At 35.9% G+C, this 72,089-nt stretch overlaps 4 protein-coding genes across 5 annotated transcripts; 1 reads left to right on the plus strand and 3 right to left on the minus strand.

Annotated features, from left to right (window-relative positions):
* Positions 1–15,500: 15,500 nt before the first annotated feature.
* ZR3 (Zim17-type zinc finger protein) lies at positions 15,501–17,688 on the minus strand. Of its 2 annotated transcripts, none has more exons than XM_039035456.2 (2): positions 17,511–17,688; positions 15,501–16,421 (listed from the first exon to the last, which is right to left on the minus strand). In XM_039035456.2, the coding sequence occupies exons 1-2, from the start codon at positions 17,578–17,580 to the stop codon at positions 15,925–15,927; spliced, it is 567 nt and encodes a 188-aa protein (XP_038891384.1). In that variant the 5' UTR covers positions 17,581–17,688; the 3' UTR covers positions 15,501–15,924. The 2 variants fall into 2 exon arrangements, with proteins under 2 accessions (XP_038891384.1, XP_038891386.1); XM_039035458.2 differs by having other exon boundaries at positions 15,501–16,435; positions 17,511–17,656.
* Positions 17,689–24,377: 6,689 nt separating this feature from the next.
* Positions 24,378–25,105, plus strand: LOC150035147 (uncharacterized). The gene is made up of 2 exons (XM_090315245.1): positions 24,378–24,704; positions 24,782–25,105. Exons 1-2 carry the CDS (start codon positions 24,378–24,380, stop codon positions 25,103–25,105), a joined length of 651 nt encoding a protein of 216 aa, XP_090171371.1.
* A 7,445-nt stretch (positions 25,106–32,550) lies between these two features.
* LOC120080875 (lysM domain receptor-like kinase 3) lies at positions 32,551–34,760 on the minus strand. The gene has a single exon (XM_039035536.2). The coding sequence runs from the start codon at positions 34,152–34,154 to the stop codon at positions 32,862–32,864; it is 1,293 nt and encodes a 430-aa protein (XP_038891464.1). The 5' UTR covers positions 34,155–34,760; the 3' UTR covers positions 32,551–32,861.
* Positions 34,761–42,400: 7,640 nt separating this feature from the next.
* Positions 42,401–43,434, minus strand: LOC120080827 (GCN5-related N-acetyltransferase 8-like). Its single transcript, XM_039035479.2, has one exon. The coding sequence runs from the start codon at positions 43,246–43,248 to the stop codon at positions 42,541–42,543; it is 708 nt and encodes a 235-aa protein (XP_038891407.1). The 5' UTR covers positions 43,249–43,434; the 3' UTR covers positions 42,401–42,540.
* Between the last annotated feature and the right edge of the window lie 28,655 nt (positions 43,435–72,089).

A 72,089-nucleotide genomic window follows, 5' to 3' on the forward strand; every position in this document is an offset into this window, starting at 1 on the left:
CTCAGGTCCGGATGCAGTTTGCTCATCTTCTTCTTCCTCCAATATCAATCTTCTTTTTCTTGATACTCTTTGATTTTAAAGACCCTTCATTCGCGTCGGATGAGCGTGGTTGAGATGCGTTAGGGCCAACTCTGCCTTCTCTATTTTCTTCTTCCCTTTATTCTTCTTCCCTTTATTTTTCTTCCTCCATTTCTTCTTCTTCTAGTTCCTCTTCAAGCATCATCGCATACCATTCCACTTCGTCTAACTCAAGTGATGCGTTATATGGGTCTGAACGCATCACTTATTCTTCCTCTTGTCCTTGATTGAGGGATGCCAAGATTGCATCAAAGACCTCTTGCTCGTCAAGTCGAGCCAGCTCTGTCAACTCTTTAAGATTGCACTCTGACGCAGGACTGTCAGAGGGTGGTATGGGTGGAGTGAATGGAGGGGTGCCCACTGGGGTGTAAGGCATCCCAGGGGAAGATATGAGGATGGGCGAAGGAGATGGTTGGCTCGACGCGTCCGATTCCATGGGATAGATGGTGGCCAAGGGTTCAATAGAAAGTTAAGGTGGTGGATGCACTGCTGATGACGGTGCGTTGTGGGCATAGGCTAGGAGTGGATTGTGCGTTGCACCCACCATAGTGATGTTAGGGATGATTGGTGGTGGGGCAGGCTTGGTGTAGGGTTTGGATGCGGTCATAGATGACAGACGCATCCTAGGTTTTGCCGGTGTCTTGGCCTTGGCTTGAGGGCAGTTTTTATTGAGGGGTTTTAGGTTTAGGTTGAGGGATCTTGGCCGGAGGGGTAACGGTGGTTTTGGAGGCTTTGGTAGGGAGTTTCTTGGGGGTTGAGGAAGGTTTAGAAACGGTCGGCCGCTGGGAAGAGGTAGCGCTGCCGTGTGTGGGTTTCGTTTGGGCGAGGATTGTGGTGGTTTTCCTAGGGCTTGAGGGAGGTGAAATCGACACAGAGCCAGAGGAGTAAGAGCTTACCGGAGAGTCATTGCCAAAGCTCATGCTCTGATTCTTACTATCTGAAGTGGACGACATGGTGGCCGAAGAAGCTCGAGCGTTGGAAGCGAGGGAGACAGAAGGGTTCGGCTTGTTTTTTTTTCTTCTTTTTGTTTTAAAGGGTTCGAGGGCGAAATGAAGAAGAAGACTCGGATTGTTGGGCCTTTTTATAGGCAGAGAGGTGATCGTGGCTAACGTCAGGCGCCGTAATAAATGTGAAGTTGAAGTGTCGTCTCGGTTATCTAAATACTCAAGTGTTTTTGTGTTCTCGAGACGCATCCCTTCAACTAGGCCATGCGTTAGACTTGCGTCTAACACGTCAGTTGTTTCAAATTCGATCATACACAACTTTTTAAAGAAAAACAAACAAGTTTCCAATTTTTGTAAAGGCAAAGACAATCAATTTAAAAACATCCAAACAACTAAATCAACAAATTCAAACACATCATAGAATACAAAATGCAAAAAGACAAGGGTGAGAGAAGCGTCCCTGGAATATATGGCATTGCAAACGCAGGGATACTTCGACGCGGGCCTCAACTGGATTCACGTAGAGCGAGAGATGACTTCTGACGATCCAATCCATCTTCAAAGTAAGGCTTAACTCTTTGGTCGTTTACCTTGAACGCGTTGGTGCCATCTTCTCGTGTTATTTCCACAGTTCCATATAGGAAGATTGCTTTAATGATAAAAGGTCCTGACCACCTGGATTTCAGCTTTCCTGGAAACAAACGCAGACGTAAGTTGAATAATAAAACTTTTTGACCAACAACAAGTTCTTTCTTATAGATGCGTTGATCATGCCAACGCTTTGTCTTTTCCTTGTACAGCTTGTTGTTTTCGTATGCGTTCAATCGACACTCCTCGAGCTCGTTGAGCTGAAGTTTACATTGAACGCCCGCGGCATCCAAGTTCATGTTCAACTTCTTCACTACCCAAAACGCCTTGTGCTCTAACTCTATAGGTAAATGACAGGCTTTCCCAAATATGAGAGAGTATGGAGACATACCTATAGAAGTTTTGTACGCAGTCCTGTAGGCCTAGAACACCTCATCCAGCCTCTGTGCCCAATCTTTTCACGTTGCATTGACGACCTTTTCCAAGATGGACTTGATTTCACGATTCAATACTTCTGCTTGACCGTTTGTTTGTGGGTGGTAGGCAGTGGCAATCTTGTGCCTAACATTATATTTTGCAAGTAATTTGGAAATGATGCAATTAATAAAGTACACACATTCGTCACTTATCAGGACTCTTGGCGTTCCATAGCGTGTAAAGATGTTCCTGGTAAGAAACTTAGATACAGCGGACGCATCATTCTTTGCACAGGACACTGCTTCTACCCACTTAGATACATAATCTACTGTTAGCAAGATGTACTGTTGGCCACAGAACAGGGGAAAAGGTCCCATAAAATCTATGCCCTAAACATCAAACAACTCAACTTCGTGAATATTATTCAAGGGAATTGCGTCCCTTGAAGAAATATTCCTGGTGCGTTGGTAGGGGTCACATTTTCGACAAACTCTCTTGCGTCTTTAAAAAGGTTGGGCCAAAAGTGTCCGCTTTGAAGGACCTTCACTGCGGTTCTTTGCCCACCGAAATGCCCTCCGTAAGGAGGGTTATGACACTCGGCTAAGATGCGTTGTGTTTCCTCCTCCGAAACGCATCGACGTAGTATGGAGTCAGGGCCTTGTTTATATAGAAACGGTTCATCCCAAAAATAAAACTTGCTGTCACGAATTAACCGTTTCTTCTGTTGAGAGTTGAAGTTCCCAGGGAATTGCTTGGTGGTTAAATAATTGACTATGTCTGCATACCAAGGTTCCCTGCCTTCAACTCTAAATAGGTTTTCATCAGGAAATGCGTCATTGATTTCACTTTCTTGAGCTTGCATTTCTTAATTCTCTAGCCTGGACAGGTGGTCAGCCACCTGATTTTCTGTTCCCTTTCTGTCCTGGATATCAATGTCAAACTTCTGTAGTAGCAGCACTCATCTTATCAATCTTGGCTTTACGTCCTTTTTGCTCATCAGGAATTTAATGGTTGAGTGGTCGGTGTATATGGTGGCTGACGCACCAACTAAGTAAAATCGAAATTTTTCAATACCAAACACTACACCCAACATATCTTTTTCAGTAGTAGTATAATGTTCCTGAGAGTCATTTAGTGTTTTGGACGCGTAGGAGATGGGATGTATCAAGTTACCCTTCTTCTGCCCTAACATAGTTTCTACTGCCACATCACTCGCGTCGCACATAAGAATAAAACGCTGTGTCTAGTTCGGTGCTATCAGTACTGGGGCTGTCGTCAACGCTTACTTCAAAGTCTCAAACGCGTCAGTGCAGTCTTCGTTAAAGTCATAGGGTCGATTCACCTTTAGTAGTGCACTCAGAGGTCGCGCAATCTGAGAGAATCCTCTAACGAACCATCTATAGAAGCAACATGCCCTAGAAAATTTTGTAAGGTTTTAACATTTGCTGGTGGTGGAAGTTTTGCTATGACATCAATTTTGGCTTCATCTACTTCCAAGCCAGCGTTAAATACTTTGTGACCCAAGACAATTCCTTCAGTCACCATGAAGTGACATTTCTCCTAATTCAGGACCAAGTTTGTCTCCTCGCATCGAGCGAGGACGGCCTCCAAATTATCTAGGCATGACTAGAATGAGTCTCCAAAGACTGAAAAATCGTCCATGAAGACTTCAACGTTCTTTTCTAGGAAGTCAGAGAAGATGGCCATCGTACATCGTTGAAATGTCCCTGGTGCGTTACACAGCCCAAAGGGCATGCATCTGAATGCAAATGTTCCAAAGGGACAAGTAAACATAGTCTTCTCCTGATCTTCCAGATCTATCAAAATCTGGTTGTAACCAGAATAACCATCGAGAAAGCAATAAAATTCTTTACCTATAAGTCTGTCAAGAATTTGATCGATGAAAGGAAGGGGGAAGTGGTCTTTCTTAGTTGCTGCGTTGAGCTTCTGGTAATCCATACAGATGCGTCAGCCCGTGACAGTTCTCGAGGGTATGAGTTCATTATTACTGTTGACTATCACGGTCGTTCCCCCTTTCTTGGGAATGCATTGAACTGGACTTACTTAACTACTATCGGATATCGGATAAATAACTCCCGCGTCCAACCATTTTAAAATCTCCTTCTTAACCACTTCTTTTATTATGGGGTTCAACCTTCTTTGAGGCTCGATTGACCCCAACTTCTCTTCTTCTAGCCTAATCTTATGCATGCAATAAGATGGACTTATCCCATGGATATTCGCAAGCATCCAGCCTATTGCACGCTTGTGCTTTTTCAGCATCTGCAAGAGAGATTTCTCATTAGGCTCTGTAAGATTTGTGGAAATGATCATAGGTAAAGTGTTGTTGGTTCCAAGGAATTCATATTTCAAGTGTCCAGGTAACTGTTTCAACTAGAGTTTTGGTGGTTCTTCAAGTGATGGACGCGTTGGTTTTTTCCGCCGCTCACTCAGACTTGGCGGCTCTAATTCCTTCAGGGTCTCCTCCAACGCGAGGACCTCACATACGTGAGTCTCTTCTTCAGGCAACTCAATACTGTTTAGTTGATAATCCTCACTGTCTGGGAATTTTAATGCGTTGAGAACATTAAACTTCACCTTTTCATTGTCCACGTGCATAGTTAATTCACCTTTATGTACGTCAATTAAAACTTTCCCAGTAGCTAAGAAGAGGCGTCCAAGGATATTGGTACCTCCCTATCTGCTTCGTAGTCTAAGATAATAAAGTCTGCTGGAAATATGAGATTGTCAAGTTCACCAAAACGTCTTCAATCTTCCCTTCTGGGTACTTAATTGTTCTGTCAGCGAGCTGAAGGGTGACAGAAGTAGGTTGTGCTTCGCCAATCCCCAATTTCTTAAAAATTGAAAGTGGCATGAGATTAATGCTAGCTCCTAGATCGCACAACGCATGACCCACATCTAATCCTCCTATCGAACAAGGAACTGTGAAGCTCCCGGGGTTCTTCTGCTTCTTTGATAGATTGTTGCTTACTAACGCGTTACATTCCTACGTTAGCGCTATCACTTCTTTCTCACTGACTCTTCTTTTCTTCGTCAAAATGTCCTTAAATTTTTTTTACATATGTTGGCATCTGCTCCAAAGCCTTTATAAGTGAAATATTGATGTGCAGCTGCTTTAGGAGCTCAAGAAAGCGCTTGAATTGATGTTCATCATTCTTCTTCATCAGACGCCTAGGGAATGGTGTGTTCAGCGGCACCTCAGGCTTTCCCGCATTAGACGTGCTGGTTTCTGAATGGCTTATAGTCTCGGGCGTTCTTTCTTCCTGATCCATTGAATGTGTAATGCGTTCTTTCGAAGGACTGCTGTTTCTTGGATTCCCTCTTCTTTCTTCAAGAGCTCTTCTACTCCGCAACGTCACCGCATGACATTGCTCCTTCCCATTATTGTTCCCAGGTGTTTCGGTATTGCTAGGTAGAACTCCAGGCTGCCTGTTTTTCAACTCGCTTGCTATTTGCCCTACCTAGATCTCCAGGTTTCTGATTGATGACGCCTGGCTTTTCAATAACGCGTCGTTCTGGGCTATGTACTCCTTCAATAAGTTCTCAGGCGGAGATCCTGAGCTCGGTGCCTGTCCTTCTCTATTGAAGGGTTGTTGGTGCTGCTGATGCGTTTGTTGAAATGCAGGCGGCGGTTCATTCCTTTGCTGATGGTTCGCCCCTAGGTGGTGCTCCTGCTGATTTCCTCCTATCCAAAAAAAATTCAGATGGTTTCTCCATCCAGGGTTATATGTATTAGAGACTGGGTTGTTTTTTATGAAGCATACTGACTGAGGGTTTTGTGGACATTCAGCATAGGAGTGAGGATCTCCGCAGCCCACACAACTGACCGTGGGCTACCCAAACGCCTCTACCTGATTCACCTTCTGCTGATTTGATGCATTTCCCATCGTTATGTTCTGTAGAAGGCTGGTCATCATAGCCACTTGAGCAGAAAGTGTGGCTATTACGTTGGCATCAATAGAATTAACATTCTGAGATTTCCTTCTCCTGTCATTTCTTCCATCATATGTATCATCCACCCATTCCATATTGTGTTTAGCAATGCGGTCTAGTATCTCTTTAGCCTCCGTATAGGATTTATCCATAAGTCCACCAGCTGCTGCTGCGTCTGCTGCCATCTATGATACTCTATTCAGTCCTCCATAAAACGTCTCCATTTGGATAGTCAATGGTAGTCCATGGTTTGGGCAATTTTTTACTAAGCTCTTAAAACGCTCCCATGTAGTACTTAAGGTCTTAGTATCTTCTTGTTCAAAGTTCATAATCTCTCGACCCCTCATCACGTTGGTGGTAGGTGGGAAATATTTTTGCATAAATTTTTCCATCAACTTCTCCCAGGTGGTGATTTCACCAGGCTCCAGATAACTCACCCATTGTTTGCGTCATCACGCAAAGAATAGGGAAACAAGGACAGCCTGATCGCCTCTAAGGTGATTCTAGGAATCACAAAAGAATTACACGTTTTCAGGAAATGCTTTATATGGGCGTGAGGATCTTCAACACAACCACCCCCAAATTGTCCAACAGTCTAGAGCATTTGGAGCATAACAGATTTCATTTCGAACCTGGTTCCATCTGGCATTGGGTATATTATTCCTAGAGAGAAATCATATAGTATAGGGGACGTGTATTCCCTCATAGGACGCGTGCTGCTATTCGCCATCAGGATCGAATTCTGTGCAGCATGAGCTAGTTGCTGAGCTAGTTACTGATTTGGTTATTCTTCCGCCATTGTTCGTTGCCTGTTCTATTGTCTGAGTAATTGTTGCCTCAACCTTCGACGACGGTTGGATCGATTCCTACGCCGAAAGGTCCTTTCAATCTCGGGGTCGTATCTAAATTCAGGAGTACTCTACCTGTTCATAAACGTTCACAAGCTTAGGCGTAGCTTGTAATACTCCCTTGACTGAAGTGTTCCTACAACAGATACAAATGAAATTTCTTGTTAGTTCTTGTTTTTTAATCCTCGGCAACGGCGCCAAAAACTTGTTCGTGGCTATCGTGAGATGTTCTAGGAGTGTATCGTATAGAATAAATAGGAGAAATAAGTTTTAAGTATAAGTGATGCGTTTATGCTTTGATGCGTCTAAGTAATAGTAACGCGTTGGGACGTTAGTAATAAGCACAGAACACACACAACTCCTTCTAATGACGTTCAAGTTTTCCTAAAATAGACCCAAGTATAAATCTAATTTAGGTTTCTGGCAAGTCCAGGGTCGATCTCAGGGATTCAGTTAACCAAACACAGACCTTGCATTGTATCTACTGTAGGAGTTTTTCTAAATGAATATGAGAAATGTATTATTTACACTAACTTGTTGTGCCTGTGTAAGAAGATACAAAAGAGTTGAGTAGTTAATGATGGGTCATGCGAAAATGGAATTTAAGGTAGGTGGACATGTCGGTCTAAGATGAACGTACACAACTAAGATGTGATGTGGATGAGATGGAATGATTTGCTTATCTTTTTCTTTATGTGTTAGACCTTATTCAACACTTCTCAATGCGAATAACATATAAATCCTATCTCTAAGATGCATGCGTCTAACACAGAATGTAGGAAACACTGGTAAGTCTATCTCTAGCTGTACTAGGCGTTCTACTTGATGCAGCTTAGTTATTCTTTCGAACAATCTAAGTTAAAGATGTTTTTACCAAGTTGTCAAGTTGGCTTGAGCGTTAGAATGAAGTTGTGCATAAAGTATTAATGCGTTCAACATAAATAAGAGATAAACAATAGTAAGTATGATGGATCAAACATATGAATTTTATAAAGAAACAAGGAATCTTTACAAAAACAATATTCAATCGAATGGAGTGAAAGCGATAAATAAGAAGGAAACTGAGTCAAGCCAAAGAATACAATCTCTTGTAGTTCTTTTGGCTCAATCTCGTTGTGTACAATCACTTGTATAGGCAGTGGACGTAGTATCTTTCTCAATAGTGGTTTCCTCCGCTCCCCGACCGACGGTATTGGTGGTTCTCAACCCTTTTGATCGTTTCAATACCACGGCACAGCTTCTACAGAACTAAGACTATAACTACAATTTACAAAGAGTAAGGATCTTGATGATTTTCGAACTTCTCAACTCTGGAGGGACTTCATCTATTTATAGGCGTTGGTCACATCCTCTTGGTGAATGGTCAGCATTAAAGTCCATGCCCTGGTTAGCCGCCTGACTCTCGGAAGCTTTTTAGACGCCGCCTGCTGCTTGGAAGCTTTTCAAACGCCGCATGCTGCAGGTGCCCATACTTGCAAGTGGTGATGTGACACAATCAGCCTGAAGAAATAAATCTTCTCTGCGTTGAATTCCCTCCGACGCATGGCCCATGTGTTAGAGCTTTTCCTGCGGCACTTGTATAATGCGTTAATGCTAATCCTTGCGTTGAAATCTTGCAATATAGTGCGTTAGTACCGCGATATTTAGTCATAAAACTTCTTTTGCATGAGTTTGGTGATGTTTGAATAAATCCATGCGTTTCTACTGAAAATGAGGAGAGATTATCATTAAAAACCTTAGTTGTTCCAACTTAAGAGCAAAAATAACTTGTATTTCTACAAGTTATCAATCTCAAATCGTTGGAGCTCATGATCTGTAGGTCCATAAGATCCCTTTGCTAACTCGTAAAAGATTAAATCTTGGATCAAAATATCAAGTGAATTTGAAATGTTCAAATTTAATTTTAGGGTTTGAATAATTATGTTCGATATAATTAACGTTTAAATTTATTAAAATTAAAAGTAATTGGAGAGTTCGAAATATTTAAATCATCATTTAAATATTGATTACATGAATAGGGATTCATGTTTGAATTATGTATTTTATTGATTTAATATTTGATATTAAATTACTATTTAATTAATTAAACTAAAGTTAATTTCAAATTTAGAAAATTCAATTTTTTGAAATTGAATTTAAATTATAGTTAATTTATTTTTAAGTTAAATGTAATTAATTAATTTGAAATTGGAATTTTAAGTTTTAGTAGAATTATCCAAGTTTGAGATTTCTTAGTGGATTTCTCCACAATTCAACATCTAGGCCACTTAGCTAATACAAATCGAAGTGTCAAAATGCTGAAAGAATAAGTGCTTGCATGAATGAAGTGATTAAATGCCCCAATCTTTATGAGATTCAATGATACAACTTGAATTTTAAGAGAAAAATTATGCATAAAAATTTCTCTAAAAAAAACCTTCTTCAAACCTCTCCAATTCCCTTTCAATTCAGAGTCCCACCACTTAAATTCAAGGCTGAGAATAGTATAGAAAATTCTCTTGGTGGTCTACTGAAGATTTGATGGTCAAATTCATTGAGATTAGTAAGGATTTAGAGGAATTCTACCATGGTTGTAAATTCTGAAACTCTCTTTGTATAAACTTGTGTTTTAGCATGCTTGTGATTCAAATTAAGTGTAATTAAAGTGCTTAATGATCTATTAACTTTCGTTTTATGCATGTTTACTCTATCACCATTCTCAACTTAATCCCCTCAAAATCTCCATACAACAACTTAAAGTGTGTCATTATCTTCCTAAAAATATGGGAGACATAAGTAGAGATGTCCACGGGGCGGGGCGAAGAGAAGGGGCGGCGTCCCCATCCCCGCCCCCCTATTTCATTCCTCGTCTCCCCGAAATTCTCCACGGAGATCAGGTTCTGCGCGGGAAAAATTTTTTCGTATGTTTTTTTTAATATATTCATTTTTAGCAATTTTGTTTATTCTCAACCAAATAAAACTATATATATTAAATGAGTTATTTCCATTAACTTTTTCATTCAAAGAGAATAGTATAAAAATTCATTATAAAAATAATACTATTATATGCGTAAAAATATAATCTAATACTATAATTTCTAAAAGTTAAAATTTAAATATTACAATATCATAGTCAAGCTTTCCATTTAAATACTACAACATTTATGGCTTAAGGTAGAAAGTCTTAAATGTTAAAATAATTTAGAAATGTATTAAAGTACGAAAATGTTGAAATGAAAGTTAGAAAATAACTAATTTTTTATACCACAACTTTTGTAGAAATTATAAAGATAAAATAATAATAATAATTATTATTATAACTATTATAATAATTATAATGATAATTATTATTATAAACTCATATTCCGTTTATATAAATCTAATATGAGTTAATAATAATAATAATAACAACAACAACAACAACAATAATAATAATAATTATTATTATTATATAAATATAATTATATAATATATTCATCGGGGCAGAGTGAGGAATCGGGTTGGGGACAGAGACGGGGAATATAATCCCCATCCCTGTCTCCGTTTAGCCAACGGAGAAAAAATTATCCCTCATTCCTCCCCCATTCCCTATGTAATCAGGGATTCTCTGCCTCATTTGGGACGGGTCCTCGTGGGGTAAATGATATCCCTAGGCATAAGAGGCAGAAAAGATATGTAACATTTGGGTAGAATCAAAAAAGGAAATGTGAGGTGGGTCCTACACTTCACGATTTTGCCCATAAATTATATAATAGAAAAATGGACATTCTTTCAATTGCATGTTTGAATTTTACCGTTCTACACAATTACTCTCTATTCTTTATAAATATATTTTTGTTTGAGGATTTTCAAAAATAGAAAAATAAGAGAAAATATTTACACAAATAGCAAAATTTAATTATAATTGTGATAGATCACAAATAGACGTTGATAGAAGTCTACCATTGGTAGAGGCTGATAAAAGTTTATCAGTGCTTATCAGTGAAAGAAATTGTTAGAAGTCTATCATTGATACTATATGCGATAAAAATTTACATAAGTCTATCATATCATTGATAGATGTTAACAGAAATTTATCAGTGTTTTTTTCTATTTCTGTAAATAACTTGACATTTTTCCTATCTGTGAAAAATTCACTTTTTTTTTTCCTACTTTGTGTATTTCCGGTTAAACTTATATATATATATATATATATATATATATATATATATATATATATATATATATATATATATATATATGTATATATATATATATGTATGTATGTATGTATGTATATAATCTATCATCTTGGTGTTCTTTAAAAACAAAACAAAAAGGAATAAGTTTTTAAATCAATCCAATATTTGGTAGAAAGAATACATTAAGGGTGTGTTTGGTTTAACTTTTTCAAGTGTTTACGTTTGAAAATAAGTCATTTTGAAAAATTGAAGTGTTTGGCAACACTTTAAAGTGTATTTTAAGCTTATTCGACAAGATTTCTAGAGAAAATTCGCTGAATTCAAACTTTGTATTTGTATTGATTTGTAGTATGTAAAGGTACAACCGCTAATATATATTCATTTGATTCTTTCTCTCGAATGTTACAATAAGTTTGAGTCTTCCAAATTTTCTTACAAATTTGGAGCTTGGAGCCTTAGTTTTCTAAGTATTCAGTCTTCAAATCTTTAGGGCTTGGGAGCTTTAGTTTTTAAAGCTTGAGAGCTTAAGAGTTGTAGAACTTTATGATCTTCAGAGTTTCCAATCTTTAGAACTTTCCCCTCTCCCAAATGAAAGGGCAAGACCTCTATTTATTGAGGATTTTATGGGTTTTTAGATGGGTTTGGGCCTAACTACTTTTTGGATTTGAGCTAAAGTTGGGCTTGTGCTCGATCTCATTTCTTCAGCCCAAATTTTCTATTTGTGGGCTTGAATTGGGTCGACTTTTGGACCCCAATAATTTTAAATACTCGGCCCGATCCAATTTATGATTCAAAGCCCAATCGGTCATCAAGCCAAATTTAACTATCGTGGTCTAACCTTTGAAGTTGATAAGCCCATTATTATGATCAAATGGCAGATGAACGACACGTGACATTTTGTGATTGGACGAAATTTCTTCTACAACAAACCATTTTTATCAAAAGAGTTTAAATAAAAACGATTTTTTTTAAGAAAAATATTTTTTTATAGTCAATTTAAACCGACCCTAAATCATTATTTTTTTCTAGACCAATGAAAAGTCAATTATTTATTTTCTATTTTTCAAAGTTATTCCAAACAAACTATAATTTTTTTTTATTATTATTCATTTTCTAAATTATAAATCAATGCACTGAAACCTTTAAATATACTAAAAACATGTTTGAGAGTGATTCTAAAACGACTAAAATTACTTTTGTCATTCTTAAAGTCACTATGAAACATACTTTTAATGATTCAGATAAATTTTGATTAATTAAAAATCACATTTAAAAAATATAAAATTAAATATTAAATTAATTTCAAAGTGATTTTAAATATGATAAAAGTGAGTTTAACCATTTCAAAATCACTCATAAATATGTGTTAAATGCACCATTCACTATGAATGACTAGTTAGACTTCATAAGTTTAAGAGTAAATAGCCTTGAGATTTTAAATGGAAATTTAGGATAATTTGGGTTTATAAAATCCTTGTAGATTTATATCAATTAGAAGCTATTCACAAAATTTCCTTCTAATCACCCAATTGGTCGAGTATCGCCATATAGATAATTAACTCATATTTTAATAATGTGGTATAGTAAATAGCAATTTGGTTAAAATTAAAATTATATATTTTTATGGGGTAATTACAATTTTAATTTTTAAAAATTTGAAAATTAGGCGTGTATCTCTAAGTTTTGCTTTTTTTGCAAATAAGATTTGATTGCTATCTGATTTCTATGTGATTGTTATGTGATTGCTATCTGATTGTTACATCTATAATTGTAATTACAAAAAAGTTGAAGTCATGACTTTAGTTTCTTAAATGTATTTGTCATACAATACAATTTTCCCTATTTTTATTTTAATACATGAATATTACTATATAGGATAGGAAGATTTAAATCTCATGCAGAGTAAATGTCTTTTACTAAAGTCAAACTAAGAACTATATTGATTATGTAAGTTTATAGATCAAAGAAAAGGGAACATTTAGCGTATAGGTTTGGAATTTTAAACCTGAGAATGTTAAGTCTGAATTACTATGGGAGGTTTAGGTAGCCTGAATTTAAGAAAACTGTGTTTGGAGTCCAGGTTTTGGAAGTAAGTCTGCGTTTAAAATACAAATTTATAAGTATTTAGTTTGTGAAATATTTTCTTGTATTTAATCACCAGTTAGATTTTAAATTAGTTTAAATTTGTCATCTTAATTATTTTAATATAATTAAGTTTAAACTAAACTAAAAAGTTTAGAAAAATATTTTTTTAAAACTTTTGAAATAGAGATTTTGACTGAAGTTATAATTTTATTAATATATTATTTTATAATTTGACATTTTAATTTTACTAGATTTTGAAGTAAATTTTCATAGACTTCTATCAATTTAACTAGATCAATTTTTTTTCTATCATAATATGCTAACTTAAAATTAAAATAAACTAATTATTGAAAAACTATATATATTTTTAATCAAATTGCATTTGAGGAATAAAAAATCATAAATTTTTAGTTTAGTTTTTATTTAGTTACTAAATTGTTTTAAACATTTTAAACCTTTACATTTAGAATATAATTCTAAATCTTCGAGCTACTCAAATTGACCAACAAAAAAGAAAAAACATATTTTTAAAAAATTTATTTTTATTTAAACACTTTTGATAAAAACTCCTTAAAATTTACACACATGCATTGCAGTTTTTTTTCTTAAACATGTTTTTATATACAAACTTCTCGAGTTTGTTACATGCTAAGAATATTTTTATTAATGTTTTTTAAGATTGGCTAGTGATGGTTGTTGGAGGTGGTAGTCGGAGGTTGGCCGACTGAGTGGGTGATCGAAATTTCACCCGTGTGGGAGAAAGGGGTTACCAGAAGTTGGTCGATGGTGATTGGAGTTGGCCGGTAGTAACTAGAGGTGGGCCGACAACGATGACCAAGGTGGCGATTGGAAGTTGGCCGATGATGATCACCGAGGTGACAACCAGAGTTGATTGGTGGCGATAATCGAGGTCGCAACCGAAGTTGATCGACAGCATTCGCCGGAGGATGGTGGTCGGAGTTAGCCTACAGATGTCGTCGAAGGGAGGGAGGCAACTGGAGTTGGCCGTGGTGGTCGCCGAAGGTAGTATCCAAAGATTGGTCAACGTACTTTCTAGATTAAATTAGAGGAAAAAAAAACGGTTGAAACAAACCCCCAAAAGGTTTGAAAATACAAAAACTGAGAAATTGAAATATATCATAAGATATAAGATATAATGTTCTTAATCAAGATACATATAATATGGCAATAAAATCGTTATACATCTATTAATCTAAAAGAAGAGAAAAAAAACAAAATAACAATAGATTCAAAGACGACTGCAGTCATCTGTATCCCATTGACGGTCATACGAATTGTTTGATCGAGTTCTGAAAGTTCTTTTTTCTAAAAAAAAACGAGTGAATCTATCATATTCAATTAATTTGAGAAATTTTCATGGATACAAAAATGTCAAATTATTTATAGAAATGGCAAATAAAACTTTTATAAGTAATAAACTTTTATTAGTTTGTATAAGAGATGACACTAATAGACTTCTATCAACCTCTATCAAAGATGTAAGGTATTTTTTTTTTTTTTTTTTTTTGTAGATTGAGATGGATTGATCTTCACTATCGTGCACCTTCCAACTACTTGTTGATGCATGCCTAATATGAGGTTGCTCTGTCTCAAACAGCTTCGAGATTCCCATCGATTACGATTAAAATTTTGTTATATTATATAAATAGTTTCCTCTTTTTTTTTTTTTTTTTTTTTGAAATCCCCTAATATTAATAATAATTTAAAAATATTTTTTTTAAAAAAAAATATCCTTTTGATACCTAAACTTTCATGAAAATAACAATTTAATTCTTAAACTTTGGTTTGTAACGATTTAACCCTTGTACTTTTAATTCTATAACAATTTAGTTCATAAACTTTAGCATGTAATAATTTAATAATTGTATTTTTAAATTTGTAATAAGTTAGTCCTTAACTTAAAAAATCAAATTTTGATATTAATTTTTATTATTTTATGATATAAACTTTGTATTTTATAAAAATATTAAAGCTCTAATTAGTTTATCGACTTATTTATGTAAGAAATCTCATTAAATCTTAACACTAATTTCTACAATAGAAACTAAAATGTTACAAATTTTAAAGCACAAAGACTAAATTATTACCTACTAAAGTTGACTAAATTGTTACAAAATCGAAAGTTCAGGGACTAACTTGTCACGTTAACGAAAATTTAGAGACTAAAATTGATTTTTAACTTTTTTTTTTTTTCCTTTTTTAGTTTTCAAAACTTAGAAATGGTTTTTGAAAACATGGTAGAAAGTTGCTAACAAATAAAGAAGTTTATAAATAGAAGTAATATTTATATACTTCAACTTTAAAAACCAAAAACAAAAAGAATGGTCAAACGGGACCTAAAATATGGATAAAAACATTTTGAGTTTAGTGGTGATTTCACAAAGATGAGAAGGAAAACCAAAAGATGAACAGTTAAATGATGCTTCTTCCTTTTTCTTGTGCCAAGATTTGGTTGTACATGAAGAATTTCAGTTCATTTAGTCAAATGTAATGATCAAGAGGCAATACAAAAAGGGGAAATTGAAGAAGAGTAATATTGGTTTGTGTAAATGAAAACACATCTTAAGAGAGAGCATGAACTTCAGGCAGCCCCATATTCCCAAACTCTTCCCAGCAGGTGTTGTTTCTTATAAATTTCACCTCCTGGGTGTTGTTTCTTATAAATTCCACCTCAAATCTAGGATAGCCAGAAACTGGAACCACAGACCTTGAAACATCTTTAACCGAACATCAAAAATCCAGATATAAAGTAGCTTCTAATGGTTTGAACCGTAACCCGAGTTAAGCAACTATTTGTACACCTCTCAAGATAGATGAAGTTCCAAAATTTCAGGATTTCTTTCCAGCCAAATCTTCAAGGGTCAAGCTTAGGGAATCGAGAGAACCTTTGCGAACTTCCTCGCCACGAGCAGCCAAGAAGTCTTCGACACTACCTGGCTCCCCGAACCAACCAAGATGGTCTGCAATTAGGTGCAAATTGCTGCATCCACCGCAACGTGCCACTACCACACCCTTCTCGTATGATTCACGGCAAACTGTCTTGATTGATCTTGTCTCGCAGACTTTGCAAGTGAAAATCATGGCAAGGTCGTGCCTAGGGGATGATTTTAAATTGGAGAGAACAGAGTACTTCACAGCAGAAGTATCGTCCTTGTTTTCATGAAGAGGATCACCCAAGTCAGAAATGGGCGTCAACTTATTGTCTTCATTGTCTTTAGAATCCTCGGCAATTGCTGGAGTTGCCACGGTCTGGTTTCCTCTTCTTGAAAATCTGTGCCCAGTCAAGAACCATGAATTTGCAAATGGGTGAATTCCGCAAGTGCTTTCTGCCATCAATATTCTTCTTGTCAGCAGTTTGAGCAAAAGAAATCATAAAAAAAGAGAAAATATATGTTAAAAAAACTACTTTTAAGACACTGAAATATCTCATTGTTGAACTAGAGAGTCATCTTTGGGGAAGATATTCGTTGTATAGAAACAGAAAGACACTACTACCACTTCGCCAAATACTTGAAATGAAAGATGAAGGTTATGAACAAAATAATAAACAGAAAGAAAAGGCAATCAGCTGGGAAGTTCTACCGAGTTTAAATACATTCAAACGAAAGAAGCCATCAAGAATCAGACACCAGATAATGAAATGAATCCAAGAATATTTATTCTTGTAAAGCTACAAGAAACTTTCCTCAAACTTTGAGCACAAAAAGCTTCACAAGTTGTTTCAAAACCATAATGCAGCCTTTACACAATACCATTTCACAGCTAAGTGAAATTAGCCAAGTCTCAAATTCTCTCTTACAAAGCTCAAAAGTCAATAACCTAGGAGATTTTTATGTTTAAACCCCATTTGAACTGAAGCTACACGAAACCCAGGGGCATCACAAATTTTTTCTTCAACACCCCCAATCCCTGCAGAAAATTCTTCCCAGATATCATTCTAACTAAAAGTTTAACTGTAAACGTTGATATAAAAATTAAATTTACTGTTATCTATCCCCTAGAACTTTTGGGTTCAGTCGTGATTTGAACCAAACAACTGAGCCTATTTTATATATCAGAAAGAAATCATATACAAACAATAGAAAGAAATCTTCAAGGATATTCAACCAATTAGATCATAGATACACATAATTTCTTCTTGATTCTCTTTTGAGTGGTCGGAAAATAAATTGCCCACAGAATACACTGATTTTACCAGTTGAACACGAGATTTTCCCATGAACGGAGAAAACTAAATTCACCCATTAATTGAAAGGGAACAAAAACAAATAACAGATTGCAATGATTCCGGAACGACTAAAATTGCAAGCAAAATATCAGAGCAAACCAGGCGAAAATATGTAAATAGGTCATAGGAGTAAGAAAAATGTTATAAAATTAGGGTTTTTACTGAGAGAAGAGAAATGGAAGCTCACCGTGTGGAAGAGAGAGAGAGGTCTTCGACCGATAACGCAAAGCAAGAGAGAGAAACCGCCTCGACGTCATGGAAGACTGCGAACGAAGCTCCGAGTTAAACAGTTCGGGTTTCCATCGGCTGCGTATACGGTATACCAGAACGGCTGGATTCCTCAGCAAGTAGACATCTTTTATATTTTCGCATTCAACCGTCTATTTATTTATTTATTTATTTTTAGTATAATTGTTTTTTTTTTTTTATAAATATTATGAGTATCCGAATCAGCTTAGGAGCCTCCTACTAGTAAATGAATTCCAAACTAAGTTATACCATTGATTGAACCCTTGATCTCTTGGCCATTTATTGGGACTGTCTCCTTTTCACCACTAGACCAATCTATGATAGTTTTTTTAAGTGGAGAATTTGAACATCACACTAGTGACTAATGTATGTCAATTGAGTTATGTTCATTTTGATAAAATAGTCTATTTCTTTTTAAAAATTACTTTGAGCTTATAAAAAATGTCGTTAAAGTTTTTACCTTGTGTTAAAAAATACTCTTAAACTTTTAAAAGTTTCAAAAATATTATATACTCTAAAAAAGAGTTCAAAAATACTTTTACCATTAATTTTTTTTATGGAAATATTAGTGTTTTGTTTAAAAAAATATCTTCTTGAAATTTAAAAACCATCAAACTAAGAAAATCTTAAAAATACGTTAATATTAACATAAATGTTAATAACTCATCGCAAACATACCTATAAACTTTCCAAAGTTGTATTATAGTCCTCTTACCTTTTAAAAAAGTTAAACATCCATTTATCTACACCTCATCACCTTTCTTTTCTATCCCTTCGTACTTTCTTATTGATTGTTTGATCTTTGGTTATCTCATTAAAAAAAATTGTTTCATTCAATTAAGTTATATAAGTTATAATAAAAAGAAAGAGAATAATGGAAATAGAGTGTTGTACTTACGAATGCGTCATTTCCGTATTTGGTTATCTATCGCTTGTATGTTTTAAAAGAGGATTTTGATTTTGAGATTTTATGGTTTAACTTTGATGATTTAGCTACCCATGCTTGACGTTTATGGTCGGTGGGGTTGGCTTATTTTTTAAACGAAAATTTTTATAAATAGAAAAATCTAAAAAATATTTACACTTTATAGCAAAAAGTTCCAAAAGTAGCATATTTTGAACTTTTGCTATAAAGTGTAAATATTTTTAAATATTTTTTATATTTAAAAATACTCTTTTTTAAGCCATTGGTAAAATGTAGATAAATAAGAAAGAAATTTAGAGGTAGAAGTAATGTCTATAGACTTAATTTTCAAAAACAAAAACCAAATTTTCAAAAACAAAAACAAAAAATAAAAAGCTAAACAGTTATCAAACGGAGTCTTAGTCTTTGAGTTTATAATAATATGTTTAAATTTTCCATCAATAATTTAATTAGTATTTTAAATATTGACAACGACATTTTAAATTAAAATCAATAATTAAAAAAGACGAGGGAAGAGAGAAGATAACTTTTTAGATTTCATCATTTGGTTTTTTTAGAATTAAACCTGTAAACAATACTTACATTAATTGGTTTATGTGATTTGTTCTGTATATTTTAGGAGTATTTCATATGAAGATCAAATTTTGACAACTAAAAAGACTGTCCCATTTAGCGAGCATTTAATTTTCTATTTTTGAAAATTAAATTTATTTTATTTTATTATTATTTTTTTTTTACAATGATATGCATATCTTTTAAGTAAAAAAGTTGATTTTTTAGCCAACTTTAAAAAATAAAAGTAAGTCTATACAACTTTTTTTATTTTTCAAAACTTGGCTTGGTTGTTGAAAATATTGGTAAAAAGCAGATAACAAAATAAGAAATCTAAGCTTCGTTTGGTACCATTTGGTTTTTTGTTTTCGTTTTTGAAAAGTAAGCCTATTTCATCCAAATTTCTTACAATGATTTGCATCATTTTTAAGTACAATAATTGAATTGAGAGAGTTAAATAACATGCAGCGGGAATATCAATGATCCATAAGTATTCAAATTCACTAATTTTGGCAGAAACTAAAGCATGTTTTTCTAAAAAGAGAGTTTTAAGATCATACCTTTGAAGAACTCTCCAAGAACTTGATTATACAGCAACAGTCTTCACCAGTGATCACCGTGCCACCTCAAGGTCTTCCCCACTATCCTCTTGGAGCTTTAGACAGAGTTGTGGGACTCAAGAACAACTTGAATTGATGAAGAACAATGAAGAACACACAACAACCCAAATGGAAGAACTCTTTCTTCTCACAGAGATTTTCTCTCAAAATTTATGTATTAGCTCACTTCAAATCACTCTAAACTTCTTTATTTATTGCAGATGAAGATGCAAAGAAGTGAGTTGCATGACTTGCAACTCTGAAGAGAAGGAGATGGGGTTTGTGTGAGCATGATGAAGAAGATAATGGAAAAACAACATTTTCTATTTTGTATGGCATGCAAAACCAATTTTCAATTTCCTTTTAAAATAAAAAGTTTGATTTCCAAAACTATTTAAAACTGAAAAAATATTTTTCTAAAATTAATTTCATAAGTTAATTTAAAATCAAATATTAAATTAATTTTTGCACAAAAATTATCTTCGTATATTTAAATATATATTCTCCTGTTCCGTTTAATTTGAACGTTTTAAATTAATTTCTCAAGCTACTCTAAAGCTTATCCATTTACGAACTAGTAGGGGGACCTCGCGAACCTACAGATCATAGGCTCCAATGATTCTGGATTAATCAGCTAAACTCATTAGTCCAATCTAACCCTCATTTGTTAACTAATGGGACACTCCACTATAGCCCATAGTTGAACTCCTGTAAATATATTATGTCTACTTAATAACTATAATCAGCAAGTTGATCCTTCATAGGTTGTTCGTAATCACAACTAGGTCAAAAATACCATTTTACCCCTGTAAATACATCTTATTCCTTAGGTTCCTACTGATCCTCTAATGAACAATTTTGATTCATAATCTTTACGAATCAAATCCTTTCTCTATCATGAGAAAGTGGGGCCTCAATTGTTCAAGACCTGGAATCAGTACTTAAGAGAACAACTTATCTAGTAACCCTAAATAGGGTATGAGTGAATTCCATCTTCCAAGGCTATGTCCCCAGCTATTCATCCGATCTTATCCTCAAAATGGTAAGCTTATTGAGCAGTGTTGTTGGACTACTCTTACCGTTTGTAGATCAAAGGATAATCCCGAACAAACAGGAGTTCATAGCTATCTCAGGATTAAGATCGAGTTAACCTAGGTTATATGATAAATGAAATAGTCAGTTTTAACAGTAAACGGTCGTTATAAAGAAAAGTGACTATTTTCGTAGTCCAGTCTATATGCAAACTCATTGCATAGGATGCCCCACTCACATGTCTCAACATGAACGATTTGTGGATCATATCGTTTATAGCACCTTACAACTTCTTGTAACAACTATAGAGTGGGCCACATCCAATAGTATTACCAGGATGAGATACCCAATTTCATCCATATACTTATTAGACCATTTAGGCTATATACTGTCAACTTGATCTTGTTTATGTTACTACATAAAGTTACAACATTCAGACTATAGCCAAGGATGTGTTTATTGGATTTCCATAATAAGATGCAAAATCAACAAGTCATAATTATTGATAAATAGAATGTTTAACATGAACTGCGAGTTTTAGGACATTCCCAACATGAATTCTTAGCTAAATTTTAAAAACAAAAACAACTTTTTGAAAGCAACTTTTTTTAGTCCTCAAAATTTGGCTTGGTTTTTTAAACCATTAGTGAAAAGTAGATAACAAAAGAAAAAATTTGGAGGTGACAGTAGCGTTCATAGGCTTAATTTTAAAAAACAAAAACAAAAAATAAAATGGTTACCAAAGGCCTTAGAGATGGAATGAGTGTTTATAAGCTTAATTTTCAAGAACTAAGAAAAAAAATCAAATGGACTGTAATTTTCAAAAACTTCATTTTGTTTTTTGAGTTTAGCTAAGAATTCAAATGTCGACACGAGAAATTTGAAAGCTGTGAGTAAGAAATTTTGAGAAAATAAGCATGAAAATTGTGAGTAAGAAATTTTGAGAAAATAAGCTCAATTTACAAAAAAAAAAAAAAAAGTAAAATAAAATAAATTAGTTACCAAATGAGATTCTAATTATTGTTTTTAATTGAGACCTTAATTATTGTTTTTAATTTAAGATGTCAAACAGAAAAATTATAAGAGTGTGTTTGGTGTGTGATAAAAGTAAAGAGTTGAGTTGAGTTGAGTTGGTAATTATTATCTGGAGAGTTAAATTATCTGGGGAGTTAAATTGTTTGTGTTTGTTTGTAGGGTTGAGTTGAGTTGGTAATTATTGTCTGTGTTTATTGTGCAGAGTTGAGTTGAGTTGGGGATCTGATGCAGTTTTTTGTGAATGAGATTAGTTCTATTTTTTTCTATTTGTTTTTTATTTCATTCTTTTATTATTATTTTTTTGTTTTATGCTTTGCTATTGTTGATTAATTTTCAAATATACACGTACAGTGAGGCCTCCGATAGAATATTACATAAGATAAGATCGGTCCTTGGAAGAAATCCAACAAAAATAATGAACCAAATCATCATATCAAATTTTTGTAAAGTGACGTTTGAAATGTTTGACGATAAAAAAAAAAAAAAAAAAAAAAAAAAAAAAAATCAGATCTGGAGGAGAATCCAAATGGCGAAGATAAGGGAGGAGCGAAGAAAGATGAAAATATCACTGTTTTTAGGGTTAGTTTTGAGTGGGTAAAAAAGGTGGTTTTAATAACCCACAGTTTTTCTTTATGAGCTTAACAAACATGGGTAATAAATACCCACCCAACTCAACAACTCATACCCATTTATCAAACATCTCTAAGGTGTTTGATAAATGGGTATGAGTTGTTGAGTTGGATGGGTCTCTAAGGTGTTTGATAAATGGGTATGAGTTATTGAGTTGGGTGGATATTTATTACTCATGTTTGTTAAGCCCATAAAGAAAACCTATGGGTTATTAAAACCCCATTTTTCACTCAAAACTCTACTTTTTTATCCTCTTAAAACTAGGATCTTTTATATTAATATGGTTGTTTTCAAAACTTATTAGAGAAATAAGGTTGTTTTGAAACTTATTAGAGAAATATTGTTGTCTTGGTAGAAGTTGGGGGTTGAGGATTCGATTAATGTAGAGGTCGAATGTTTGCTATTCTTTCTTAATCATGAAACATAATCCGCCAAATACCTTACCCTTTCAGGAACAACTTGTGTATCCCTTTCCCTATAAAGATGGATACTGTTGAAGACCTCTTTTCGATCATGAGAATTATTTCGCACTCTCAAATACAGTTGTTCATAACACTAACCACGTTATTGAACAACTACCGAAGGATAGAGAGACAACCAATATATGCTAGGCACTGCATTAGGCAGTTGACCTTCTTTCGCTTAATTTACGAGATTAACTTGGCATGTCGTGAAAGCACCCGATGGATAGACGTACCTTTACGATTCTATGTAATATGCTACGGTCGACTGGTTGTTTGGAACTAGCAAGATGTATGGACGTCGAAGAGATGGTTGTGATATTCCTACATATTCTTGCACATGATGTCAAGAATCAAGTGGTACGCAGAAACTTTTTAAGGTCTGGTGAGACAGTTTCGAGATATTTCAACGTAGTTCTTAGGGTAATCTTGCAACTTCACACTGTTTTGTTAAGAAAACCATAACCGATCACAAATATATGCACCGATGGAAGATGGAAATGGTTTCAGGTACAAAAAGTACTCAGTTTTTTATATGAATACGCCATAAATATGCATGCAACGATAGATTTTTTTTTAATTCATTATGATCACTTGAGAGAAACAGAATTGTCTAGGTGCGCTAGACGGCACATACATTAAAGTGAATATTAGTGTCGCCGATCGACCTCGATATAGGACGAGAAAGGGAGAGATTGCCACAAATGTTCTTGCAGTGTGTGATCAAAATGGGGAGTTCGTCTTCGTTTTGCCAGGGTGGGAATGGTCTGCAGCCGATTCAAGGGTTCTTAGGGATGCGGTTTCGTGACTGTACGGATTGAGGGTTCCAAAGGGTATTGTAATAACCGTATACGTTATTTAAACATGCGTACATGCCACAACACATGTGCATAACATTTCAAAACATGTACAGGATACTATTACCTATGTGATGTTGGATACTCCAACGCTGAAGGATTCTTGGCGTCATACAGAGGGGAACGATACCATCTCTCCAATTAGCGTGGAGCAGGAAACGCACCGACAACTACAAGAGAATTTTTCAACATGAAACAATTCTTCAGCAAGGAACGTTATCGAGCGAGCGTTTGGGTTGCTAAAGGGGCGGTGGGCTATTCTTAGGGAAAAACCATTCTACCCAATATAAGTCTAATGTCGAACAATAACTGCATGTTGTCTTATTCACAACTTGATCACAAGGAAGATGGGAATCGGTGCAATGCTTGACGTGCCCGATGAGGAGAATTCTGCATCAGTTGGTCTTGATGGGGATCATATTGAATTTGTTGAATCATCGGAGGAATGGACCAAGTTCAGAGATGATTTAGCAGTCGAAATGTTTACTCAATGGCAAAGAGCCTGATTATTCAATGTTCATTGCTTACTTTTCTTTCACTATTGAATGGAATTTAATTATGGAACATTCCAAGTATGTCGTGAGAATGTTTTGTGCCAAGACTCTGTGTGAACAAGTTAAATTGGAACATATAATTTCAGCAGTTTATCCTTTATTTGTGCATGTGTTTAATTTATAGCATCTTTTCATTCAACAAACATATGCATGTAGCATAATGGCAGGTAATGGTAAGAGGTCTAAACACGTATGGTCGAAGGTGGAGGACGCTAAGTTGGTGGAAGCTCTATTGTATTTGGTGGAGACCGGTTGGAGGTCCGACAATGGGACGTTTCGACCAGGATACCTACAACACTTGGAGAGAATTCTGCATGAGAAAATGCCTGGGTGCGCACTGAATCAGAACACCATTGAGTGCAAGGTGAGGAGTCTGAAGAAACAATACAACGCAGTATCAAAGATATTAAGTCAGTCGGGATTCGGCTGGAACGATGAGTTCAAATGTGTCCAAGTCAAGAGGGAGATTTTCGATCTTTGGGTTCGGGTAAGATTCTAGAAAAAAAAATATAGGGGTACGTGTTATAATATAAATATTAATAATGTGTATGTGTATCAATGCAGAGTCATCCCAATGCGAAGGGGATGTGGAACAAGCCATTCCCACATTACGATGACTTCTCCACCGTATTTGGGAAAGACAGAGCAATAGGGCAATCAAGTGAGGACCCATACGTGATGACGACGAATACATTCAGAGAGTTTGAAAATGAGATTCGACTTGGATCACAGGACTGTCACACACCTGAGGTTAGCCAGACAAAATCACCATTAAATCAAGATGAAATAGATGAAGAGCCAACAGAGCAATCTACAGGTAGAGCGAGTGTACATGCCGAGTCATCTCGAGGCAGTAAGAGGAAGAGCCATCATTCCAAGCTGAAATGATGGACATCATGAGATCGACTGTTGAAATGCAGAGCACACACATGGGTAGACTTGCATCGTGGCAAAAGAAGAAGTATGAGCTGGAGTTCAGGCGTCAGAAGGAAGTAGTAAATGCCATATACAGCATTGATGGCCTGGATGGGGATGATCAGGTCACCCTTATTGACCTCCTTGTCACAGACATTCAAAAGACAGATTGTTTCCTTGCAGTACCAGAACACGCACGAAAGAGGTACTGCCTCCATCTATTAGGAAGAAACATGTAGACTGACCACACTCCTATATTTTGTTTATAGTTCTTTGGATAACAGCAAATGGACAATGGACTGTCATGTCGAAAAGAATGATAACTTTTGCATACGTCATGACATGTAATTTTTGTGTTTGTATTATGACACAGATATTATAAGTATCGAAAAGAACATATATTTTGTGAATTTTTTTTGGAAACGGCCACATGTTTGGTTGGTTCATATTATTTTTGTAATCTTATGAAAAATGTTACTGTACTACATCACATTCTCACCATCATAATCAAATGAAAGGTAATTATCCCATGTACAATTTCAATTCCAAATATACTATCCATATTATATAAAAATAAACTGTATGGTATGTGAAATAATAAAGTTAAGTTAGCAAGATTCAATATATATACATACAATATACCAATTAGTAATTGAGATAATTACCTTCAATATATATACATATAATATACAATATACCAATTAATTGAGCAGCAATATGAAATACATTTTGTTGGTATGTTTTACCGATTGAAGAGAATTTGAATTATTACAGTTTTTGAAAAGAATATATGAAAAATAATCTATTATGTTCTACAAATTGAGAAAAAAATTGAGATTGTCCAGTTTATGTCATAAATGATTTGAGAAAATACGTGTATATTTGAAAATTAATCAATAATAGCAAAGCATAAAACTAAAAAAATAAAATAATGAAATAAAAAATAAACAGAAAAAAAAATAGAACTAATCTCATTCACAAAAAATTGTATTAGATCCCCAACTCAACTCAACTCTGCACAACAAACACAGACAATAATTATCAACTCAACTCTGCAAACAAAGACAGATAATTTAACTCCCCTCTTCAGATAATAATTACCAACTCAATCAACTCAACTCAACTCAACTATCTACTTTTATCACACACCAAACACATCCTAAGTGACTTTTAAAGCCTATTGCTGAGAACTCAAAGATAAAAAAAAGTATATGCGCGCTTATTTACAAAGTTCAAAAACTAAAAACAATATCATTAACAAAATTGTTGTTTTTAATTTAAGATGTCAAAAATAATCAGAGAAAATTATAAGGGACCTTTGAAGACCTTAACTATTGTTCTTAATTTAAGAGGTAAAAAGTAATCAGTAAAATTATAAGTGACCTTTAAAGCCAATCACTGAGGAAAACTCGGAAATTGTGTATGTGTGAAGATGTAAAAAATAATTGGAAAAATTATAAGTGACCCTTAAAGCCTAGTGCAGAGGAAAATGTCTGAATGTGTCTGTGTTAGGGAATTTTGGTATTTCGATAAGTAAATAAATCTAGGGCAAACTTTGGACCTAACTCCAACCATTGAAATCAACAACAAATTGCCTATCAACTACTACTTCGAACCTCAATTTAAAATGATTTTAGATTTTTTTAAAATCAATTTTATCTATGTTGATGCCAAATTTTGGTTAAGGGAAATTGACTGGCCTTAGATTGACCTCAACGGTAAAGAGCTCGTCTGCAAGCAAAAGAAAAAATGTGGTATTACGAAATCGACAATTAAAGAACAAAAAAAGGAATGTAGAGATAAAGAAGATCGACACACAGATATACGTGGTTCACTAACGGTGTGTTAGCTACGTTCACAGGCAGAGAGAGAATAGTATTATTAGGGAGAATGTTTTCAAAAAATTACACCAAATGGCGCCTCTAGGGTTAGAGAGTTTATATAGCGCACTACTCTAAACCCTAGGATCATAATCGTAAATAATTACAAATAAATAAATATGCTAAATACGAATTCTATATAGGTTTCGGCGAGACCCCAGGTTGTTCGAAGCGTTAACAAACAAATTCAAGGCATTCCAACATGTGGTGCGAGCCATATGTACTTTGATGCCTAAGTCAAGAAGGTTGAATGAATTAGTTAACTTTACTCAAAGTCTTAGAACTCACTTTCTTATACCTGCCTCTCCTTGTCTTATTTATAGGCTCCGATTCTTCTCATATTCCTTATCTGACTAGGGCTTCTGATTAGATGGGTGTGCTTTATGTGAATCTATCCCGAGCCAAGGCCAACCGACCCAACATCCTTACTTGGCGCGTTAGGTTTAATCCCTTTTAGTTCTTGGCCTTTTAGCCTTTGGACTTCTATTAAGGGCTCGACCCTAATCTTTCATGGACCCACACTTTCTTATTCTCTTGCTCTCTTTGAGTTTTTACTCTTGATTCCAGAATCCACTCATAACAATTTATTTGTCAAATATAGTAATTTTGGTCATGCAAAATTAACTCTAGAATATCATAAAGGCACATATTTCAATCTATCAACAAAATGAGGAAAATCAATTAAAACCATACAAAGTAGACTAAATAAAACTATATCAAATTATAGAACAAAATTTGTAATTATATACATTTGGAATGGTATGTTGTGTACTGATCTAATCCATATAAGCATTTTATTTTATTTTATTTTACTTACTTTTTATGACAAAGTCTGAATATTAAGCAACATTAAAAAAAAATGATTTAAACAATCTTCATTAGGCAGAATAATTTGAAAATAAAAATATTACCAATACGTATTTAATGATTTTTATATTACTCGTTGGTCGACAGTTACAGATATAAAAAGATACACTAACTATAAAAAAATATATATCTAAATATAAATTTTTGTTAGTATTAAAATATAGGTATCGCAATGTATGAACAGCCATATTAGTTTATTATACTTATTTTTATTTTTGGTACAACTAGATACCAAACATTTGTTGTGGTCATGTTAAGTTAATGTTGAATCTAGCTTTTGGTACGCCAGCCTAAACGTCAAGTATTGAAGGCACATGCTAGGAATCAATTAGCTCCTGTTTCATAAATATTTTGGTCTCGTTCGATAATTATTTGATTTTTTATTTTTTTTTTAAAAAAATTAAGCCTATAGACATTACTACTACTTCTAAATTTCTTTGTTGTTATTTACTTTTTAACGATGGTCTAAAAATCAAGCTAAATTTTGAAAACTAAAAAAGTAGGTTCTGTTTGGTAATTATTTTGTTTTTTGTTTTTTAAATTATGTCTATGTACACTACTTTCATCTTCAAATTTCTTTCTTTGTTATCTTTCACTCATATTTTAAAAAACTAAGTCAATTTTGACAACTAAAAATAGTAACTTTCAAAAAGTTATTTTTGTTTTTTAAATTTGGCTAAGAGTTCAACATAGTTAAGAAAGATGTAAATTATTGTAAGAAGTGTGGATGAAATAGACTTAATTAAAAAAAAAATACTAAATGGGGTCGTAGCTTTTAAACTTTTATTTTTATTTTTGAAACTTGGTTAAAAATTCAACCATTGTATTTAAGAAAGATGTAAATCATTATAAGAAATATGGAGAAAATAGACTTAATTTTCAAGAACAAAAATAAAAAACAAAATAGTTACCAAACGGGATCTTAGTTTTTTGTTTTTGTTTTTAAAACCAAGTCTATTTCATCCACATTTCTTATAATTATTTTCGTCTTTTAAGTATAATGGTTGAATTCTTAGTCAAATTTTAAAAGCAAAAACAATTTTTTAAAAACTATCTTTTTTAATTCTCAAAATTTGACTTACTTTTTAAACCATAAGTGAAAAGTAGATAATAAATGAAGAAATTTGTAGGTGGAAGTAGTATCCATAAACTTAATTTAAAAAAAAAAAAAGAAAAACAGAAGAATAAAATAAGATAGTTACTAAACAGAGCCTTACTGGTTAGAAATTTTAAATATATACAACATTACACACAAAAATAAAGATCCTTAGACAAAATACGTACAAAAGTGAGTTTAAAAACTAAACTTTTAATTTGACCATTAAAAGAACTTAAGACGTGAAGAAAGTGGTATATAATATTACATTGATTAAATTAAACATTTCTCACCGTACTCTATAATTTGTCCGAATTAATATTATCCACTGGTATATTAATATAATTTATATTAAAAGAAAACAAACAAACAAGACATTGACCTAAACTTGTTAAGTTACTATCCGCTCTCGATGTATCAGTTCATAACCGGATTTGTACCAAACAAGACGTTTCGGCTTTGATGTCTATTTATATCCAACTGTTCCTGAGAAAATGCATGACAAGAAGAATGGTATGAAACAAGTCAATGATTGAGAAAAATGTTCACTCTCTCAAGTGATGTTCTTCGAGTCGTGATATTGTGATTGTCGTCTTCGAAATCATGGCTCTAGCAAAAAATCCTAAACATCATACAATAAAGCATATTAGAGCTATCAAGTTCGGTTTCTTTTCGCATTGCTGTTTTGTTGGGATGTTGGACGGTAGTCGGGTCCAATTCGAGGCCTAATGAGTTGACCAATTTCTCTACCCTGTTTCTTCCCCTTATCTTTGGGGAATTGCATTGGGTGTCAAATTAATATTATATTTTAGCATTTTTGTCATTAACTTTTAAAATATTACCAATATGTCAAAATCTTAAAAAGGAAAATCACGTTTTTCCTTATTCCCAAACTACCCTCGTTAAAAAATGATTCACGAATTGGCTTAAGTGATTTCGTCTTCTCTAGCTTTTTTTCCCTTACATGTTCTCCCACTTCTTTCCTTCATTGTTTCTCCCTCGATTTTGTCTTTTTTCCTAAAATCACCTTCAAGATTATTTTGATTCATTAGTTTTCTCCATTGCATCGTTCATTATTGAAGATTTCTTATGATTTCGACTGCATCAATCGGAGAATTCTTGAAGCAAATCTCTCTGTTTTACGGTTTGTGTTTTACGATTTGTTCACGATTTATGTTTGATTATTTGGCTTGAAGTTTGTCCTCTCCTTCTTATTCAACAATTTTAATTTCAAAATCAATATTTGAGTGGTTTAGATTTGGGGAAGTTGCATAAATTTTTGTTCACGGTTTGTATTTGCTTTATTTGTTTGAGATGAAAGTTTGTTTGATTGTTTCCTTGAAGTTCATTCTCACTTGTAGTCCCATTTTTCTTATTTTCATCATCAATTCTCGTTCGATTTCATGTTATTTTGTGTTTGATGTATCTTTTCTATACTAGATAATCTATTTGGTTGTTTTCTTGAAATTCATTCCTAGTCGAAGATTATTTGTAGTCCGTGTTTCGGTGTGTGTTCAATTTCTCTATTTACAGATTTTGTGTTTCAGTTTCTGTTCTTATTCTTCTAATGTTCTTTGATTGTTTTGTGTTCTCTTTCCATTTCAATTTTTCTAAATTCTATTCCTCTTAGATGATTTATATCTAATTCTCATCTATTTGCTATCTGATTTCCATTTAATACATATTTGATTGTAATCTAACTGTCAGATATTAAATACTTTGTGATTTCTATTTTTTTTTTGTCAATTGATGACTATTTGATTAATATTTGATTATTGTTTGATTACCATAATTGGTATTATATATGTTGATGATTTTTATGTTTTGATTCCCAAGTTCTTTATGAAGTTAAAAGAAATGAATCCATGTTTTTTTTTTTTTCACTTATTTTGTTGTGTTGTTGATTGATTTTATACTTATAAGTTAGTAATCAGTTAGTAATTAGTTGACTCATATACTTACTCTTGGTATATTAGTCAACTAGTTATATAGTAATCGGTTAGTAATAAGTTAGTAATCAGTTAACAGATTGCACATTCATTTATAAGTTATTTATTTTTCCCCTTTTTTTGATAGGATCATTTACTGAATATGAATTGAAATTAAACAGATATTTTAAATATTGCTTCATGGCTATAGGATTATCAATTGAAGGTTGAAGATATTATAGACCGAATATTTCTGTTGTTGGGACATTTTTGAAGTGTAAATATGCTGGAACATTACTAACTACCTCAATGATGGATTATAATGGTCAAACTTTTCCTCTTGCTTTCAGTATAGTAGATCCAGAAAATGACGTCTCTGGTTTTTTGAGAAGTTAAAAGTTTGTTTTAGGGATGGAGATGGGTTAGTTATTGTTTCTTATAGGCATATAAGAATTTCAAAAGCTGTTTTAAATGTGTTTCCATCAGCTCAATATTGTGTTTGTATGGAACATCTTTTGAAGAATTTGAAGTTTTTTAATATATGGATTTTGAAGTTATTTTTAATATATGAATGACATTGCTATTATCATATTGCACTTTGATTTTGGAGTTGTTTGACATTTGTTTTTACTATGGATTTGAATACATTTCCATTAGCATTTAATCAAATTGTAGTCGAATAACAATATCACAAATAACAAACCATGTGACAAAGAATATGGGTGTTTATGGTTCGATTCGAATCGGTTTGGGACTCAAATCGAATCGAACATCAAATTTTAGAAAGTGTTTTTTTTTTTTTTAAATCAAACCGAACTACATAAAAGTTGTTCGTTTCGATTCAATTTCACAGTTTGTTTTCAAGATTGAAATGCTTTACATGAGGGTCCTAAGTTCAAGTTTCACATTTTGGCTTTTGTCTCGTGAAGTAACTTCATGAGACGACTCACAACAGTAAAGAGTATGAGACGGAGAGTGAGACGCGAGATGAGATATGAGAGGAGATTTAAAACCCTTGAAGCAATCTTCCTAAATATATTCTTACCTCATTCTTCTCTCTCAGTTGAAGCAAAAACAACTTCGAAAGAAGAGGATTTTTTTTGTGGGTAAAGAATCAACTTGTAATCGATGTGAAAATGACACTGAAGAACTGGAGTGGAAGATGATGGTCTTGACGTTGGTGTTGAAGAACTAGAGCAGAATATGATGGTATCAACGTTGAAGAGAAGAAGAAGAAATTGGAGAAAGTGAAACCCTAAAATTGCGATGAGGAAGAACACGATTTGATCCAAATAAATGAGGGTATTTTCACCATTTTCTTTTCATCCCATTAGTAAAATTAGCCTGGATTTAAAAAGTTAACATTTTTACAAAATCAATAAATATTGGTCATGGCCTAATTTAAAAAAAAAAATTGAAACATTTTTGCAACTGCCCCTAGATAAAATTACCATTATAAATTACCGACTTGGTCTCGAACTTTAGAGTTTCTATTGAAAACTTATAAACACAAACCTTAAAAGTTATAAATTATTAGTTAAATTTAACAAAAAAATGATAAAATTTGATTTCACATACTATATATTACACATGCAACATGTTTCATAATTACTTATGGGTAAAACAAAATTAAAAAAGAAAAAATCATTCCCGAAATATGAACCCCATTTATTCCTCTGCATGTATAAACAATTCATCTCAATAGATAAAAAAGAATGTACATATAAATGTTCAAATATCCCAAAATCGCCCCATTAAAAAAATAAAAAAATAAAAAAGGTTAAAATCTCCCAAGAATCTAATGAACACTTTTTCCAATAGCCTACCCCATAAACCAAAATCACCGGAAATATGTGCAATAAAACAAAAATCAATTAGTTACGAGGTATCAGAAAAAGAAAGAAAAAAGAAATTTAAGCAATGGCAGTGTGTGCCGACTGTCGTTTCACTATCACCTTTCACCGAGGGGCAAGCGAAACCGACATGTCTACAGATTTCCCAATGCTTTCAGCCCACCGGCTAGATTCCAGAAACAGCTTCGAAATCTTTCCAGCGACCCGACCCATATCCGGCCGCTTATCTGGGTCCTCTTCCACGCATTCCAACCCGACAACCACCATTTTCTCCGCCACCTGCACCGGAAAAGAGTCCCTCAATCTTCGGTCAACCCATGTCCGAACCCCCCCGATCCCACCCTCCACCGCCTTTCTTGCCGTCTCTATCACACTCAGTCTCACATATCCGCCGCGATTCCCCTCCTCGAAAATGTACTTCAATGCCTCGTTGCCGGAGATCAGTTCCAGAACCACCACTCCGAACGCATAAACGTCGACTTTCTGACTCATTGTCCCGTTCGCCATCATCTCCGGCGCTATGTACCCTCTCGTCCCTTCTAATTTCATCTTCTTACTGTTGGACCGCTTCGGCCGCCTGTAAGTCGTAATCTCTAATTCATCTCTTTCTTCTTCTTCCCTCTCCTCCTCTGCCATTGCTAACTCGCCGCAGAGCTCCGCGGTACCGAAGTGGCAAATCTTCGGAGTTAGGGTTTCCTCCGCGATTACAATGCTGGAGCTCTTGACGTGATTGTGGATGAATTTGGAGTTCAATCCAGAACAATGATGGATGTAATCAAGTCCGTGCGCTAAATCCGTAGCGATTTGCATCCGAGAAATCCACGTCGATAGGACGGTAAAATTGGGGTTTCTCGGATTCCGTAGACATTCCGCCAGGCTTGCTCCAGCGATAAATTCATACACCAGATAAACGTAATTCCCCGAAATCGACGCGCCAAGGAGCTTCACCAAACTGTTATGATGGCTCCGGCAGATAACAGACAATTGATACTTCAACTCCGGCAGCTCAATCGGGCGAAGCAATTTCCGCTGGAAGACAATAACGTCTTTTCCCCTAATTAAGCACCGCCAGGAAGATGACGAGGAGGAGGAGGAGAACGGTTTAGAGAGGAAATTGTTGGTAGCAGAACGAATCTCAGAGAACTCGTAAATGAGAGGATTATCGGGAAGAGAATCTTTCAAACTAGCAAGCGAAGCCCGACTAGAAGCGGAAGATTTGGAGGAACCCTTAGTGCTGGACTTAGTATCGGTGGTGGTGATATTGTAGCTGGTGAAATTGGCAGAAGCGGAAGGATCTGCATAGGAAGAAGAGGCGTAGGATTTGGAGGTTCGTTGATGGCGAGAAGATCTAGGGCTAGCGGGATCGATCACGTCTGTGCTCTTCTTAGACTTGCACATCGGAGTGACGAAATGCAAAATTGGAAATCAGAAAACATAGGAACTTGTAGAACGGATGAAAGAGGATGAGAGATTGGGGGGAAGAATCATAGAAGGAGGAGGAAACGGCGGCGTCGAAATCGGCCGGTTGATAAGGGGAAATGCAGATGGTTTGGTAAATTAGGGTTTGGTCTGCAACAGAGATTGAAGATTTTCAGTAATGTCACTGTCAATCGGAGAAGACGAAACTCAAAACGAGGGAGAAGAAGACGAGATCAAACGTCTGATTTTTAGAAACGGTTCTTGAATAAATTAATTAACGAAAAAAATCGTACGAGAATTTTCTTCTTCGGCAATTCCACGCGGGTGTTGTGGGGTTCGGTTCTTACCGAGAAATTTATACTCAATTAATTAATTAATGTGATGTATTTATATATACAAAATTAAAATTTGAGGTTTTATTTGTTTCTTTTCTTTCCAAGGCAAAGTTTGGGTAGACAGATCGAAGCTTAATGATTTTTGTGCCCCTAGCCTGAGGCGAGCCTCACTTTTTTTAAACTTAATTTTTTTTTTTGTCATTTTACTTATATCATTATTGACATATTTCAATATTATCTAAATATTTTTAATCTTTTTTGTCCTCTTCCTTTCTCGATTATTGCACAGTGGTGGTTGGTCATGTGTACATCGAAGAGGTCTTGAACTCATTGAAAAGGGATCTGAAAGATTGTCAGATCGTCATATGTATGGATTTTCGTTAGAACATGGTTCTATTTAGTCAATTGGTTTTTCATTTTCACCGATTTAATGCGTTGGACAAAAGCAAGAGATGTGAGTTTTGAGCGTTGGATTTTTGTTTTCTCCCTAGAAAGGGGTAGGAGAATGAGACTGCAAGCGAATATTAGCATTTCACTTTTCTTAAAATATTTTTCTTTTTGAACAAATGATCCAAATAACCGAACCAACCAAACTCAAGTATTTCGTGATTGGATTGGGTTGAGTTTATTATTTAATAAAGGTTGGTTGTGTTGAAAATTTTACAATGGGGACAATTATGTTGGATTAAAAAAAATGTCTCAATCGAATCTAACTCAACCCATAAACACACCTAATCTTTAAAATAGTAAAGAAGATTAAAAACAATTAACTTATTGTTAGACATTAAATTAAATTTCATTTCTACTAGAATTCTCAACTTTTAATTTTAGCTTTTAATCTTCTGAAATGCCTACAAGAGTTATTTATTTATTTTTAGTATAATAGGAGATAAAAAAGAAAAACATGTACAATAAATTTCTTGATCGTTAACATATTTATATGTCAATTGTATTATGTTGGTTAAAATTGTATGTGAATTTCTTTAAAATATAAACACCATTTATTATACGTCGATGGTTATAATGCAGACTTTAATTTTTATAGGTGATAAAAGTTAAGTACTTAACATCAAAATATATACAAACTTTTTCAAATATTAATTCAAACTCATTATTTATCGTCTTAAAAAATAATAAAGAATTCTAAAGACAATATGGAAAATGATATCATCATTTCGCAAATTAGTTGTCATTTTTTATTTCAATTAATAAATGATAATCAAAATATCAACAATTCTTCGTGTTTTTTTTTTCTTTTTTCAATTTCAATATCATCGGGAACTAATGTCAAAAGATAGAAAAATAAATAAAAGGCTCAATAGATATTAAGAAAACCTATATTTACAAAAGGACTTCCTATAATTCGTTTAAAAAGAAAGAAACAGCAAAAAAAAGAATATTACAAAGAAATAAATAGAGTTCAAATTCTCGATTTACATTTTGGATATCTATAAAAGTTTAACGTCATATTAAATACAACATTTCAATATTAGTTAACTTTAAATATTACTAGATTAAGAGATTTATTAGACACAAAATTAAAGATTCAAGAGTCAATTGAACATATATAAAATTAGAGATCTATTAGACACTAAATTAAAATTTTATAAATTTATTACATACTTTATAAACTTTAAAGACTATTTAAATATAAACATGAAAATTGAAATAAATCTAATTTTAAACTAACTTTACAGTAACATAACGAAACTAAGCATAACTTTTTTTTCCCCTAAATCAAATCCTCCAACATTAACCAATATTATATTAGCTAGTCCATGAATACATTAAGATATATACCATATTAGCTTTCTAATAATATAACATCATAACTATCAAATGAATATAACTCGGTGGTAATTAACATTTTTTGAAATTGAAGGTTCAAATTTTTATACTCTAGTTATCGTGACTAAAAAACATATAACTCCGTAACTACCGTAACTATGAAAACTGACACAATTGTAAAAATACAATAGTTTTTTTTTCTTTTTCTTTTTTTTTTTTTTTTGAAAAAATACTCTACGATATTACAAAATTCTCATATATTCTTCTTTTAGAGAGTAAATTTGTAATTTAACCTTTGAAACATAATAATGTTTTTTTTTTAAAAAAAAAAAACTTAGAGGTTGCTAGTAAAATGTCATGTGATATACATTTTTTTAAAAATTAAATTATTTTTATTTTATTTTTAATGTGATAAAAAAAGGGAACATGAGATGCGATCTAAATTAGCACCTAATCATTATCCATAATTTAAAGTAAAAAAATGTGTAACGATTAAATAACATTTGTTCTAAGAACATTCTGCAAAGAACAACAGAAAAGTTGAATTGTGAACAAAGTTTTGGAGCCGCCTTTCGAGAAGTTTATACGTAATAAGTGAGATCATTGATGATGTATGCCAAGACTTTTATGTACATAAACACGATGTTTCTAATTCATTTACTCATTATAAACACAAATAAATGCAAAATTAATACTAATAAATCAAACCTCTCCCAGTAATCCAACTTGGATAATGGGTATTCACCATCCAACTCAATCAATTAAGTAACGTATTATTAGTGAAATATTAAAAGATTTATATGTAAAGTAAAAAATATATTTGTCTACGTCAAAATAGTTCAACGGATATGAAGTATGTATCGAAGAATGTCATTATTGAACTCGAATATTATTAAACTAAAGAAAATAATATATATATATAATGTAGTTAGTGATTAGGACACTGATTACTATTTCAAAGGTGGATGATTCGAACTTTTACCCACACAATTGTCAAACTTTTAAGTGTAATTTATTTTTTTTTTTCATTTTAGTATTTAGCTATATTATACACTTTTAATGCTGAGACAAAAATAGAATTATAGCGTGATTGGGAATGATTCTAAAATAGTCAAAATTACTTTTGTTATTTTGAAAATCAATTGAAAATACTTTTTTTTATTATTCAAAATCAATTTTAATTGTACAAAAATTTTGTTAGAAAGGGCAAAATAAAATAATAAAAAAAGAATTGATTTCGAATGATTAAATATGTCAAAAGTAATTTTGGCCATTTCAAATTTATTCCTACTCATCATAGTGCATGAACTAATTAATAATATAATATAATATTTCAACATTTTTCAAACTATAAATTCAACCCATTATAATATATAGACTTAATTTTTATATCTCAAACATTTCAACGTTTCGCCAAAATAAATATAGCTTAACTGACATATATTATATGAATTAGTGATGAAGAGGTGTGTAATTCAAATATTCCTCCTACTCTCTAACTCCAAGTTTCAAATATTCACCCACTTATTATTGTTTGTGTAATTTGATTAAGAATTCAAATATTTCTTCAATGAAAAGTGTAGTAAAGATATTGTGAGAAAATAAAATATATTTAAGAAAAATGAAAAATTAACTATTTTGTTCTTTAATTTTCTATTTTAAAAAATAATAATAATTTTCTCATCATTTTGGGTAAGCTTCCAACCTTCTCTAAAAATGCACATTTGAATTTTAAACTAAAATTTAAAAATAATTTTTTAATTTATAAATTTTGACTTGATTTTTTGAAAATGTGAACAATAAAGGAAACAAAGTATAATTATAAATACTTTTTATACATTTAATTTTAAAAAAACAACAAATTGAAAAGCTTCGTTATTAAATTGCCCTAATTAAATCATTATCAAACTAGATCTCGATCTTTAAAATTTAAATCGATTTCTATTTGATTCATGAGTTTTAAATCTAATGATTTGAACATCCAAGATTTGAATTTAGTTTCTATATGATCATTGAAATTTAAAAACTTGTACGTTTGATTATTTTATGTTTAGTTCTTAAATTAGTTTGGATTTGATTTCAACCTGATCTCTAACTTTTGAGATTACTAAATAGCTTAAGCAAGGAATTGATTGTTAGTTGACCTAACAAAATAATAATAGGATTTCAACTTAGATTGAATAGGTATTATTAATATGTATTTTTTAAACGAGTTTTAGGAACGAATGTAACTAAATTTAATTTCAAATTTCATAATTGAATTAGAAATCGAGCATAAATATCAATAACTAAACATATCTATTTTTAAAGTTCACAGATTAAATAAAAGTTAAATTCAAATCTCAACAACTAAAAGTATTAATTTTGGAAACTCGAATAAAATCCCATCCCTAAGTATAATTTACCCTGATATTTCTTGTAAAGTAATATGTCTAGTGGAAATTAAACGAAAGTTGCAACTTTAGGGTGGGTGTGGCCAACTCTTATCTTGAATTTTTCCATCTTAGAAAAATTGGGCATCTTTCTTTTGGCTCACCCAATGATGTTTTTGCCCACAATCCACAATATTCAACACAGTTTCAAAGTAATCCATATTATAACTTAACCCACTAATATAGAGCACGTGTATTAAAATCAAATTTCATAAAGATAAGCTAAAGTAAACGTAGTCGAGTGGTGATTAGTATTTAATTTTCCTTGAGCTCAAAATCTCTCGTACCTTCAAGATATAATCAAATCGACAATTTTTTTTTTTTTAAGAATTAAGCAACAAAATGAAATTTGTCAATATAAGTATAACTCGACTGATAAAGTTGTTATATATCATCCACTAAAAAGATAAGAGGTTTAAATCCTCATCTTACTTGACATGAGTCGTTCAAGACATCAAATTATTATTTGTATTTCATTTAATGAGTTTGATATAGTTTTAGCTTTTTTCTATTTTATCTTTTTTATGATATTTCAAGTGAAGGTTTTTTTAAAGCTTTCTTTGAGAGACTATTAAAGCATTGCCTCATGGTTTTGATAAATTTTTCAATAAACCAAATTTGGCCTTTATGCTTTCAAGTTTAGCCAGTAGAACTTCTTGAATGTTGCTATTCATGTGTTGAGTTGCATGCTCAATCATTCAAAATAAGATTGATCAACTTACTTGTAGAGTGTTTAAACTTTGAGTAGAGAACTAGTTTTTTTTTTAGATTAACATCAAATTGATTTAGGAGCTTGATTTTAATAATTATATAAGTTTAAATGTTCAATTTTTACTATTAAATATTTGAAAACCTAATTTCGATTTTTATAATCTAAGGTTGAGAATATAATTATAACTAATATCGTCCTTTCGAGATTTGTAATCACATAGACTTTACAAAAAGACATGCACATGTGGTTTCTTACCAAACAAACATACCCCACGTAAAGTTCTCAAAAGAAGATACTTTGAAACCCCAAACTCTTATGTCTCATCTCTTCTACAAATACACACCACTTTTTGGTATAGAGAAGGAGCAAGTAAGATACAATGAATTGTTTGTTGACACTTTCAAGTTTCTTTTGTTTCTCAAGATGTTACACCTTACAAAAAAAACATCCTTCCTTTCATATTCATTTAAATCTCCTTTGATGATGATTTAGATCCCATTTAATAATCTTTTATATTTTAATTTTTACTTTTGAAATATTAATCTATAATCACTATTTTCATCTCAAAATTTCTTCATCTGTAATCTACCTTTACTAATGATTTCAAAAACTAAGCTAAAATTTGAAAACTAAAAAAAAAAAAAAAAAAAAAAAATTATTTTCAAAATATTGTTTTTGTTTTTTAAATTTGATTAAAAAATCAATTATTGTACTTAAGAAAGATACACATGATTTTAAGAAATGGAAAGAAAATAGATTTAATTTTCAAAAATTAAAAACAAAAAACAAAATAGATATCATATAGAATCTTAACTTTTTCGTTTTTGAAAATTAAATCTATATCTTCCCAATTTCTTAAAATAAATTTTAACTATCTTTAATAAAAGAGTTGAATTCTAAATAAAATTTCAATTTTTTTTTTTAAAAAAAACTTTATATTTTTTTCCTTATGAATTTGACTTGATTTTTTAGAACATTGATAAAAGGTAGATAATAAAACAAAAAATTTAAAAGTAAAATTATCGTTCTTATAGATTTAATTTTCAAAAATTAAAAATATAAAAAACAAAATAATTATCAAACAAAATAAAATAATTATCAAACAAAGTATTGATTTTTTTTAAAAAAATTAAAGTATGTAAATATCAATTGTATCCAGTATTCTAGTAATTTTTTGTGTGGTTATCGAAATTTTAGGATTGTTTTTGAAAATCAAAGCTATTTTTTTAATAAAAAAAATAATTTTTTCAAAAATGTATTTTTGTTTTTGAAAATTAGCTAAGAATTCTAGGTTTAAGTAGGAAATATGAAAATTTTATAAAAAATTGTGAGAAAATAAAGACAATTTTCAAAAAAGAAAACAAAAGTCAGATAATCATCCAACATAGTCTAATTCATTTTAGTTTATTGTTTAGCTATTATTTTTTCCCTAAACATAATATAGCATTTTTTTATTCATTCTTGGACTTAAAGATTGCATGTTGAATTTAAATTTTATATTCATACGAAACTTTATACATTTTATTTTTTAAAAGGTTCACGAACACATTTCTTTTTAACAGAATAGTTACAAGAATTGTGTTTTTCTTTGTTTTAAAAGATTTAAAAAGTACTTGTACGTAAGCTAATAATTGAGTGTCAACATTATGTAACCATTATTTAACAATTTAGTCTACCATTAAAAAAAAAAATGTCATCAATTTTCTACTACATTTAGGTTAAAGTACAGGCTTAGCTTTTAAATTTTAAAATTTGTAGTTTGCTCAAGTTTTAATGACAGCCGGAAAATCATAAAATTCAAACATTAAAATTCTATTTAGTAACCATTTTATTTTATTTTTGAAAATTTTACATCTTTAAATATAATGATTGAATTCTTTCCAAATTTTAAAAAGAAAAACAAATTTTTAAATGTTACTTAAGTTGGCTAAGTAGATAACAAAGGAAAAAATTGGGAGGAAAGTAATGTCCATGAAGTTAATTTTCTAAAATAAAAACAAAAAATCAAATGATTACCAAATCTATTCTAAATTAATGCAATTAAAAAAATTCCTTAGATAAGGTAGGCAACTAAAACTGTTGAGATATTTATAGGAATGACTTACATAAACTAGATTATGAAAACAATGAAAACCAAACTTTTCGCTAGCTCCTCCTCATATCCACACTCATGTTTCTCTTCTTCCTCTTCAAATCCTCACGTTCCTCATTCAGATCCTCGTACTCACGATAAACGGTTGGAAAGTGGCTAAAAATATGAGTGCAATGGTTCGTTGAAGTAGGTGATGAAGGGTGAATCAGTGGTCTGAAGTGCGAGCATGAGCGACCATGGAAACGAGTGATGAATGGTCGAACAATGGCCACATGTATAAGCGAGAGAGAGGGAAGGAAGAAGAAAGAACCACGGTTAGAAGGATGAAGCGCAAGGGAGAAACGGGCGAAAGTAGCGAGCACGAGTGATGCAAAGGGGAGAAAGGAGCGCAATGAGGGACGGAGAAAGTAGCGAGAGCGATATGAGTGGTATAGGTGATATATGATTTAAGGAAAAGATTAGTAACTCGGGTCATTTGATAACAACGCAAAGCACATTGGAGTATCAATATAAACAAAAAAAGAACTCCTAAATTGTTACCCCATCATAAAAAGACACCAAAACAAAATGTCCTTCGACCCTTCAGAAAGGAGGCAACAAGAGGAAAGAAGGATACTAAATGCAATTACTTGATCAAGGGCTTAAATTTCAGTGATCACAATCAACTATCCATGGTGGGTTTGAAAGACACACATAGAATTGGAAAAGCGTTACAGAAACTTTTTCATTGCTCATTTCTAAGTAAAATTAGAGACAACGAGAAAAACCTACATCAGAACGGAGCAGAATAATGTTGATGACAAAGGCAGAAAATGAAGATGATAAACAGAACATGATCAACAAACAACCACCAAAAAGAAGCAACGTTTCAGAGATTAACTTCAACTAAAACCATACTCAGATAAGAAGATATCCAAATGGAAAATACATCAGGCATTTCTCTCAAGTTTCTTCAAGTGTAATAAAAAGCCAGAAAATGGGGGAAAAGGCAAAACCTCCACTAATTTCAGTTATCATTTCCATAAACCTGAAGAGAATCGCCGGTGAGTCTACAGATTCTCCACTCCGGCAAAATTTGAGCACCCATTTCCTCATAAAACCGAATCGCATTCACATTCCAATCAAGCACCACCCACTCCACTCGACCGTAATCCATTTTCACGGCCTGTTTTGCCACCGCCGACAGCAAAACTTTCCCCAAACCCTTCCTCCGATAACACTCTCTCACGAAGATATCCTCCACATAGAAGCCAGGCTTTCCTAAGAAGGTTGAGAAGTTGGGGAAAAACAGAACAAATCCAGCAACCACAACATTTTCGTTTTCCGATTTGAAAATCTCCCGTTCTGGATCTTCCACAGGGAGGTCAGAATTGATGATGCGAACGACGGGGGTGTAATTAGGGTTAGAGTCATGAGGGGAGTTTTCGGGGAAGGGTTTAGGGGAAACTTCGAGGATGAAAACGGTGAAGGATCGGAACGGCGGAGAGGAAAAGAGATTGGCGGAGAGAGAAGATTCGGTGGCGGAGAAGAGATGAGTGAGGCGTTCAAAGACGGCCATTTGGTGAATGAGCTTGTGAATGTGAGGGACGTCGGAGGGGCCCGCGAGACGGACTCGGGAGAAGAGAGGGTGACCAATTGGAGTTGAATCGGCTGGAACTGTGGAGGGCGGAGTCGGGGTTGGGGTGGGCGGCGGCGGAGGAGCGGCGGCGGCCATTATCGGTGAAGCTAGAGAAACTGAAAGCCGATCGGTCCGAGTGACGTTACTGAGAAATTGAAGCAGCGGTTTTACTTGTAAGGTGAGGAATAGAGGCAATGGGGGGATTGGGTTTTAACCGAATTCAAAGGGTAAATTTGACTTTTTAATATTATTAATCTGGAATTTTCTGGATATTCGCTGAGTCACTCACATCACTCACTTCAAGTAAACCTTTAATCCAAAGCTCCATAAAGTTACAATAATTGATTTGGCTAAATGATAAATTAAAATATTCTAATCGTGGAATAACCACATTAAGATAGGATGACTTTTCCTTAAATGTTATACGTCTAGTAGTCCAAGAGCTTAAGCTTTGTTCGTTGATGATTTAATATAATATCAAAATAGGTAATTCGAGAGAGTTTGTATTCAAACCTCAATATTATATCTTTTCTAATTAATATTCATTTTCGCTTGTTGAGTCTTCTGCTTGCTTCAAGCCCATAAGTGAAGAAAAGTGTTAAATGATATATTATTAAATTTACCTTTGCTATTTAGCTTAAGTTTTTTGATCAATCGATGATTTAACATGGTACCAGAGCACACATGGTCCTAAATTTACCTCCACACAATAGTTTACTTTTGGGTCAATCAATCATTTTGTAAGGATACGAAAGTACCTATTACAAAAGTGATTGTATCCCAATTCTAATTTTACAGAATATACAAAAAACACAAAGGACGATAATGATATATACATAATCTAATAAGCATGCTTTTGTTTAGAAATTAAAGAGGAAGAAGAGATCCGAGGATCACATACCCTTGAAGACAAAAACATTCACGTTCCTCTCGAAATTGCGGACTCTTCGAATTCCTTTCGAACTCATGAGCCACAAAAAACGTAGCAAATTTTTCAATCAATCGGACACCAACATGCAGAAACCTTGGTGTTCTCGGAGTAGAGAATCGTTGAGAGTATGTGAGCTTCAAGATTAATTTGGAAAAAGAGATGAATGTTCTTGATTTGAGAAAGCAAAGAATCTCATCACAACACCTATATTTATACTAGAATTGAAGAGGAAGATGAAAGATTCAACTCTTCTCACTTCCATATATTAGTTAATGAGAGAATAATGAGGAAGAAAAAAAAATTTATCAAATAACTTCCTTCCCTAATAACTAAATTATTTAATTAAACAAAAACTAATTTTTCTTTAATTCATCCATTAATTATATAAGCTAATTTAATATCATATATTAAAAGAAACATATGTTATATCTAATATAATACATAACCTATAGTTTATATTTATGTCACATATAATATAACATATAATTTAATATTATCTCATTTAACCTATAATATTTAATATGAATCAAATTCATATTAATTTTAATAGTTGAACCATATTCAAATATTCATTTTCTCTCCAATGAAACTTTATAAAATTATATCTCATATAAATAATTTTATATTAAATATATCTCATATAATTAATTTCCTTTATTAATTTGAATAATTCAAATTAATCCAAATTAATTCGATTCTCTTTAATCTCAATTGAGCTAACGAGGGGACCTTATAGACCTATAGATTGAAGCTCAAATGGTACTTGATTATTCTATTAAACTCTTTAATTGAATTAATCAACTTCTATTAACGGTCGGTCACTCTACTATAGACTGACAGCTGCACTTTTTGCACTATAGATAAGTTATGTGTTTATTGTGTTGGGGTTGATGCCCTAAATCTTGTAGGGTCCTATAGTTTGTAATTGTATTGTACAAAAATTTTATTTATATAATAAAATATATGATGTTTTATTTTAAAATTAGTTGCATTAACCACAAACCAAGAAACTAACATCCAAGGTTATCTTGTAGCTTAAACATGTATGTACAGACATACGGGTGGATCATGTTTAAGTGATAACCTAAAATGTCTTTAGTAGATGGATAAAGTTGGATATCTTATCCTAGTGACACTACGAGTATGAACCTCTTTGTAGATGTTACAATTGTTGTAAAGTGCTACAAATGATATGATCCTGATCATTCATGTGGAGATATATGAGTAGGGATATTCTATACAAAGGAGTTTGTATAAGACCGGACCACGAAATGTTTAGTCTCATTATATAACTGAAGGAAATCTAAATATAGAGATCTAATGAGCGGAAGTGGATCATTCCAAGTTCTATCAAGAAAGAACTTAAACTATTACAGTCCAACGAGAACAGATTATGTTTATAAATTACAACATGCTTCTTATAAATGAACAAACAAGGGATAAAGTATACAAACCTTTGAAGAACCTTTCTTTAAGTTGTTGGGATTGATGTCCTAATTCTCTCGGAGTCTCATTGTTTGTAATATATACATATTATTATGAATAAAATAAGAGTTATTTTATCTGGCATCTACTCATATCCAATAAACAAAGCTTCATGGTTATTGTATGTAAACTTAAGCATGTATATGAGATATACAAGTGGATCATGCCTTAAGTGATAACTGATGATGAAATATGGAAGCGCATATTATGATGCATGTCTTAGGTTATGCGTCAGTGGTCATGCGTTAGAATGGAAAGTATGCGTTAATCTCTTATGCAATGGCCATGCGTTCTTATCACAAGTTTTCTTGCGCTCTTGCCAAGTATAACGAGATCGCAAGTTTCTCGGATGATCCAAGTCGAACTCAGGGACTTGTAGCTAAATATTGTATGGTAATGTGTTTGTGGCGAAGAATAAAAGAATGTTGAGGGTTATGAGCTATGCACTACTCCTACTTCTAACTATCAGATTAAGCGGTGGAAGTATGACCGAGAGGTAGAGATACAACAATTATTATCGCATAGTAATATGCATGAAAAAATAGATAAAATGGCGAGGATGTCTTCACTGCAATACTAAGCTTGACCGCAAGGGCAACCCTAGCCAACGCAAGCTATGTGATCATGTTATACACACTTGACTAAGACGCATGCGATGTATATGCGATAATGTCGCGAGGCCTTATTTCTAAGTCTCTATTCTCGCTCACGTGCTCTCACACATAAACAAGATGACCGCATACCACCATATCCCACTTAAAGGGTGCATACGTTGTGTAATAGCAAATGGAGCTTATTCCTAAGTTCCCCATTCTTGCTTATGTGATCCAATCCGCTCTCTCGAGTCTAGATTTGGTCTTTAGAATACTCTCCCAAGTATGCCTAAATGATGAATGATGCACTCATAAGACAAGGTAACCACATAAACATGGTTGACGTAAGATTATTCCTATCTCTAGTGAACACTTGCTTACATTGCTTAATGCGATCAACTACTTACCCTCCCGGGCAGTTGGTTGCTGCTGATTCTACTCATAGACAAACATTGCATCGGTTTATAAACAAACATTGCTACATCTTCACATTAAACAAATAAGATTTTCTCACAACACTCGCGCAACGTACACCTCCCGGTGGTTTGCTACATGCTTCATATTCCTATGCCGCATGATTAAGTATGTGATACTCTAGCAGTCTTACTTAGTGATGCAATGAAAGTAAAGGATGCTTAAGTAAATGAAGATGGAGATGGAATTGAAGGAAAATATAGAAATGCATTGATCACAAAATGTATTAATCTTTTAAGCCATAATGTAATACAATACAAAGATAGAAGAGAACGGAGGGCCAGATGGAAGCAATGTCTTGCTTCCATCAGATGTGTGTCAAGGCTGCCGATGGTTCCATGGATGAGTGGTGGAGTAGACTCTCTCGAACTTTAACTCCAGCGAAGGCTCCAGTCGTCACTCGAAATGATTGAAGAGATGAAGAACTCTCAAGACTATCTTCTCACGCTTTGGTCTGGATCACAAGGATCCACCCTAAGGTAGAGAACCTTAGGCGGAAAACCTTGGATAATTTGAAGTTCTGCTCAATGGCTTCTATTTATAGAGTTTGATCGCTGACAACATTAATGGTCATTCTTTGAAATTCTGCAGCTAACGGCGTGATGGACGTGATGGACCTGCTCTAAATCTCTGCTGCTAACGGTGTGGTAGGTGAAATGTCAACACACCTTTTTTTACTCTTGAGGTATGCATTCATGCTTGGTTTCTGGAGTATCAACGCATTCCACCACCCTTGCAGTCATCCCTCTATTATGGTTATTATTCTGTAGCCGTAATCTCTTTGCGATGACCGCATTCGCTTGACAGCCGCAACTTCTATGCGATGGATGCATGCAGTTGATGGCCGCAACATCCATGTGTCGAACGTATGCGTTCGCCTCTGCGATGGAGAGATTCCCTGCATGCGGTTGTCTTTATGATAGCCTGGCTCCCGCTCATGCGACTGCTTCCTGCATTAGCTACAAAGATAGACAATTGAAAGCATAAAAATGCATAAAAGTGGGTTAGCTGATATTCTTAATGCCGACCGCAGCAAGCTCGTTTTCTCATGAATTCTTAATATAATCGCCGCATCTTCTACTTAACAGCCCTCATAATTCTAAATAAAAGAACTATAATGACGTGCATTTCTGCCTGTCATCAATAACCTAAATAGGTATGTAGTATAAGGATAAATGAGGTATTCCTGATCCTTGTGACACTACGGATACGGCCTGCTTTGTAGAGGTTTACAAGTGTTGTGAACTACTACAGATGGTAGATCTTGACCATTCATGTGGAGACATGCGAGCCAAGGTGTCCTATATAAAGAGTTTGTATAAGACCGGACCACGAGATGATTTGTCTCTGTATATAACATCGTTGATACTGGAGACTTACATCTCACCTAAACGACTATAGGTAGCATGACCTCAATCCTGAGTGTTTTGGAAACTCCTACCTTTAAGAGCGGTCCTTTGATTAGTATGGATGAGAGTGGCCAGATTGCCAACTCAACATGCCTACCTTTTTGGGGACTTGTTTGATTTGGGAGTTGGGAACTCAGTTACACAAGATGAAATTCACTCATTCCCCGAAGCAGGGGTAAGTAGATAGATTGCTCCTTTAAGGATTGATTTCAGGGTTTGAACATAGTGGCCACAACTTCTCTTTGAAAGAGACGACTCAGTCATAGTAGGATTATGACTTATGCTCATTAGAGGGATAAGTGGTATTTAAGGAGTTAGATGTAACTAAAGGAGCATAACGGTTATTGGCTGACTGTACTTACGAGCGATCTGTGAAGGGTTGTCGCACTGCTGATTGATTAAGATGGACACATAATATATCTGTGGTAATGAGAGTTCAACTGTCGATCTTTAGTAGAGTGCCTAGCAGTTAACGGATGGTGGATCCCGTGACTAAAGAGTTTAGTAAGTTATTCACGTACCGTTGGAGCTTCGAGCTACAAGTCCATAAGGTCCCTTTGGTAGCTCAACGGATTCAAGTTGAGAATCAGTTTTTGGTGTTAATTTGAAATGCTCAAATTGACAAGAGGTAATTCGATTGTATATGATATGATCGGTGTGGTGTATGAGATACATCAAATGGAGGATTAATGTAAATGAGATTTACATTAAGTACCATGAAATAGAAAAAGAGCTATGGTTTATATGTTTCATGAGATGAAATATTAAAACTATGATTATTAATTATTGGATAATATCTCTTTTTCTCTAATAACCAATTGAGTGGGAGGTTATGGTGGTTTCATGGTAACTGTGAGATGAAAGGAAAAATATTTTCCTAATTTTAATGGTTGAATTGAAAGTTTCTATTCTCGAAAAATTCTCACAATTGGCTGTCAAGTAAATTAGATTTACTAAACGACAGCTGAAGAGAGACTAGACGATCGTGGAGTGACTCTACACGACAGTCACTCAGCTGGTTGATTAGCTAAATGATCGTAGTGCTTTTCTTAAACGATTGGGCATTGTCTATACAATAGACCTTGTCATCTCCCACTTGCTCAATCATGTACACGATTGTTCCTCCGATCTCTTCCTCTAACAAGTCCACACAGAGCCCACACTTATGGATTCTCACATCGAGAATGAAGGAAATCGATCCCGAGGATTTCCATGAGCAGTGAAAATGATCATTCCAAATTACAATCATGTATGAACATTACAATTACAGTCGTAAACACAAACATACGGTTATGCAATCAATACAGAAATTACAACATGAAACTACAAATGATCAAGAAGAAATTTCAACATACATTTTTAGACTCGTCTCCACGCTCCTTGATCACGAACACTCGAACACAGCAACCTTGAACGCTCGAACAACATGACCGTTACACTGCATAAACTTCGCGCACTTGAACTCAGCGATCGCCTCAGTCACGAACACCCCAACAACATGAACGACCTCCACAGAACCTCGACGGTATCGAGTTGAGTATGACAACACCAATAAGGCTACCTTGGTATTCTCAATGTGAGAATCCAGAGGGTGGGCTCTGTGTGGACTTGGATTGAGGCAGAAAAATGGAGGAATCAACAATCGTTTAAACGATTGAGCAAGTGGGAGAAGGCTGAACCTATCGTATAGGTTGATGCCCAATCGTTTAGCAAAAGCTAAACGATCGTCTAGCAAAAGCTAAGTGATTGTTTAGCTCATGCTTAGTTCCATGTCTAACGCTTACAAACACTACACGATTGTTTACCTTTGTTAAACTGTCGCTTAGTAAATCTTATTTACTTAACAGCTTCCGTGAGATTCTTTTTCCGAGAGAGAAAATCTCCAAAATCAATTTTGATAAAAACTTTCTAAAATTAGGAAAACAATTTTCCTTTTATCTCACGGTTACCATGAACCACCAATAACCTCCCATTCAATTGGTTATTAGAGAAAAAGATTTAATTATCCAATAATTAATATTATTATAAATATAAATGATAACCAACTTATCATACTATATTTATAACCGATAGTCTTAATATTTCATCTCATGAAACATATAATTCATAGTTCTTTTTCTATTCCATGGTACTTAATGTAAATCTCATTTACATCAATCTTCCACTAGATGTATCTCATACATCATACCGATCATATCATATATAATCAAATAACTCTTGTCAATTTAAACATTTCAAATCAATACCAAGAATTGATCCTTAATTGAATCCATTGAGCTACCAAGGGGACCTTATGGACCTGTAGCTCGAAGCTCCAACGGTGCGTGAATAACTGACTAAACTCTTTAGTCACGAGATCCACCATCCGTTAACTGCTAGACAATCCACTAAAGACCGACAGCTAAACTCTCCTTACCACAGATATATTATGTGTCCATCTTAACCAATCAGAAGTGCAACAACCCTTCACAGATCGCTCGTAAGTACAGTTGGGCCAATAACTGTTATGCCCCTATAGTTACATCAAACTCCTTAGGTACATTGATCCCTCTAATGAACATAAGTCATAGTTCTACTATGACTAAGTCCTCTACTCCAAAGAGAAACTGTGGCCACTATGTTCAGACCCCGGAATCAGCCCTTAAGGGAGCAATCTCTCTACTTATCCCTGTTTTGGGAAAGAAGTAAATTCCATCTTGTGGATTAAGTTCCCAACTCCCAGATCAGACAATTCCCCAAAAAGGTAAGCATGTTGAGTTGGCAATCTGGCCACTCTCACCCATACTAATAAAAGGATCACCCTCAAAGGTAGGAGTTTCCAAAATACTCAGGATTGAGGTCGTGTCACCTATGGTCATTTATGTGAGATGTAAGTCTCTAGTATTAACGATGTTATATACAGAGTTTAATTATCTCGTGGTCTGGGTCTTATACAAACTCTTTGTATAGGACACCCCCGCTCGCACGTCTCCACATGAATGGTCAGGATCTATCATATGTAGTAGTTTACAACACTTGCAAACCTCTACAAAGCAGGTCGTATACGTTGTGTCACTAGGATCAGGTATCCCACCTTAATCCTTATACTGTAGACCTATTTAGGTTATCACTTAAGGCATGATCCACTTGTATATCACATATACATGCTTAAGTTCACATAAGATAACCAATGAGCTTTGTTTATTGGATATGAGTAAATGCCAGAATAAAATAACAATTTATTTTATTCATCAAACAATTTATATCAGTACAAATAATGAAACTCGGGGAGAATTAGGACACCAATCTCAACAGAGAATACCAGGTAGCCATTGTGGTGGTGTCGTACTCAACTCGACATCGTTTGAGGTTTTTTGGAGACCGTTTGTTGAGTTTGCAGTTTTCGTGTGTTGGTTGCCTATTTTGTTCGTGATCTTGGAGATCGCTGAGTTTGAGCATTCGCGTGTTGCAGTCTTGGAGTATGTTCGAGCGTCCGTGATCAAGGGAGATTGAAGATGAGTATTCAAAGGTATGTGTATTCTGTCCTTTAATCGTATAGTAAAACATGTTGTAATTTCGATTTTGCGCATATCTTGTTGTTTCCGTTTTGTGATTGTAATTGTTGTAATTTGAATACGATTGAAATTTGGAATGATCATTCCACTGCTCATGAAAATCCTCAGTTCCAATTTCCTTCAATTGGTATCAAAGCCAGGTTGTTTTGATATTCCAAATTTCACTTTTGTTTTGAACTGCTTTTACAGTTGTGGTGGGTTTTCTGCATTGCATTTAATTGTTAAATACGTTTGTGGATGGCGTTAATGAATGTTTACGGGTTTAATTGCCTATATTTAAAGTTTTCTTTAAATTACAAAGTGTTCATTTTTAAAGGCCCTGTGTTTTCAGGCATAATTAACATGTAATCGAGTATGTAATTCAAAGTGTTTTGGTTAGTCGAGTTGTTCGTGATGAAGTTTCGAAGCATGGAGATGCGGTTCTTGATGCATTATTTTATGATGTGAAATTATGGAGGAAATGCGGTGATGGAATTACATTGAGTACTCAAGTTTTCTCAGTGGAATCCAAGTGTAAACCCCATTGAGTTTCCTGTTAAGTCTAGTGTCGAACTCAGGGACTTGGGAAAACAGATTGCGGTGGTAATTTTTAAGAAAATCTTGCGATAATCGGTAACTCAAATAGTTGTTTTGTTTTGTTGATTGCGGTAAGGAAAAATAAACAAATGCGGCAGATTTGAGAAAAGTTTGATTGTGTGATAGATTCATTGAGTATGCGGATGAACGGGTTGAGAAGGTCTCTAGCTAGCTTTACTTGGGAATGCGTCAGACTATGCGATCATTCTACACTCATGCATAGCAAGTTATTTTCCAATGCAAATGCGGTGCTCCTAAGTCTAGGATGCATGGTTGAATGCAAAAGTGTCCATAGAGCTTATTCCTAAGTCTCTACTCTTTTCCTATGAGATGATGCAAGATGCACAAAGGCAAGGTGACCACACACAATCATATCCTATCTCTAGGATGCATGTGATACGTTAATAGCAAACAGTGCTTATTCCTAAGCTCTTATCTTTTGATTATGTATTCTAATCTGACTCTCCCAAGCCTAGATTCTAACCTGACTTTCCCAAGCCTAGATCCTGTCCTTAGACTACCCTCCCGAGTATCTCTAATGGACGAATGAAGCACACATAATACAAGATAATCGCATAGAATGAAGATCCCTAGTTGTGCTAGCTAAATGCTTCTCAACCCATTCAACAGATTTAGCTACTCATGCATGATAAACAGAGAGTGAATAGATATAGAGAAATAAATTCCATTTCTATAAATGAGTTTGAATACAAAATAACAATGGAAGATAAAGGTAGTTTGAATACAAAATAACAATGGAAGATAAAGGTAAAGAGCCTGGTAACAATCCTTTGCTGACCGAGGATTTTACACTGGCAAACTCTATTCGGTTCAAAAGATATTCCTGCTTCCGCAGGAGCCGGCCCTCTCTTTGATCTTGAAGCTTCCGGCGCTCTCCCAAGCTTTTCGGAACGATCTTTCGGCACAACCTCCTTATCTCGTGTCCACCTTAAAATAAAAGAAAATCTAAGAACAAGGCTAAACTATCTAAGGAAAAATTCTCTAACTCCCCGAACTCCTTTTCTGAAGGCTGCCTTCGGTATTTATAGAGCTTCTGAAGTGAAAGGCGGCGTCTCTCTTATGATTGCAAAGATGGGATGGCTTTAATTCTTTGATTGATGTGCTGAATATTTGTCACCGAAAAGCCAAGTGTACGTGTTATCGTTAGCGGCTGTCAACTTAATTCGGATTCGACCGTCATCAGTTTTTTGTCCCATCGTGATTAATTATGCCTTTCACTTAGATGCACTCACCAAGTTGCGCCGGCTCTATGCGGCAATCCTTCTTGAGCAGATGTTTGCAAGCATAAATCACCGCAAAGCCTTATGGTAATGCTGCGCTCGTCCTTTGATTTCTTGTGATCGCGCTTTTCGCCTTGCGTCAACGCATATTTTGCATAAAATCACAAAAGTTAACTGTTTCTATGCGATGAACGCATGCGACCGCAATGTTATAAACTTAATGCTTTTTGGACACAATCTAACGTATTTCATCAATGCAAACTCTCATTATTTAATAACTTAGCAACGTAATAACGTACATTTCTACTCGTTATCACACCCCTAAATTTAAACAATGCTTGTCCTCAAGCTTAAGCTAAAGGTTTCCTTTAGTAAGTCGACCGCAATTCTCTTTTCCTAGATTTCTCAAGGATACTTCATTCAAATCCTATACACCAAAATTTCCTTAAGTCTTATTCAAGTCTCCTCTAAAAATATTTCCTAATACCTAGGGACTGCAAGTTTAACCTTCAAAAGGAGTTTACTAACTTCCGAGACATCGCATGATTTATTTCAAAAAGAAAACTTTTCCACTGGTGTGTCAAGTGATTTTTATCCTTGCATATTTCTTGGCATTATTATTTTTTTCTGACCTTGCGCTGATCCAATTGCCTTGCCTTCATTTTGGCTTGCCCCCACGTGTGTCATGTAGACATCTAACCACGAGCAATGCGTTATTTCTCAGACTAAACTCATACCTACGTGGCAGCAGAGTTGCGGTCATTATATTTATGTGTTGATCCTGGTGACTTACTTTTGTTTTGGCTTGCCCCCACGTGTGTCATGTGGACATCCAACTACGGGTAAGTGCCTTTCACAACTTAACTCTTATCAACATGGGTTTCCCCATTGTGTTGATAATGGAATTATTATTCTCAATTTTGTTTTTCAAAATAGCAAGGTCGAAAATAAATACCTCACCCCCAAATTTAAAATGCGGCAATTCCCCATTGCCAAAAGATTGGAAAAAAAGTCATGCAATGTTCTTAGAAAGCTTCGTAAATAGAGTTTGAAAGAAAGCTAGCAGGCCCCTAACTTCTAGAAATATTTCATAAGGTGACTATCTTAAAATTAAGTTGACTCTAGTATATACGAAAGGAATAGAAGTATGTTTTTCATCATTGAAAGCATAATTGGCAAAGAAACAACATATGACGACTTACTAAATTTATCAATATTAAATGATTGCGGTAATCAAAGAGGATGCGGTGATAAAACTTTCAAAATCAAAATACGATGCGATAGTGCAAAATTTGAAATAAAGTTAAGGAAGAATGCAATCCCCAAATTTGTGCTGTCGCCCGCATTGTGTGTTGATGCATCCTTCTTTATGGTGATTTATCTTCTTTGGATTGCGGTGACAGAATAAGATAAGTTACTTTTTCGTGTAACACTTCTGCAATCCTGCGCCTCGATCGTTGCAAGAAAAACAGTGTGAGGGTCAAATGATTTTAAACAAAACAAAATTCTTTTACCGCAATCTCCATTTTTTTTCCAGAGGAAGTAAGTAAAAAAAGTAGATATGCAATAATAGATGATAACAAGATGATAAAAGTTCATGAAGTCTTGAGGCAGGAAAAAGGATATTCAAAAGGATTGCGTCCCTGATGAGGTTAAGTTATATAGAAACTAAGAGACTGCTTATTCCAAGTTGGTCTTTTCACGTCCACGGTGGCTTTTCCCTCTTTTCTTTGTCCTCTGGGATCTTGACTGCCTTAATCCGGAGCCTTTCCCCATGAATGTTCATTACAATTTCCCCCTTGCGCACATCAATTTGAGCACGACCGGTTGAAAGGAATGGTTGTCCCAATATGATGGGCGCATCTTCGTCCGCTTTATAATCCAAAATGAGGAAGTCTGCCGGCAAGATGAATTTATCGATTGAGATTGCGACATTTTTCAACTCTCTTTCAGAATGTATTCAGGATCTGTCTGCAAGCAGGAGAGTCTCTGTCGTGGGCGTGAGTGTGCCAATATTCAATTGTTTGAAGATTGATAGCGGCATGATGTTTATACTCACCCCAAGATCACATAGCGCTTGGCCACTGTAGATCCCTCCAATGGAGCATAGTATCGTGAAGATTCCTAGGTCGCACATTTCTGGTGGGATCATAGCATTTTGCGCTGCGGCCACTATTACGATCTTGTCTTCATCATTTTGTTTCTCTTTCAATCTTTGCGGAGTTGCTAATGGTTGGACTTCTTCTATCTCAAGATCTAGAGGCTTGAGGGTGGACGCAACTTCAGGGTTCATTTTCTCGGGCTTTTTCGAACTATAGGTCAACGGGTCTTCGGTTGTCACCGCATTCAAATTGATCACGATGGGTTCCTCCCTTTCTTCCGTAGTCATTTTGTCGCTTAGCCGGAGACTGCTAAGCAATATTCCTTCCCGGTACCCCCAACATTGTGAGGAAGCTCGGTTGAGCTGGGCAACGCTCTTTGCAGTCTATTTTTCAGTTTGCTCACAATTTGTCCCAATTGAATTTTGAGATTTCGAATGGATGATGCTTGATTCTGAGGCAATGATTCGTTTTTCTCAATGTACTGCTTCAACAAGCTTTCTAAGGACGAAGACTGTGATGATTGCGAACTACTGGCATGATTGCTCATCTGACCGTCATTTCATGGGAAAAATCCGGGTGGCCCTCCTTTTTGTGCCATAGGTTGAAGGCTTTGTTGCTAATTTTTCCACGCGAAATTTGAGTGGTTTCTCTACCCAGGGTTGTAGGTATTAGAGTAGGGATTAGTTTTCATGAAGCATACCGACTGTGGATTTTCTAGGCATTCTTCCATCGAATGAGCGTCTCCGCAAATGACACAACTTGCAGTCATTTGAGCAATTGCGTTGACCTGCCCTTTCTTCACCCCCATGCTGTTAATTGCGATGCCTTGTATTAAACTCATAATCGCAGTCATTTGGCTCTACAGGGATGCGATGGCCCCGTTGTTTGCGTCATTATCTTTAATTATTAATCTTTGATCGCTTTTCCGCCAATCCTCGTGATTTTTGGAAATGCGATCAAATATACACTTTGCCTTCTCATATGTTTTGTCTAGCAGACCACTAGCTGCTGCCGCATTGGCAGCGGTCTGCGAAGAGGGATTCAGTCCTTGGTAAAAAATCTCCATCTGCATGCAGTCTGGTAGGCCATTATGTGAACAGTCTCTTACCAGCCGCTTAAACCTCGCTTAAGAATCGCTGAGCAATTCGTCATCTTCTTGTTCAAATTTTTTTTATTAATTTCCTTCTCCTGGCATTCTTAGTTGGTGGGAAATACTTCTTCATAAACTTTTCCACCACTTGTTCCCACGAAGTTATCTCTCTCGATTCAAGAGAATAGGCCCATTTTCTTGCCTGATCACACAAAGAAAATGGAAACAAAATTAGTTGAACTTCTTCGGCAGAGATATTCGGGAACACAAAAGTATTGCAGATTTCTATAAAGTACGGAGGTGGGCGTGCAGGTCCTCACCACGCCGTCCTTCGAATTGTCCTGCAGTCTGGATCATCTGCAACATCACCAACTTCATTTTGAATCTGCTTCCATCGAGGGCAGGCCTCATGATTTCTGGAGAGAAATCATAGAGGTTTGGCAATGCATAGTTTCTAATGAGCCTATTACGATCGTTAGCCAGAAGGATTGGATTCGCCATGATGTTGTTTTCATTTGGTGGTCCGTTTCTAGGCTGCTCCGCCATATCTTCTTTGTTTGACTATTGTTGTTGGCGGTCTCTTAATCTTCGTCTAAATGTCCTCTCAATCTCTGGGTCGTAATTCGCCAGAGATTGAGAGTCTGCAAAGAAATCGGAAAAATGACCGTTAGTACACCATTTTTTCAGTCCCCGGCAGCGGCGCCAAAAACTTGATGCATTATTTTATGATGTGAAATTATGGAGGAAATGCGGTGATGGAATTACGTTGAGCACTCAAGTTTTCTCAGTGAAATCCAAGTGTAAACCCTATTGAGTTTCCTGTTAAGTCTAGGGTCGAACTCAGTGACTTGGGAAAACAGATTGCGGTAGTAATTTTTTAAAAAAAATCTTGCGATAATCGGTAACTCAAATAGTTGTTTGGTTTTGTTGATTGTGGTAATAAAATAAACAAATGCGGCAGATTTGAGAAAAGTTTGATTGTGTGATAGATTCATTGAGTATGCGGATGAACGGGTTAAGAAGGTCTTTAGCTAGATTTACTTGGGAATGTGTCAGACTATGCGATCATGCTACACTCATACACAGCAAGTCATTTTCCAATGCAAATGCGGTGCTCCTAAGTCTAGGATGTATTTTGTGAAACCTTGATTTTCATTTTTCCTACTTAAGCAGGTGGAAGTTAAATTCTATGTTGAAGTGAAGGAAATTTCTAAGTGTTGAATAGATTTTCCTTGAGTAGTTTTGAGTTAAGCTTTAATTAAATATTGGCTAAGTGTAAGGTCAAAAAGGACCCATGCGTGAAGTATTAGGAGACATTAACGCATAAGTTGAAAAGGAAACCATGCATTTGTAAGGTTAGATGCATGATTGGCCAAAATATTGGCAAGAGGCATTGCCAAGAGTTGTTATGTGTTGGAAGCCAAGGAGAAAATTGGCTAAGTGTTGGACTAGGCATTGCTATGCATTGGCCATAAGATCTTGGAGAGATTACTTGGGCAAAGGGAGAAGTTGAAGTAGGAGTGACACATGCGCTGCTCTTAGAGGTTAGACCAACGCATAGGCTTGATGGATGTTTTGCATACGTTGGACGTGGTGGAATGTGTCCATATGGCTGAAGAAAGGCAGCTGAGGTTGATGCATTGGTATGGCGTGAGGGTAGGTGAGGCACGAGGGCATGCGTAGACGCGAGGGTCGCATTGGCCCCTATGGACGCGTTGGACCAGCCGAGCGTCCTATGCGTTGATGTGGTCGAGCGCCCCATGGTCGATGCGATGCGAGTGACCCATGCGTCGATGCCATGCGACCGAGTGTCTCATGTGTTGATACCATGCGAGCAATCCATGTGTTGATGTTGAGTGAGCTATACGTCGATGCTAAACGATCATCCCGTGCGTTGGTGCCGTGCGATCTTGCTATGCATTAGAGGTTGATGATGGCTTGTACGATAGATACGTTGGACATAGGTCATGCGATGGGCTAGGTTGGACGCATGATTGTTGGCTCTTGCGATGGTTGAGGCTTTCGGTGACCACTGGTTGGTTGCATTGTAGAAGATGCAAAGGTGGTGAGTTGAAAACCAAGTGGAACCAAGGGCTACTATGCGATGAACATCCAAGGGTTGTGGACGCATATGAAGGATGAGCTCATATGGAGGACGTCATCAAACATGTGGCTTCTTGGGAAGAAAACTTAAGCCTTAAGCAAATGAGATGGTGGCACAAGAGGGCATGCAAATTGAGCCCCATGCATCAGCTATGTAGGAGAAGGACACCTAAAGTTGCGTTGATCAAAAGTTACATTGATGGTGTGAGTGAAGACACCTCAAGCAGGAGGTGGAGAAGGCTGGAAGTGGCAGACGCTAAGGAAAACACTTGGATGAGAAGGTGTCGACCTTGGAGAGTTTTTGGACGACTATAAATAGGGCCAAGGACTTCTTTTTCAGATCAAAATTTAAGAAGAGTGGGAAGCTGAGTAAACATTGCGTTGATAGCAAAATCCATGCATTGATCATAAAGCTTCAAGGGGGATGTAGTAGATAGTGAAGTCTGGAAAACAGCATCAACTTAGGACGAGGAGTTCTCCCATTATACTCATGCGTTTGGAGTGATTCCAAAGCCACCTGAAAGCTCTGCAAGTCTAGTTTTCAGGGTAGGGCTGTCGGAGAAGAAGCTTTAAGGAAACGGGCTGGAGAATGAAAAAAAACACAGAAGGGTCGAGCTGTCGGGTAAGCTGGGCCAGTCTTGATTTTTTGATGATTCCAGAAAAACCACGAGGATTTATAAGCTACGATTTTGAGGTAATATTCATAATACGGTTTAGAGAATATTTGTAGAAGGAAGTATCTCGAGATAAAGCCTAGAACTATAAGTAATCTGAGCTTTAAGTTGAATGTGGATCGTAGGGTTCAAAAGGGAGCCCGAGGTGACCAAGGAACTTCTAGAGAGAAAGGTTCCTTAACAATCAAGGCGAGTGACTAAAATGTTTGACTAAAATGTTTAAAATGTTTTAAGAAACCATGTGCTAAAGAAAAATCTTTAAGATAAAGACATGTTTTCTAAGTTTTATTAAAGAAAGTCATTGTATGACTAGTTTTACTTGAAACTCGATACCCAAGTATGGTTGAGAAGGTATCCGAGTAGCTTGATACTGAAGGACACAATCGAGAAGGTATCTGAGCAAAAGTACCCAAGTGTGGGGTAGTTCTTTTGATAAGAATTAGTTTTCTGATCACTCACTAGGCTTTATAGCTCATGCTTTTCAAATGTTTTTCTTTTCCCCCCAGGTAGCGGAAAGGTGAGGAGTTCCAGGGTGTTGTTTAGGTCAAGGTTTGCCACAAGCCACAGTTACACTTCCGGAGGGTTTTACAGTTGTTCTTATAAATTTGTAGCTAAGTCTTGGAGTTGTATAAACATTATATGGTTGTAATAAAATGGGCCTACTTAATCAGTTTTTTTTTCTCCTTGATTTAATCAGTTGGTTGTTGAATTTGTTCATTAGTATCAAAGTTATTTCCACAAGAGTTTTTAGGCAGTAAGTGTCAACAAAAGGGTTGATAACTGCTGCAGTCACGCCCTTTCTCAGCCTCAGAGGGTAGTTTGGGGCGGGGTGTGACATATGTGTTGAATTTAAAAGTGTCCATAGAGCTTATTCCTAAGTCTCTACTCTTTTCCTATGCGATGAAGCAAGATGCACAAAGGCAAGGTGACCACACACAATCATATCCTATCTCTAGGATGCATGCAATACGTTAATAGCAAATAATGCTAATTCCTAAGCTTCTATCTCTTGATTATGCGTTCTAATCTGACTCTTCCGAGCCTAGATTCTACCCTGACTTTCCCAAGCCTAGATCCTATCCTTAGACTACCCTCCCGAGTATCTCTAATGGACGAATGAAGCACACATAATACAAGATAATCGCATAGAATGAAGATCCCTAGTTGTGTTAGCTAAATGCTTCTCAACCCATTCAACAGATTTAGCTACTCATGCGTGATAAATAGAGAGTGAACAGATATAGAGAAGTAAATTCTATTTCTATAAATGAATTTGAATACAAAATAACAATGGAAGATAAAGGTAAAAAGTTTGGTAGCAATCCCTTGCTGACCGAGGCTTTTACACTGGCAAACTCTATTCGGTTCGAAAGATATTCTTGCTTCCACAGGAGCTGACCCTCTCTTTGATCGAAGCTTTCGGCACTCTCCCAAGTTTACCGGAATGATCTGTCGGCATAACCTCATTCTCTCGTGTCCGCCTTAAAATAAAAGAAAATTTAAGAACAAGGCTAAACTATTTAAGGAAAAATTCTCTAACTCCCCGAACTTCTTTTCTAAAGGCTGCTTTCGGTATTTATAGAGCTTCTCGGGTGAAAGGCGGCGTCTCTCTTATGATTGCAAAGATGAGATGGCTTTAATTCTCTAATTGATGCGCCGAATATTTGTCACCGAAAAGCTGAGTGTACTTGTTATCGTTAGCGACTGCCAACTTAATTTGGATTCGACCATCATCAGCTTTTTATCCCATTGTGATTAATTATGCCTTTCACCCAGATGCGCCCACCAAGTTGCGCCGGCTCTATGTGGCAATCCTTCTTGAGTAGATGTTTGCGAGCAAAAATCACCGCAAAGCTTTACGATAATGCTGCGCTCATCTATTGATTTCTTGTGATCCCGCTTTTCACCTTGCGTCAATGCATATTTTGCATAAAAACACAAAAGTTAACTGTTTTTATACGATGAACGCATGCAACCGCAATGTTATAAACTTAATGTTTTTTGCACGCAATTTAACATATTTCATCAATGCAAGCTCCCACTGTTTAATAACTTAGCAATGTAATAACGTATATTTCTGCCCGTTATCACACCCCCAAATTTAAACAATGTTTGTCCTCATTGTGTTATTTGGATAGACTAGACAAACACTTAGAAGAAAATTTTAAAAAGAAGGTTTGAGCAGAACTTTGAAAGATAAAAGGTAAAGTACTGCTAAACTAAAAATTAACTAAGTGTTAGTCAGAATTTACTAAGTATGGGAAATGTTTCTAAGTGTAAACCTATGATACATCATAGCAACGTAACGATGATTGTAAAAAATAAAGGATTAAGAACATAGCAAAAGTTATCAAAGAAAGATAAAGAAAGAGGCACAGACAAAGAGTGGAGTGAATATATACTTCTGATTGTATTTAGTATTAACAAAGTATGAGAATATATTACAAATGAATGCATTACAGAAAGTTTTCGAATGCTGTACAAAAGTCAAAGAATTCGGTTAAGTTACAAAATAATAATAGAATTGAATACAATTAAAGAATGTCTGCATAAAAACTTAAAATGGAAGAACGAATAAAGACTAAGGTTGAGGAGCAGAGGGATCTGGTGGAGGATATTGAAGCGGTGTAACAGATCCATCGTCAAACATTAAATGCTGCCTTAGATGTGGAGGCACCATCGAACCATGCAGATAAGCGGTAAAAAAGTTGAAGTACTCTTGATTGCACTTCGCTATTTCTCGTTGGTGTTGGAAGATCCTGTGCATACTGTGCTGGACATTGATGAGTGCTTCCCTTGAAGTTGCAGCACTGCGTTGAATCTCATCAAAGCGTTCCATTGCTACCTCAAATCGATGGTTGAAGAAGTGATGCTGCTGAGAGACAAGTTCTAGCTGTTGGGCGAAAAAGGTTCTCATTTCAGCTAGCTCAGCAGCCAAGGAGGTGGGGGATGGTTGTGCCTGCGATGTCTCGCCAGCACCGTTTTGGGGTTGGGCAGATGTGCCTTCACCTAAATCGTGTGGGTCATCAACTTGTGGTGGTGGGGTGGTGGGATGTGGTGATGAAATTGTTGGTGAAGGTGGGGCTGCTGGTTGATTAGGAGAGTTGGGGACAAGAGGAAGGTTGGTAAGAGGTTCATGAAGAGGGGAGGAGGCTTGTGCTGGCGGGCTAGGAGGGCTTGGAGATCTGATGACCAAGGGAAGAGGGTTTATGAGCTCTGGATCATGTGCTGGTGACTCATGAACCCTCTCTTTTCCCTTATCTTCTCTTCGTCTTCTTTTTGGTCTGGGTTCCTGTGGCACATTCAAATCGATCGCAGGTCTCTTTGCTGGCAGCTTCAGGCAATGTGGGAAATCTTTGAAGAGCATCCTCAGAATTTTGATGTTAATGAGGCCGTGAACTTTTGGCATGGGCTCCTCATCAATGCCTGCACCCGCACTCAGGCATAAACTTGAGACGATCCACAGGAAGAAGTACTGCCCCCGTATATGCCCCATCAATGCTTTGATCTGCCCTGCGATCAACCTTCCCATGTCAATAGGAATGTTGTGAGCAATACAATATGCGGCCATCACCCGATCCCTTGATACAGTTCTGTCATGCGTTGTTGGGATCAGCTGCTTCTTGACCAGATAAACCTAGGGCCTTCCCTTCAGTAGCAAAGATTTAGACTCCAGAGTGCGGATACCTTTAGGGGAGACTGTCCATCTTGTGCCTGGTTGTGCTAATACCTTCAGCGCGTCTCTCATAAGTTCTTCTGTAGGATCATAAATGATCTTGTTCCCTGGTGCATCAGGGTTGTCCCTCATCTGATAAAGTTCATTGATGTCCTTTGCAATAAAGTGTATTGTCTCGCCCTTAAAAGTCACCGCATCTCTATTTTCGTGCAGACGCCCGCAGTAGAAGTCCTGCAATACCTGAGACACGATAATGTATGGCACTGACAAAATGTGTCCCACCCATGCTCCACAATGACGCTTGTGATGAGGTCAGGTAGTGGGGTTGACGCAGGGTAGAAACCCATCTTGATCAGCATGTCATCATTTTCCTTTCTTTTAGATGATCGCTTCTTGGTGGACGCAAGCTCGCTATTTTCTGCTACATCTTTGCCTTTTGCTTGCGCAAAGCAGGCTACTTGCTTTATTCTCTTTTCCTGCTCCTTGAGTTGTTCCTCTTTCTTGCGTTCAACGAGTTCTTTGCCCTTACTTTTATACGAGCGCTTCTTGTTAGCTTCGCGCTTCCTTCTCTTCTCTTCTGAAAGCAGCCTTTCCTCTTCTTCCTTCTTCCTCCTTTCTTCTTCTCCCACCTCTCTCTCTTCTATCTCTTCTCTCTTCTTCAAACTGCTCAGAGGCCAGCAATATGCGCTGGTCCTCCTCACGCTTTTGGATCCCTTCAAGTCGGGCAAGCTCGTTATTGCTTCGCATCTCCTCAAATTCCAATATTCTTCTTCAATTCCCCTCTGCGATGTTGAGCTTGCCCCGTTCCATCTTTTCTTCCTTCTTTTCTTCTTCTTTTTTCCTCTTCCAATGCTACCATTAAACGTTGAGGGTCGATGCTAGACCCTTGCGGCGCATTCTGCCTGTGACGCCGTATTAGGGGGGTTCCCTCTGTTTCTTCTCTTTCATTCGTCACAACCAATTGTGTTGCTTCAAGTTGCGGCGGCTCCATCAATTGCACCGTTTCCCCCCTATCCTCCCTTACGGAGGTTGACTCTCCATCCTTCTCGGGGTATGCAGCCCCCACTTTTGCTTTTTCTTCTTTTCTCAGGCACCTATTCTTCTTTCGGCGCAGTCTTCTCTCTTCTTTCTACTTTCTCTTCTTGGCCTCTTCATCTTCGTCATCATCCTTTTTCTCTTTGTTCTTTCTTGACTTGTGATGATGCAACGACTCCACCTTTCCAGCCTTCTTTCCCTTACTCTTCTTCTTCTTCTTGTCTTCCTTCTCGACCTCTACTGCCTTCTTCAATCTAGCTCCCTCTTCCTTCTCTACCTCAGCTGCCTTCAACTTTTACTTCTTGGCTTCTTCTGGTAGCACACCCTATGCAACCTCCTTCATCGCAATGTCAGGGGTTATTAATGCTATCTCCGCTTCTCCGGCCTCTTCAACTGCGATCTCATTCTTGTTTATTTCAATGATCATAATTTCCTCTTCTTCCATTTGTGGAGGCTCATCAAAAATCTCTGCGATGATGGCGGCCTCCGTAGCCTTCAGGACCAGAACATCATTCCCTTTTTCTTCTTCTTCAACCACCACTACTCCATCCTTTATTGCCTCATCCGCCACAACCACCATCTCCTCCTCTGTAGACAGTGGCTGGTTTACAACCTCTGCTTCAGGCAGTCTACCTCCTTGCTCTAGAGTGATTAGGATGTTGCCAAACACCTCTGTATCGTCTCGCCTCTTTCGTTCACTTTCAGTGGAGACGGATGGTGTTGGTGTGGGCATGCTCTCAGTGCTTCCTCCCCTCTTGAACACAGGAGGCCTAACGGCCAAAGGATTTCTCCGATTCCGGTGGGTCTGGGGAAAGTACGGGCTTGTGCAGCAAGCCTATGACTGGCAGTCAGGAATGCTGCCTCTCGCATGGCTGCTTGGATAGGGATGAAAGGTGAAGTAGGTCGGTTTGATGTTTGGTCAACCATTGAAACGGGTTGGAAGGTCTGGTAAACTTTGAGCTTTTGGGAGAAGAAAAGGTTCTGAAAGCAAAATGTTTAGGGTTCTGATTTGCTGGTAAAGAATTTCCAAAGACAGAGGAGGGGGGTATTTATAGGTTGGGCCGTGGTAGGGCTCAATGCGATTTGTGCGGCTACTGAACTCGAGCAGCTCAACAGGTGCGTCGTTCCACCTCCCGTATTTATGGAATTTTCAGAAAAATGTTCTTTCGTCTGCCAAGCCATAATTGCTTGGGGATACGAATCGATTGGTCGTCTTCCCAAATTACCAGAAAAATTTTCTTTAATATTTTATTTGAATGGACGCATGATAAGGTATAAGGCATTGTGTTCAATAGCGCAACTGCATCTTTCCAGAGGACAGGCAACAACGCATATATCCCCGCAACACAACCCTTAACCATACATTTCTGGAGGATACCTCGACATAGTGCATTTAGCTAAAGACGGGCAAAGGACATATGTGAGCGCAACACATCCCTCAACTCAATACAGTTGAGTTGGGTGAAAGCAATGCATTCCTAGTTGGTTTGGGATGCGTCCATTGTCATCTTGCTTTCTTGTTGTTAATCGTTTTTATTAATATTATTTATATTTTACACAAAAAAAAAAAAAAATTTATCAGCGCAAGTGCCGTGACTTGCGGTGGTACATTTTTCTTTATTACTCAATCATTCACAATTTAAAGCATACGCACTAATTACCAAAAAAGTAAAAAAAAAAAAAAAAAAAAAATTAAAGACAGGAACAATTAAATGCACATAAGTAAATGAAGAATGAAATTTGAAGAGTCAAAATTTGAATTAAATGCGTCATTAAAACTGGATTCAAAGAGATAGAATTCAATAAAGCAGAGTAAACGTAGTATTGAGATATAGATCGAAAATTGCGTTGTCTTTGACGATTGCAATCCACATCTCCGCAGGCGGTCAAGCTTGCCTGCTCAATGTATTCACGGACATTACTATTTCCCTATTGATCCTGGGGCTTCAGAATTGCTGGGTAGTGTTCCAGGTGTCCGACTTCTCAACTCAAAGGCCAGCTGTCCCATTTGGATCTCCAGATTTCTTATTGAGGACGCTTGTGCTTTCATTACTGCATCATTCTTGTCCATGTACTGTTCAGCAACGTCTCCAAAAATCCTCCCGAGGCATTAGATGATGATGGTGGTTGCTGGTTATGCGGTCTTGATTGCCCCTGATTGTGGTGAAACGAATGATTTCCTTTGCTGCCCCCTTGATGATTCATTGACCCCCCTAGGTTGGGATTACCGCCCCAACCAAAGTTAGGATGGCCCCTCCAGCCCGGATTGTAGGTGTTGCTAAAGGGGTTATTATGGATAGCACACACTTGCTGAAGATTCAATGGGCATCCTTCAGCTCTGTGAGCTCTTCCACAATTGACGCAAGTGATTGCGGCCACTTAAGTTGATGCAGCGGGTTACGCTGATTGTGGAGCAATGGCTCCTTGGTTGATTGCCATTGACTGAAGGATCGAGGTGACCGTGGCCATCTACGCGGCCAACGTGGTCATTGTCTCCACAGAGACAATGGCTATTTCAACTTTTCTTCTATCAGCACCTCGACCTCCGTATCCGTCATCTATCCAGTCATCCATATTCCATGAGATGCGGTCAAGGATGACTTTGGCCTCCGTGTATGTCTTGTCCATAAAACCTCCTGCCGTGGAGGCATCAGCAACAGCTTGCGTTGCTCTATTAAGTCCATTGTAGAATGTTTCCATTAAGACGCAATCGGGAATCCCGATATGCGGGCAGTTTTTCACCAATCTTCTGGATCGCACCCAGGCAGTGCTCAGGGTCTCATTCTCTTTTTGCTCAAAGTTCAACACATCCTTTCGTCTTCTTGCGTTGACAGCCAGTGGGAAGAACTTCTTCATAAACCACTCAACCAATTGCTCTTATGAAGTGATTTGGGTTCCAGTGAATAAGCCCACTTCTTAGCCTCATCCCTCAAAGTGTAAGGGAACAGATATAACCTAATATTCTCTGAGGTCACGCTAAGTAGGGAGAAATTTCCGCACATCTTGACGAAGCTGGTCAGGTGGGCATGCGGGTCTTCACCTTGCAGACCCTCAAATTACTCTGTATTCTGAATCATTTGTAACATGACTGGCTTGATCTCAAAGCGTGCATTCTCCACAACAGTTGGCCTTGAGATTCCAGGCCAAAAATTGTACAGGTTGGGTGTCGCAAAATTTCACATTGGGATGTTGCGATCGGCTGCAGGAATACGGGATCCTGGGCTGGTCGAACAACCCCTGGGTTTACCATTGGCACCGCATCGTAGTGATTATCTGCCATGCTGGCTACTTTTTTTCGCCGATTTCTGTTCTGGCGTATCCTTGCGTGGAAGGTTCGCTCGATCTCAGGGTCAACTATGAATTCTGGTTCAGCACGAAGATTCATAAACCGTCCGGCTGCTTTCCACATTAAACAGCCAGTACAATGAGATCTGTTCTACAAAATACCAAAAACCACTCGAACAATAATCTGTTAACCAGATTCCCCGGCAACGACGCCATAAACTTGTAACTTGTTTTTTTTGGGATGTATGATATTAAGTTCTCATGATGATGCGATACTACTTCTATTTATGTGTCAATTTTGAATGTTCAGGTAGTATGCTCTGCGTTGTCACAAGTTTCCTTACGATGGAACCAAGTGTAATTCCACCGCAAGTTTCTCGGTGTGATCCGAGGTCGAACACAGGGAAATGGTGTCGGTTATTGCGGTATGTTCATGTTATATGCGACCAGGTTTTCAATTCTTTATAAAGAAGTTTGTACAGGTAAGTAAATTGCAGTAAAATAAAGGAAAGCAGTAAAGATGTGATAAAACATAAAAATACAATAAATCTAAGCTAGATGTTACAAGATACAGACTTCATGTACAAGATGCTAGGATTAAGGCTGGCTGTGAAGGTTATGCAAAGATGTGGGATGCAGCGACAAGTCTTATGAACAGAATAGAAAGAGAAAGATAAATATTACAAACAACGCAAGACCTTAATTTGATTTGAAGGTACAAATACTGTTCCACTCTTCTCTTGGCGTACACCTCTCAGTGATCGGTCGTGTTCCCCACATGTCTATGGTGAAATAGAGTCTAACGTAATGAACGCAAGGTTGCTTCCATATCTAGAAGTACTACTCGCTTTAGTTAACGCACTCTTCTGACCTTCTCTCGATAGATCAGAATGACATCTTCACTTCTGCTCTTACAGGTGAGGATGTCGTTTAGCATGCTTTAGCTAAACGTATTTTATAACTTTAATACAGATTAAGTTCTTGGTGATTCATATTGCTCATCAGGGGATTAAGAAAACATCATGAAGAAAGTGACTAATGGGTGAACGGAAACAGACAGAAAATGGTAAATGGAATCTATCGAAAGATTTAATATTTCTACTAAGCGTTTGATACATGACGTGTGTGTGAAGAGATAAAGAAACTATGGAATACAATGAAAGAGAGATAGAACAGATACAAACAAGTGCCAATGTCTTGGCACAGGTTCGATGGAGATCTGCTTGCCGGATAGGATGGTTTTGATGGCAGGAAGAGCTTCCCTCTCAGGCTTGCTCCACCGGTAGTTGGGGTCTCTGCACAGAGCTTCGATTGGATATATGGCAGGTTAGATCTGAGAGTTCACCTCTTGGCCTTATCTCGTTCTTTTCTCGGATTTCTTCTCTTCAGTACTTAACTCAGGCTTTTCTCTCTAAAATCTTGCAGCACTTAGCCCCGTATCAAATAGCATACTTTTCTTTGAAATCAATGGGGTATTTATTGGAGCAGATCTTTGACTTTGGCCTTGTGGTCTCCACTTGATGGTTATGGTAAATCCGCAGATGGAGGGATATTATTCCTTCAGTTATGCAATCAGACCATCAATTCTGCACAACCGTTAATTATACACGTGTCTCAATCCCCCGCTCTTGCGTTGCTCAGTTGCATCTTTCGGTCACAGGTTCGCATGCGGTGTTTGTTTTTATTACTGTATGCGGTTGAAGCATAGCTCTGGATCAACTGTTGCATTGTGCCGTTACTTCAATAATCGTCTCTTGATAGTTGATCGACGGGCGCAATGTGGTAGAGATGCGTTAATTAGTTTCTCATGAGCCTTGAGCGCATGCGGTGATTTTGTCTCCTGTAAAATAGAGTAAAGTTTGGCTTGTCTTCCATCTTTTTGGCGTTAGTGGGTGTAAGCATAAACATTTATAATTATTGTCATACTGGGCCAATCTTCATACAATTGGCACATAATTACTAACTTTTTGGCCGCAATATCTAGATAAGGTGGCATAAATGACTTGTATTGCTACAAGTTATTAGCGCTTGCTTAGCGATCCTTTAGACGATAATGCTTCACCGTATCGTTGTCATTTAGACGATCGTATAAGGCTTGCATTGCGGAGTGAGCTGCATGATCGTGTACCTCGTGCTTCATTGCATAGTAAAAGTACACGATCGTTGCTAAACGATCGTTTAGCTCTGGAAGCATAGGTAAACGATTGAGCAAAGTGTTTGTTCTTTTGTGTAAATGATCGCGGGGAGTTTAGTACACTATCAGTGGAGACGCGTTGCTTCGCCCGGACGGTTCAAGACCCGGTTCGCCTGTTTGAACCAGAGATTCCTTTTTCTGGTAATAGTTTGCTTTAGTTTTTGATGATTTTGAGGTAATTTTTCCCCGTTCATTAGCATTTGATTTTTTTATACATGAGACGTATGTGGTTTATATGGCAAAGTGTTTGACATATAGATTTGAAACCCACCTTAGGTTGTGTAATTATTCATGCATCATGTATTATATGTGTTTTAATATTGCATGATGAAATTATATGAGAGCATGCACATGCATCATGAAAATATAAGAGTTATATTTGTGCATTGATAACGGGTAGAAATGCACGTTATTATAGCGCAAAGATGTAAACAATGTGGGTATGTGACGATAAAAATATACAAAATCATGTCCAAAAGAGTTAAACTAAGAATATTGCGATCGCATGTGCCCATCATATAAAAGCAGCTAATTTACTTATTTTGTGCAGGAAAAATGCGTTGGTGCAAAGAAAATTGCGATCCAAGGAATTTGCGACCGCGTGCATTAAAAGATTGCGACCGTAAAGCCATGCGATCGTATGCGCTCGCAAGAATTTTCTCAAGAAGGTGGCCGCATAAAGATGGCGCATCAAGGTGAAAGCATAATAAATCGTGAATGGACGGAAAGCTGATGACGGTCGAATCCGAATTTAGTTGACAAGCCATTAACAACACAGTATAGTAAGTACATTCAACTTTTCGGTGACCATTAATCGATGCATCAGACAGAAGATTTATTGACCTCCCATCATTGGAATCATTAGAGAGAAAAGCTTCTTCATCTTGAGCTCTATAGATACCGAAGGCTAGCATCAGTAAAGGAGTTCATCACAGTTCGCCATATACATAGAAGATAGATCATAGATTGCCATTAGTCTGTAGTAATTTTTATACTTAGAGGTGGAGGCGAGCGAAGAGAAGAAGACGCCGAGAGATCACTCTTGGATAGTTCAAAGGATTGCCGAGAAGCGCTGTAAAGGGAGAGAGGGCCGACACTTGCGAAAGCAAGGACATTCTTCTGGACAGAGTAGAGTAAAAAGACAGTGTAAAAGCCACAGGAAGCAAGATATTGCTACCGAGATTCTTATCCCTACTTTTCATTGTTGTTTTGTATTCTGACTTTATTTATAAAATGGAATTCTCATCTCAACATCTATTCAATCTCTTCACATTTCGTATGAGTAGCTAAATTTCCGAATGGTTTGAGAAGCACTTAGCTAGCATGACCTAGGATCTTTACTTTATGCGATCATCTTGTCTTATGTATGCATTATTCACTCTTTAAAGATAATTGGGAGAGTAGTCTAAAGAAAGAACCTAGACTTGAGAGAGTTAGATTAGAACTGCATAAGCAAGAGATAGAAACTTAGAGATAAGTTCTGTTTGCTATTATATATCACATGCACCCTAGAAATAGGATATGATAGTATGTGGTCACATTATGTATGTGTGTGTCATTCATCATCGCATAGACAAGAATAGAGGCTTAGACATAAGTCCTATTGACATTATCGTATACATCGCATGCGTCCTAGAAATAGGAACTATGGCATTTTCATTGAGAGATGACATGTTGTGTGTATGTAGCATGATTGCATAACTTGAACGCAATCTTAGGAAGTGTTAGCTAAATCCCTTCTCAACCCGTTCATCGCATACTCATTGTATTCTCGATTCTATCAACTCCTTACTTGAATTTTCCGCATAGGAAATATACTTAAACAACACATCAATCACTTATTTGTTTTTGTAACCAGCAAGGAATCAAAATTTATTGTCGCTTAGTGTCTCAGTAGTCCCTATGTTCGACCTTGGACTTACCAGGAAACTTAGTGAGATTTATACTTGGATTTTACTAGGAAAACATGCATGTGCAATGCATAAATCATCATTGCAATTATACACCATTATTTCATCTCATTTACAACATATCAAATTTTTGGTGCCGTTGTCAGGGACTACGGTAGTACATATTGTGCTAACATTAACTTTTTTATTTTCTCTGTGCATCACCTCTCCTTTGGTAAGGGAATAAGCGGGTTTCGTATGAGTGAAGGACAAGTTCCGGAGCACAACTATGACCCATTGATTGAAAGAACGTTCAAAAGAAGATGAAGAAATAACCGCCGACAACAACTAGAGAGAAATCCTAACATGGCGAAACAACCAGAAGATAGAGCAGCAAACGCAAACAACATCATGGCAAACCCCATTCTCCTAGGAACGACCGCAATAGACCCATTCGAGACTATGCGTCGCCCGACCTCTATGATTTCTCCCTAGGAATCATGAGGCCCGCCTTGGATGGATCGAGGTTCGAGATGAAGCCGCTTATGCTGCAGATGATTCAAACGGTCGAAAAGTTTGGTGGAAGGCGTGTCGAGGATCCGCACGCCCATCTCCAGAGTTTTATT

This window comes from Benincasa hispida, chromosome 7, assembly GCF_027475165.1.
Source record: "Benincasa hispida cultivar pf3 chromosome 7, pf3_genome.v1.1, whole genome shotgun sequence".
Taxonomy (NCBI): Eukaryota; Viridiplantae; Streptophyta; class Magnoliopsida; order Cucurbitales; family Cucurbitaceae; genus Benincasa; species Benincasa hispida.

Coding starts and splice junctions, on each gene's coding strand:
- LOC120080827 (XM_039035479.2), bottom strand. CDS start 43,248: ATGGCCGCCGCCGCTCCTCCGCCGCCGCCCACCCCAACCCCGACTCCG.
- LOC150035147 (XM_090315245.1), top strand. CDS start 24,378: ATGGCAGGTAATGGTAAGAGGTCTAAACACGTATGGTCGAAGGTGGAG. Junction 24,705..24,781: donor TTTTCGATCTTTGGGTTCGG/GTAAGATTCTAG, acceptor GTATCAATGCAG/AGTCATCCCAATGCGAAGGG.
- ZR3 (XM_039035456.2), bottom strand. CDS start 17,580: ATGACGTCGAGGCGGTTTCTCTCTCTTGCTTTGCGTTATCGGTCGAAG. Junction 16,422..17,510: donor CTCTCTCTCTCTTCCACACG/GTGAGCTTCCAT, acceptor TATTGATGGCAG/AAAGCACTTGCGGAATTCAC.
- LOC120080875 (XM_039035536.2), bottom strand. CDS start 34,154: ATGTGCAAGTCTAAGAAGAGCACAGACGTGATCGATCCCGCTAGCCCT.